General features: G+C 43.2%; 1 protein-coding gene across 1 annotated transcript; it reads right to left on the bottom strand.

The window, feature by feature from the left end:
• Positions 1 to 3,651: 3,651 nt before the first annotated feature.
• GRM3 (glutamate metabotropic receptor 3) lies at positions 3,652 to 29,343 on the bottom strand. The gene is made up of 5 exons (XM_070946766.1): positions 28,876 to 29,343; positions 26,212 to 27,067; positions 6,360 to 7,426; positions 4,485 to 4,659; positions 3,652 to 3,725 (listed from the first exon to the last, which is right to left on the bottom strand). Exons 1-5 carry the CDS (start codon positions 29,341 to 29,343, stop codon positions 3,652 to 3,654), a joined length of 2,640 nt encoding a protein of 879 aa, XP_070802867.1.
• Positions 29,344 to 64,254: the final 34,911 nt, after the last annotated feature.

Genomic DNA, 64,254 nt, shown 5'->3' with positions numbered 1-64,254 from the left:
TTGATTTACGTTCAGCAATTTTTCGGAAGGAACACATTCTCCCACTTCTTACTTGGTAATACCTCTGGGACACAAGGTGTACCAAATAGAGGTTCTCCGTGTGGTAGGAGAGCATGCCAGACAGAAACATTCCATCTCCCTGCCGTATCTGAAGAGAACAGCCAAACATCTGCCAGAAGCTTTGAAGGTTTGGCCAACTGAAGTTTAGCAGGTGGTTCCACTCGGTTTACTTTTAATTTGCTTGGTAGCAGAGTTTAGCTTGGCAGCATCTTGACTTTGAATGGGTTTCAGAGCAAGCTCTTAGAGTGAGGTGGAAATACCGAGGTCAGGGATGGCTAACCTTTCTGGTGTCGTGTGCCAAAAGTGGGGGGAGCATGGGGGTTCGCGCGCACATGTGCCCATACCCATAATTCAATGCCCCCCACACCTCACACGTGTGCACGACCCCCCCCCTCCGCGCTTGGCAAACGACGGCAAAAAGGTTACCGGTGGGCCTGGTAGGCCCGTTTTTTGCCCTCCCCAGGCTCCAGAGGCTTTCTTGGAACCTGGGAAGGGCGAAAACAGCCTTCCCCATCTCCCTGGAGGCCCTCCGGAGGCTGGAAATGGCTGGTTTCCCAACTTTCGGTGGGCCCGGAAGGCCTGAAAATCAGCTGGCCAGCACACGCATGCACCCTGGAGCTAAGCTAAGGTAATGCCCACAGATATGGCTCCGTGTGCCACCTATGGCACGCATGCCATAGGTTCACCATCATGGATGTAGCTACAGTTCACTCTCTGCAATTTTCAATGAGGAATTTGAAGTGTTAGTAAGGACACCAACATGTCTGTAAAGGTGTATTAACAGATGTTCCCATGAGACGTTCAGCAGTCAGTTTGGGAATTATTTGAAGGCAGTGATGGGACTTGGTTGAACTTCAAGACTGTCCCAGGCACTGATGAGCCAATGAAAAGATTTTGTTAGTAAAATTCAGAATGTAGGTAGTCCTCGGCTTACGACCACAATTGAGCCCAGAATTTCGGTTGCTGAGTGAGAGACATTGGCTAAGGGAGTTGTGCCCCATGTTACGACTTTTCTTGCCATTGTTGTTAAGCGAATCACTGCAGTTGTTGAGTTAGTGACACGGTTGTTAAGTGAATCTGTCTTCCCCATTGACTTTGCTTGTTCCAGAAGGTCGCAAAAGGGGATCACGTGACCCTGGGACACAGTGACCGTCGTAAGTAGGAACCAGTTGCCAAGTGTCCGAATTTTAATCATGTGACCATGGGGAGGCTGCAATGGCTGTAAGTGTGAAAACTGGTCGTAAGTCACTTTTTTTAGTGCTGTTGTAACTTCGAACGGTCACTAAATGGACTGTTGTAAGTCGAGGACTACCTGTAGACATATAACTCTCACATAACTGGAAAAGTAGCTCGGCCTGAAGGATGATATAATTTTGGGTGGGCTGGGAAATTATGAATGTCCAAGGGTGAATTATGGAAGTTTGATTTTAACGCAATTCCTTATGCTTCTCGGGTAATTAAGAAAGGGGTGGGGTTTTATTTTCAATATTTCTCCAGAAGTTTTAATTTAAAGACTTCCAAATGCCGATTCTGCGGTTGGAATTTCTGTTGTATCCCGTGTAGCCATATTGGTTATGAAATTGCTGCTATGAGTTCGAATGATGCGGAAGGTGGTTGCTTAACCTTTGGATTTCAACTAATAAATGTCAACCTTTATTGACCTAATTGGCCTGAAATTGTGTCTTTCTTCTCAATGTCCGTCAGTCAAATAGAGACCTAAAGGATTAATTTTCAGCATATCTCAATGTTTATAGACGTTGAGAATCATCGTAGCTTCCTTTCTTTATGCTATTATTCCATTTAAACCTCGGGAAGCTGAGTTTCTGAAGCAGATCAGGGAATGGACAGAAATGGAAGAAATACCAACTTTTGGTTAACTTAAAGTAATTCGTTTGAATTACACTCCTGCAGAAGGCTACAGATGAAAACACTGCGCAATTTCACTAATTTAATAAAGCCTTATCTTTTTGGGACAGCTGACAGCCCGGGTTCGAGACCCGACCTCCCGTTCCTTGCTCCCACTCCTGCCCACCTAGCAGTTCAGAAGCAGGCAGATGCGAGCAGATAAATAGGTACCACTTTGGTGGGAAGAGAACAGCATTCCATGCGCCTGAACTTATAGTCGTGGTGGCCACCTGACCACAGAAAATGTCTTCAGACAATGCTGGGCCAAGAAACAGAGATGAACCCTATTGTTCTGACCCAGCTCCCCAAACACGACAAACCCTCGGACGTGAACTCAAAAGATTCCTTTATTAGAGGTGCCAGCAGCCTGGGGAAAAAGTTTCTCTCTCAGGCTAAGGAGTCCGGCTGGCCGGAAGATGAATAGTTGTCTATTCATGCCTGCCTTTTGTCCCCAGAGCTAGGATGGGGCTTCTCTAGTAGTGGTGGCTCTTCCGTCCCAAGGACCGGCCCATAGATTTCCACTGGTCTCCTCTCCTCTGCCTTCTGCGTATCCGCACATCAGGCACTAGACCCAGCTGTTCCTCCTCTTCCTCATCAGCCACCTCCAGACCTGGGGGCTACTTACTCTCCATTTGAGGGCTGATGGACGGCCCAGGCTCTGCCTCTGACTCTCTTTCTCTCTCTGCCAGCTGCATTCCCTCTTCCCCCTCAGAGCTCAGGTTGCCCTGATGCTGGCCCTGACTCCCACCCTCCTCCTCCTCCTCTGATTCGGCTGCTGGAGGGGCCGGTGGCCACAACAACTACCTCCTAGAGTTGGACATGACTGGACAGGGCTTTACCTTTTTCCTGGAGATTTAGCACCGTATCTCAGAGAATGGAATATAGTTTATTGACCAGCTAATTTGACGCAACACCATCATTGTCTTCATCCAGTTTCAAGGCCATCCTTTTCTTGCAACAGATTCCGCAAGGACAGAAGTGTAGCAAACCAGACAAAATTAGTCTTTCGCAGCAGTTTTCTACTATATTGTTGCTGAGCTGGTAATAACGTGACTCGGTTTGCCCTCCTCTGCGTGCAAAGTGATTGGATAAACCTGAAGGATATTTATTTATTTATTTATTTATTTATTTATTTATTTATTTATTTATTTATTTATTTATTTATTTATTTATTTATTTATTTATTTATTTATTTATTTATTTATTTGGAAAGAAGACAGACATGCTGGAAAATCTTTTCTGGTTTTATTATGGACGTCTTTAATACTGCCATGAAAACCGTCTGTCGCACAGAATGTGACTATAATATACAACATAGAAATGCAATCTAAATTACAACAAGGAATTACAAAAAAAAAAAAAGGTCTTTTGTTAGAAAGAAAGCCACCTAACATGGCAGTTTTACCATCCTTTCTCCCCCTCCCTCCGAGGTCAACGTATGGGCACCACTATATGAGTCGCAGCTACTGATACACCCCTTAGAACGGTTATTCTCCGAAGACTCCTAAAGTTGTTCCAAACAGAACAACACGATAAAGACTGTACAGTCCTCAAAAATAATTTATTAACACGGTTTCTAGAAAAGAAATGCTAGTCCTTTTAAAAGGTTCACTTTTTAATCCCAGGGTGCACAAGGAATGTGCTTTTCTCTCTAACCATCTAAGAATACAAAAGCCGGCTGAAGGGCTATAAGGAGGAGGTGGTGGAATCCACAACTTCTCTTCCGTTGCAGACCGTGGGGACGTAGACATTTGCTGAGGCTGGAAGAGAAAGAAGGAAAAAAAAAAAAAACAGACTTTAGATGCTAGAGATGGCCACCAACAAGCTTCACATTTTTCAGGATCACAGCGGGATGTTTTTAAACCAAAGGGATCCTCCACGCATAAATATTTAAAAAGAAGGCAGGGCTTTGATCACACGGTCACCGATGCAATTTTGATTTGGTAGAGTTCATGTCCTACCCCCTGGAAATCCAGGTGTCAGTGCTGAAATGATACTTAGAATAGAAACCAGGAGATGGTGAGTTCTAGTCCTGCCTTAGGCATGGAAGTTGACTGGGTGACTTTGAGCCAATCAGCACAAGACTGGGAGTTCTAGTCCCGCCTTAGGCATGGAAGTTGGCTGGGTGACTTTGGGCCAATCACCAGGAGACTGGGAGTTCTAGTCCCGCCTTAGGCATGGAAGTTGGCTGGGTGACTTTGGGCCAATCACCAGGAGACTGGGAGTTCTAGTCCCGCCTTAGGCATGGAAGTTGACTGGGTGACTTTGAGCCAGTTGCTCACTCTCAGCCCAACTTATCTCACAGGATGTTAGCATGGGAAAATAGAAGGGAGAAGGGGCATATGTTCACTGTCTTGAGTTATTTGTAAAAATAGCAAAGTTGAGATACAGCTAAATAAGTATTTGTGATATTTCACTGTCTTGTATGACTTTCTGGGATGGCGAGAGAGAAGTGACCAGTGCCCCAATGAAGAGAACAGTCAAAGGAAGAAAAGGCTGGAGCAACTCTATTGAATTACCTTGGGAATAGCTGGTTCCTGTCCCACTGACACTGAACCTGTTGAGGTGCAGCCTGTGAGTGACCACATTCTTCTGTGGTTGGAAGAGAACGATATGCACTTTGGGGGCAAACAAGCAGCCCAGGACAACGAAGCCACTCAGGCTGACGGAGATGCACATGGTTGTGGTCTGCACCTACACGGAGGGGAAACAAAACAATGCATGGAAAAAGTTATTGCAAGATTAGAGACGTCAGCAAAGGAGGGGCATGAATGCTCATTCCAGATGTTGCCGACAAAAGAATGAAAGATGGACACTCTGCATCCAAGGTAGCCCTCTACGTGTGTTTAGATGACAACTCCTCTCAATGGCAACCTATGAAGTGGGAGGGCTCAACTAGCCATGGCCAACTCACCAACAGAACAACTCGCTGCAGGACAAAAGTTACACTAAGATCGAAGAAATTGGTGGAATAGAATCATTAAAGAAAGGATGCAAAAGTAAAGACAAAATGAAATGTGAATGACAAAAAATAAAATATTTTTAAAATTAATTTAAATAATGAACTGAAATGGTTGAATTGCCTCACAGTGAATTGGCCACAGTGAGTTGTTCCATGATGAGTTGGCAACAATGTGTTGACCGTGGCAAGTTGGCCGTGTTGAGTTGTCCCATTCCAGGTGAGGATTTGATAGTCCTACCTGTCTCTTCCTTTGGGAACTTAATATCCAGAGGTTCATACTAAAAACCAAGAGGGATTGCCAATCTGACAGCTGCTGTCCAATAAAGCTGTAACCATTGCTAGTCTTCGGTGTCTACATAAATCATGGTTGGATGTCCTGGTTGCCCGTGACCAACCCCAAATTGCATCAATAGATCTAGAGCAATACAGCAGTCATGCTCTCACTTCTGAAGTCTACCATAGAGTTGAGTTATGGCCTACTATTTTCTTGCTGGCCCTTCTTCTTTCAGTTTATGGCAGACTGATATGGATGGGATCTACCTAGAGGACCAACGGAATTTCAGAGAAACCAGGGTCTTGGTGGGTGGAGACATCTACTTATTGGTACGAATGGAACTCGGAGTGAGGATGAATGACGTGCATTCTTGACTTTGTGTGTTTGGGTCAACGGGTGAATATTGGGGTTCTGCAAGGCTTTCTCATATTAAATCAAGGCAGTAAAATTTTGATTAGTGAAACCCGTCTATCAATTCAGTGCATCACTTCACCAAATCATTTCAGAGAGGGCTGTGAAGCACTGTGAAGTGGCCTATAAATCTGATTTAGGATTGGGATCAGTCTTTGTCTTAGCCCAATGTACTTCACAGGACTTTGGGAAGAGAGAGTTTGCAGACGAAAAGGTGGGATACACATCTTGAGAAAGAATGGATGGATGAATGAGTGAATGAATGAATGAATGAATTAAATGAAAGTCTAAAATAGAGGGGGAAAGACTTTGCTACTCATGTTTGAGTTCAGTCTCTCCCCCCTCTGGCTGAACTCCTGGCCCTACCCATCTCAAGGACACAACGTCTAATAATTTCTGCTGAAAAGTGGCATTTCTATTCCACATGTCTGTGTTCTCTGCCCTGACATTGCTGAAAATCTCTATCTGCCATAGACTATATTCACTTCAGTTATTCATTTAGCCCTGGGCTGACTTTTGAAGTGTAGGCAGGCAGGCAGGCAGGCAGGCAGGCAGGAAAGAAAGAAGAAAGAAAGGAAGGAAGGAAGGAAGAAAGAAAGAAAAAGAAAGAAAGAAAGAAAGAAAGAAAGAGAAAGAAAGAAAGAAAGAAAGAAAGAAAGAAAGAAAGAAAGAAAGAAAGAAAGAAAGAAAGAAATGTACTTTTAACAATGGGTTAGGGTTTGGCTGAAATGATGGTGGATGCCTTACCCTGTAGTCACTCGACGTCACATAAAAGATAGGCAGGAATGCCAGCCAGATAATGCAGGTTGTGTACATGGTGAATCCAATAAATTTGGCTTCATTAAAATTCTCCGGGCACTTCCTTGTTTTGAAGGCATACACAGTGCATAAGAGGACGAGGATCACATCGTACGTTAAAGAGATGAGCATGCTGGCATCTTTGACGTTGCATTTCAAGATGACCGTCTGCCTCTTCTCCGGAAGGGTGTGTCGGCGAGTGCCCGGAGCTTCTAAAATCAGCCACACGGACACCAACACGATCTGCACCATGACGAGACTCAGGCAGATGAGGACTTGAGAGCGGGGGCTGATGAATTTCGGCCTCTGCGCCCCGTTCTTCACCCCGTTAAATATCCTGGCGATGCAGTTCGTTTTGGTCAAGAGGGCCGAGTAGCAAACGGCGAAGGATGTTCCCAGACCCAAACGGCGCAAGGTGCAAATGGCCGGAGAAGGCTTGGCGATGAAGAAGAAGGTCATGCTGTAGGAGAGGAAGACTCCGAAAAGAAGGATGTAGCACAACTCGCGGCTGGAGGCCTTCACCAAAGGCGTGTTGTTGTGCTTGATGAAAACTCCAACCACGAGGAAAGTACAAATGAAGCCCAAGCACGCGATTGTGACCGGCCCGATGGACCACGCATCTTCCCACTTGATGTAATCTTCTGGTAGGTCGTAACAGCTGGTGAGATCCAGACTGGGCCACCGTCCTGGGCCACAGTCCCTGCAGGTGAATTCGTCAGCCAGGTACTCGAAGGTCTCGCAGGGAATGCAGATCCAGCAACAGACGTCTCCGGGTTGCATATTCTTCATCTCGTTGGGCGCGCAGGGGTCGCTGCACTGGGCCACGGGGACCAGGCCTCTGGCCCAGTGAATGGCGTTGACCTCCAGGGTCAAGGTTTCGGCCCACTGCCCTACTTTCAGGTAGGAATATCGGCCTCCAGCTTGCTGGAAGTTGAAGACGTTGTATCGCCCGATCCCGTCACCGTAAATATCAAATTTAACGAGGTTGTCCGCAGATTTTGAAGAACGGAAGGGAGCTGTGGAAACAGGAAGGAAATAGGGTTTTCCTATTACATTCATATATTGTTGTACTGTTGTACCTTTTGGATAGAATGACAAACAAAATATGTGTGAGTTAGAAGAAAAAAGGCCCTGATCTAGCTAACAACTTTCTGGGACAATATAAGATGAATCGATTCTTGGTAATCGCATATAAAACAGCCCACAGCTTTTGTTCCTGATGAAAAAACAAAACTCAACAAGCTAATCTTGATGAACGTGAGAGTGATTCAATGGATCAAAAAGACTCATTTATAATTAAGGTAGGCTTTAATTTATCCCACTGAATTAAAAAAATTTTTTTTAAAGTATTCCAAGGTACTGGTCATTAGAGAAATGATCTGCCTGAAGACTCTGGGTACCTCCAAACCTATAAAGTTATAAAATATGAGGATATCACAGGCGACTTGAAGTTTAAAAGAGTTTTGCACCCAACCCCAGGATTCTGCAGTCATGGAAAACCACCGGTCTCTTTCCTTGGAAGCTGCTGTTTCAGGATTCCCAGCATCAATTGGCCTTCAAAACAGATCTTCTAAGCTGCTTCTATTGGTGCTTCATCAACTATCAAATACATTGAATACTGAGAGGTTGTTATCAATATGGGAGCTGGGAGGCTTGGAAGGGTTGGGGAAGGACCTAAATCCCATCTTATTTCACTACTGGGAGCCCTCTGTGATGATTCAACATTGGGATTCATTGTTCTTCTGCGTCTTCCTTTCCTACTAAAGGCTGTTCCCTCAAACCCAGAAACACAGAGGACAATTACGAATGTACAATTCCTAAATATGAATGGTTTTCTCTCCCCCCTTCCCCCCCAGTAAGTAAAACTGATTATGAGACTTAGGAGACCCAACGTGATTCATGAAACTAGAGAGAAATATTAAACAATTCTAGCTTCATTTTGGTTTATTTCTGGCTTCCAAGCCTGGTCTTCATTCATTTCAATTATTCTGTTTAGCCACGATCTCCCCATGATCACTTCTGGTCCAAAACTTGACCTTTTTGGCCAAAGATTTTGCTAGATTAACATTGAGTAATAGACATGACGGGTTCATTAAAATTAATCCCCTAAGAAGCAAGCAAGTAGAATGATTACTGCAGGCACCATGATGGCCCTCTGAGAAGTGCAAGTATTGGGAGTCATGCAGGGGTGAAATCCAGCAAGTTCTGACAGGTTCTGGAGAACCGGTGGTGGAAATTTTGAGTAGTTCAGAGAACCGGCAAATGCCACCTCTGGCTGGCCCCAGAGTGGGGTGGAAAGGGAGAATTTGCAATATCCTTCCCCCAGGAGTGGGGAGGGAATGGGGATTTTGCAGTATCCTTCCCCTGCCATGCCCACCAAGCCACGCCCACAGAACCGGTAATAAAAAAAATTGAACTCTACCACTGGAGTCATGGGTCCATCTAAAGAAACTGAAATGACTTTTAGTAAACAGATAAGGGGGTCATCATGTTTTGAAGAAGTCAAACTAGATTATGAGCTCATAAACTCATCGCATCTTCAGGCTGGAAGGGCCAGTGAGGCCACTGAAGCCTTCAACTCCCCTGCAGGAATCCAATTTGAAGGATCTTTGACAGGTCTTGTAGCTGTTGACCTTCTCCCTGAGCTTCTCCTAAAGGAGGGGAACTTATTGCTCTTAACAAAATGATGTTTTTCTGATGTTCAACCAAAACCTAATTTAAGATCATTATTTCAGGTCCGCTGCCCTGAAATGATGGTTTTCTTTTTTTTATGGTCTATACAGCTGAAGAGGAACAATCCCTTCTTCTTGCATTGATATATTTAATGATTGACATGCTTATCTTTAAATAAATTCTTTTGTAACCAAGATTGTGGCTTTTTGGTCAGAAATCTCAACAGATCTAAAAGTTCCTTCTCCCTTGATCCGTGCAGAATTTCAAACTCTGCTATTGTCTCCATCTCTCTCTCTCCCTCCCTCCCTCCCTCCCTCTCTCTCTCTCTCTCTCTGCACATCTATACACAAGACAAAGAACCTCATTTCCTCAGAACTGAATACAAAATAAATTCCCAAGAAAGTGCCGAGCAGCTGACCTGCTTTCTGAAATTCATCTGTACCCTTTCCAGAAATGTAATCCAAGCTCTGCAATCCCCTCAAAAGGCCCGCTGGATAATCCTGACAGGGAATTCTTAAAAAAATCATTTTCTGTATTCCTGGTAGTTTCAGTTTCCATAGTTACAGGAAGATTCTGGGATTTTGCACCGACCAAAACTGGCAATCCCCCCAAAGGCAAAAAGCAACATTACAACATCGTGTCAATCTTGACGACACCTACAAATTTAAGGAGAGGTGTTGTTTTGAGTGTCACCTTAAGGAAAAGATTTTGGACAGACTATCTTTGGCCCTTTTCCATCGGAATGTGATACTGACAAAAAATGACGACAACAACGCAAGACCCCTGAGTGAAAATCGAACAAGTTGCCAACTGCACGGTTGATTGTGGATGCTATTTGGAGTTTCAGGGGAGGCTATGACTTTCCAAGGTTGTTCCTGTCACAATCTATCATCTCTTAGTCTCCTCATTAACTCCCTGCCTCCGGTTGTGTGTGCGATAGCAATTTGTAGTGGCTCATCTTTAAAGGAGATACCTCATTACCCTCGCCACCTGGTTTTATTTCCAGTGCAGCCATTATGTAAATAGAGACATCACCACTAAGCATTAGGAAAGGAACACGGTCTTAAAAGATGATTAGAGTCGAAGAAGGTTGCTTCAAGGCAAGCGTCTACAGGATTCGGTCCACAGCATCAGGATTGTTATGGCCCTCCAGAAGCCAGCAGAGCTGGCCGCAGAGTCGGACAGTGAGGAGGTTGGGGAGGAACATGGGCCAGTCCTGGAGTCTGGGGAAGGTTCTGACAAGGGCTCTGCATTGAAGGCAGAGATGGGGCCAAGGCCGTCTGACAGTTGTCAGCTACCTTCGGAATTGGAGGTAAGTGGGGCAGAAGAACAGTTGGAGCCTGTTCCTGATGTGCACATGTGCAGAGCTGCCAGGAGAAGGGAGCAGCTAAAGAACAAGGGATGACTCGGGAGTAAAGCCACAGGTGGATGGTGAATGGCCTCTCCCATAAAGAGGAGTGAAAGAGGAGTGAAAGAGGAGGGGAGTTTGCAGGGGACAATTAATTCATTTCATTAGTGTGAAGATCTGTTCGTGACTCTCAGAGATTCTTTGCCAAGTATTTTCTTGTACAGCATTGCATTTGGAACAAGGGGTGAAATGCTCCCAGTTCAGACCAGATCGGCTGATCCAGTAGTGATGGCGGTGGGTGGTTGGAGAACCGGTAGCAAAAATCCCTGCCCCACCCCCACCTATGCCCACCCCAATCGCCCAGTCGCTTTAACGGAGCAGAATGGTGCTCGCTGGTGCCCAAATATTTCTTTCAAACCAGCTTCAAAGTCTATGGACTTTGGAGCCATGGTGGCGCAGTGGTTAGAGCGCAGTACTGCAGGCTATTTCTGCTGACTGCCGGCTGCCTGCAATTTGGCAGTTCAAATCTCACCAGGCTCAAGGTTGACTCAGCCCTCCATCCTTCCCAGGTGGGTAAAATGAAGACCCAGATTGTTGAGGGCAAGAGGCTGACTCTGTAAACCGCTTAGAGAGGGCTGTAAAAGCACTGTGAAGTGGTATATAAGTCTAAGTACTATTGCTATTGTCCTTCCTTCCTTCCTTCCTTCCTTCCTTCCTTCCTTCCTTCCTTCCTTCCTTCCCTCCTTCCTTCCTTCCTTCCTCCCTCCCTCCCTCCCTCCCTCCCTCCTCCCTCCCTCCCTCCCTCCCTCCCTCCCTGCAGTATTGCAGGCTAACTCTGCCCACTGCCAGCAGTTCGATTCTGACTGGCTGAAGGTTGACTCAGCCTTCCGCCTTCAATCTGAGGACCCAGATTGTTGGGGACAAGAGGCTGACTCTGTAATCTACTTAGAGAGGGCTGCAAAGCACTGTGAAGTGGTATATAAGCCTATTGCTAGTGCTATTGCTATGTTTCCCTGATAATTTCTTCACATAGAAATCTGTGTTTGGGATCCATTTGGGATGGAAAGAAAAAGCGATCAGCCACGCCACTCAGATTCTTCCTACTCGATTTGAAGCCTCCTCCCTCATCTATTAAAATGAGAGAGACGCTCAGAGCCATGCGTGGGAATTTACCTCCCCCCCCATTTTGAATAAAATTAGATGGGGCTCCCAAGGACATTCCACGGGGGCTCAAAAAAAGCCAAGAGGTCAGCCACAAACACCCAATGGAAGTCCATGTTAAAAGGGGCAGAGCTTCAACTGGGCAATGACGGCTGTCCTCGTGAGCGTTTGGACCCCTCACTCTGCAAAGACTCCCCCCTCCCCATCAGCGCAGATCTGTCCATTGGCCCGGAATTTATGTGTGCTGTCCGTAAATTAGGTCACATCCAACTTTGGGAGGATTTATGACACTGAGGTGGGTTGGGCCTCTTGAATTCCTAACGTTTGCTGAGCCATATTTTAAGCCATTGATTGTATTGGGCGTATATATACGTGTGAATGTAAATTGCAACACCACGTCATATATTTTATATAAATACGTTACATTTTGGAGAATTTATTCTGTATCGAACACTGGATTCTAGTTGATTTCCTCAAACTTTGGGTTTTTTTTTTTGTTTGCTGTTATTGTGGGGAGGGGTGGGGACCAATATGGTTAAAGGAAGGGAAAGAATAATCATTATTCAACTGTGTTTTCAGAAAGAGATTTGTCCTGTTTGATTCCTAATTCCCAAGTTTCCCCCTCTGAAATTTTAAGCACCGATGCCTTGGGGTTGATAAGAGCCATTTAATTTAAAGTTATTCGCGTTGGGAAACAGGTTGCACACAAAGCAGCCAGCATTGCAGGCTAATTTATACAAGCAATCAAATTCTAATTACAAAGGAAATGAAAAGCCCACATTTCCCAACCGCTTCACTCCACCCCTGGGCCTTTTAAAGGTGATTCCTATCGCCGGCTTCTCATGCAGCCCATTGAAGGGGATGGAATCATAAACGGCCAGCGTGGTTAGTGGGCCGGCATAAATGAGAAAAGCACCGGTGGCCACTGAAATTGATAGCCTTGTTAACGTTGCCGTTGGGCCCAAGGATGCCTGAGCTTTAAGAAGGGCGAGTGGGGTTTCACTGGAGTTTTCCTATGAAAGTCAAAGGGAAACCACGATTCATGGCTTAGAGGCCAGTTCTCTTTTCTGGCAGGGAGCTTGCTCACGGCTGTGCAGGCTCTTAAGTAGGGCTTATTTTGGGGATAGGGCTTATATTAGGCACATACATAAAAACCATGCTACGTCTTATTTTCAGGGAAACAGGGTAGATATATATATATACCTGGCCCTGTTTTAAAACCCTGTGGATCAGCTTGGTGCTCTGACCTAATACTACCTATCTCAACTTACGACCACAATTGAGCCCAAAATTTCTGTTGCTAAGTGAGACATTTCTTAAGTGAGTTTGTCCCATTTTACGACCTTTCTTGCCACAGTGGTTACGTGAATTATTATTATTATTATTTATTAAATTTTTATACCACCCTTCTCCCGAAGGACTCAGGGCAGTGAACAGCCAAAATTAAAATACATATGATATGAAAATTAAAATAATTTAAAACATGATTAAATTAATTTGGCTTCCCCAATTTAAAACCCCTTACCCATAGAATGGCTCCAGTTGTTAAGTGAATAACCCGGTTGTTAAGTGAATCCGGCTGCCCCTGTTGACTTTCCTTGTCAGAAGGTCACAAAAAGGGGATCGGGTGACCTTGGGACACCGTCGTAAATACGAGTCAGTCGCCAAGCATATGAATTTTAATCACGTGACCATGGGGATGCTGCAATGGTCATAAGACTGAAAAAGAGCCCTACGTCACCTTATCCAGGGCCGTTGTAACTTTGAATGGTCACTAAATGGACTGTTGTAAGTCAAGGACTATCTGTATTCACAATTTGCCAGAAAGAAAAGCAGAGTCGCCATTCCCAAGTTTCTCATGTCTGCACATGGACATGCATAGAAGAAGGCTGGCTCAGATCCAGAGCTAAAGCTCTGTGTTGGGCCTCGAACTACAGTATTTCTTTAATTATTTCTTTATTTATAGCAAATGTTGAGCTGGCAACCTCACTGGAAACAAGTCATTGGAAACCAGCAATAACCTTCATGCTCAACCTGTGACTTTCCCAAAGGCACCTGAGAAGCAGACGGAACTTTTGGTCCAACAGGGCTCTTATTAGTAAAATAATAATAATAGTAGTAATAATGGAGTTATTTAATTAAATTAGGATATTAATGCCTGGGAGGATTGAGTGATGATTCAAATCTTCTCTGACCTGCTATGAACGAATGAAGGAATGAATGAAACAATTCTAGAAGTGCTAATCCTGCTTATTCTTTGCAGCAAGAGGGCAGCAAAGAACGCAGAGCATACTCAATGCTGTCCAAAGTAAGCGAAACAATATTAATTATATATATATAAATAATACTTTACTATTTAACTACCAGGAATGGGTAGGATCTGTAAGTTGCCTTGATGAATTAAGCTAATTTTATTGGAAGATCCTGAGTTGCAAGGCTCTGGAACTTAATATATCAGATCTTTCTTAAAAACCTCCAAACCCATTTCATACCCTTCCCCATATTCCAATTAAGGACTGGGACATAAAGAGGGCAGCCCTCGAAATACTTGGTATTTTTTCCTCTGTTGCTTGGACTTTCCGAAGTGATATTCTATTCCACGGAGCTGTTTTTAAGCTGCACATTCAGATAAATCTGGATCTCTCATCAAGTGTGACTTCCTGAATAGTTCATCTTTGTGTCTAAATTCATTCCTAAATCATCTTACAGTAGGTACACAGTAAAACATGTCCAACAGGGAACCGGTTGGGTAAACAGTTGCTATTGTAACTTGTATCTTCTTGAGATGATTCTGTGAAGAATTCAAAGTGTGGCATCCAGTACAGGATGAAGGGGGAGATCTGACTCTCTGTTCTATTTCATATGACATAAAAACACTGATCTTTTATCTTGGGGTGGGCAGACTTCAGTCTTGTGGAAGTTACTCTTTTAAAAAAAAAAATTATACTTTCCCCGTTGTCCCAAAGGTGCTTCTTCAAGAGACAACTGGACTTATTTGTTTTTCTTTGAACATGTTTCATTTCTCATCCAAGAGCTGAAGAAGCTTCTTGGATGAGAAGCGAAACGTCTTCAAGGAAAAAACAAGGAAGTGCAGTTGCCTCTTGAAGAAGCACCTTTGGGACATCCATGATCTGGATGACGGAGAAACAGTAACAGTAACAGAGTTGGAAGGGACCTTGGAGGTCATCTAGTCCAACCCCCTGCTCATGCAGGAGATCTCTACTAGGGATTCGAACTGCTGAACTGCCGACCTTTCTGATCGACAAACTCAGTGTCTTAGCCACTGAGAATCTCCATCAACATTTAGTTTCCCCATTGTATCAAAAGAGAAGTATAGAACCCCCATCAAATCAAGAGCAATTCCTGATGTCTGCTTCCATGCACTTTTATGTGGTTTCCCAGAAGTACTGAGATGTCCCCCCCTCCAACTTTCCAATATCAGCAGTCAACATTCCTGGATTTTTATGGGTTAACCCACGTACCTAGCCCCATTGACCTTGTTTAGCATCTGGGATCTGTCAAGGTCAACTTTGCTGCTTAAACTATGATTCTGAACCTGGCCACCGTTGGTGCAAGCCATCATTCCAGCAAACTCACTGCAATGCACAAGACACGGCCACGTAAGTTCTTCAGGTCTGCTTTGTATTCTGTGTCAGTAAGGATCCTCTCACACGGACACACCCCTCAATCCGGCAGAGACCAAAGACCAGCGCATGCCATTATTTCACTGCTCAATATTTTGCTCCACTGAATCATTTCGAGAGCAATCATGAAACCTCGGGGGGAAAATGATAGAGAAAGGCTGCCGGTGGATTCTTTCATTGCTAAAATATGGAAGGGTCGAGCCAAGGAGAAACGGAAGGTGACAGAAGGCTGAAGCGAACAATTTTTCCTGAAAAGGGTGTTAATGATGCCTTTAGCATTCATACCGATGCAGGATTTCCTGCCTTTCTTGCAATTTTTGACATGGACCTGTCAAAAATTAGACGAGAGCACCAATCTTGGGGAAGCACCTTGAACTTCAGAGCCTAACAGACTCTTTCAATTTTTAGCAACAAATACACTCCATATTTGCTGGAGAGTTATGGAAGGGGGGAGGGAATAGTTTAAATACAGTAGAATGATGATTAGGTTATGGATGGCTGGTCCTTAAGACGATACTCCTTCGTAAAGTCCCTAGGTGTGCAACTCGGTGAAATCAAAGCTGAAAGAAACGTTCGACCACTGAAGTTATTCCTATTAAGTCCAGGAAATAGACCGGTTTAAAAAAAAGGCCCTGTACCTCATTTGACTATTTCTATTGTAAGACCTCAATACTACAGTGACATTGAGGGAGAAGAAATAGTCAACTCAATTACTGGTTTTCAAAATTTCATGAAATAAGACATTTCCTTGATAAAGGAGGGTGTTTAAAAATGTTGTACAACTCTCCTCAAACTTGCAGGAAATGAAAATATTTAAAGCCAAATAACAGAGTTGGAAAGGACCTTGGAAGTCTTCTAGTCCAATCCTCTGTTCAAGCAGGAGACCCTATACGATTTCAGATAAATGGCTGTCCAATCGCTTCTTGAAAACTTCCAGTTTTGGAGCGCCCACAACTTCTGGTAGCAAGTTGTTCCACTGGTTAATTGTCCCCATTGTCAAGAAATTTCTCCTTAGTTCTAGGTTGCTTCTCTCCTTGATCAGTTTCCATCTGTTGCTTCTAGTTCTGCCTTCAGGACAGCAGCTACAATGATGTCACATGCATGATGATGATGTCATTGCTCAAATACATGTGCCAGTGTTTTTTCATCTTGGTTCAGTTTATGGTCACCTGTGATATATAGTTCTCCCTCCCTCCCTCCCTCCCTCCCTCCCCCCCCTCCCCCCCCTCCCTCCCTCCCTCCCTCCCCCCCTCTCTCTTGTTTGAGTCAAGATAAAGATGTGTGTCATTTTTAGGTCAAGCCAATAAAACATTGCTAACAAGATCAATGCACTTCTCTGAAACTGATTCCTATTCAGGATTAGATTGAGATAATTTAAATATATTTAACACCTGAGTGCTGCTTTGGAAAGCTGCCTGAAAAACATTCATGGAAGCAACTAATCTTCTAACTATCGATTCTACAAAACCTACAGCAAATAAAAAGGAAAGGATGAGGCCCAGCAAAAAACAAAAGATCTCTTGAAAATAAGTTTAATAGGTCTTATCCTAAGGAAATTGACTACACATTTTCATCTTTAAAAGTTCATTTCTAGTGTATTTTTGTTACTTATTTATACAACTGTGTGAAGCTTCAGTTGAGAGGTCTGATGATCCCCAAATGGAATCAAATTTCCAATCAAATGATCAAGTTGAACCAGGTGCCTTCAAATCAAATCACACACACACACTTCTCTTCCCCCAGAACCAATTGAACCGAAATCATTAACAGCATTTTAAAATTGGACCCTTTCCCCCTACTTGATTGCTGATTTGGGAGAAAGGATTTTCAAGCAAAGGTTCCTACTAAGTTTATGGTCGCAGAGATAAATCAAAATACAACTACAATTCTGTTCTACTTCACTGTGACTAAATTTGTATATTCTTCACTAATATTGTTTGCAGTTTAACTCCCTCCTAGGATGATACGCTGGAGAGGAAGGTGGCTGGGCTATTTCTAGCATAAGTAGGATGGGAAACTTTTTGGATGCTTTCTGAGATGTTCATCTAGCTCAGGCAATGGCAATAGAGGTGGCCCGGAGAAAGGGAGGAGGAAGATGATGGTCCTGCACTGTGGTGGATCCTTCCTCAACACATAGAGCAGACTTTGACCAAACAAGAGGATGAGGAGAGAAGATAAGAAGCTGCCCAGAACCTACTAAGGCCTGCAAGGGGTTCTACTTCCACTGTGCCCCCCCCTCTCTCTCCCTCCCTCCCTCTCTCCCTCCCTCTCTCTCTCTCTCTGCCCCACTTCCTAGCAATCTGAATGCAAAGGGAGCTGTCCATGGTGCTGTTGATGTTTCTGGCAAGAGGATGAAGGAGAAAGTGCTGATCCCACAACAGATGCCACCACCCAGGATGCGGTCAAAATCATTAAGATTTAATGACCTAATGGTGTGATGAAAGCCCCATTCAATGTTCGATGACCCTGGGTGGACAGCCCTATGCATCAGCAATGGTTAGCACCACCCTGACCTCTTATTGCTTCATCGCTTCTAGACTGGAAGCCAAATACCCAAAGATGAAACTCAAGGTGTCAGATCAAGGGATGATAGCTATTTAGCTGACTATCTAAGCAGCTAAATAGCCAGATAGATAGATAGATAGATAGATAGGTAGGTAGGTAGGTAGGTAGATAGATAGATAGATAGATAAATAGATAGATAGATAGATAGATAGATAGATAGATAGATAGATAGATAGATAGATAGATTATACATAGAGAATAAAATAGAATAGAATAGAAAAATAGAATGGAATGGAATGGAATGGAATGGAATGGAATAGAATAGAATAGAATAGAATAGAATAGAATAGAATAGAATAGAATAGAATAGAACAGAACAGAAAACATCAGAACTAATAGAGAACATTTCACTAAGGGTGCTACCAGTAGTAGCATCTTTAATGGATGGATGGATAGATAGTCTAGATAGATAGGTAGATAGGTAGGTAGATAGGTAGATAGACAGACAGACACAGAGATGATAGATAGATAGATAGATAGATAGATAGATAGATAGATAAAGACAGAGAGATAGATTTTGATTATTTTTCTTTTCCATTTAGTCATTCACCAAAGGACATCATCTAAGAGGAAATACTGTGGATATAACAGCCCTTTCCCGAAGCCTATTCGGTTGATATGATGAGAGAGTTAAAAATAACAACATTAGCTGGGTTCAGGATTCCCTCCCTTCATATTTTTTCCCCTGCAGAATCAAATTATGTGCCTGATTATTTTATGGCTAAAAAAAAAAAATCTCACCTCGGATCCCCTGTTCTCCTTCCCTGGGCTTGTTTAAGAGCCAGGCAGTACCGTTTGCTGGCTTTAAAAAAATAAAAAATAAATGTGGGTGTTCTGTTGAAGCAGGCCTCCATGGTCTGGAAATGAAGTGGGGGACAATGGAAATGAATTCTGCACATTGTTATGATTGGGAGAAAAATAATGGCTGTCAGTTATATAAGGATATGAAGAAAACCCTACACACACACACTCACACACACAAAGACACACACAGCTGCCCTGTATTTTATTTCTAGAATTTCTGTTCAGAGGAAACCATTTAAAAATCTTGATTTTATCTTTTAAATTTCCAAGCTTTTCTACTGTTTAGTTGTAAGGTTTAATGTAGATACAAACATACACAATATATATGACTCACACGTTTTGGTTTGTGTGATACGTCTGCCTGATATCTGATGTCTACAGAGGTATGTGTCTGTGTAGAGAAAACGAAAGAAGAAAATTGTTTTCTTTCCTTCTTTTTTCCCCTCTATAATAATAAAAAGTTAAATATCTGCTTCTTTTCAAAATCAATTGTGTTTTAGCTTTACTTCAAAGTAAATTATCATATTTTTCAAAGAAAGTCAACCACAGATTCCACCGAGGCCCCTAAATGCATTGATTTTTTTTTTTAAATTTCAGGTAGACTAGATCACTTTAAATCTTTTTAATGCTCTTTAACACTCTGTGGCTTGAATGATGTCTTTACATTTCCGGGGAGAGTTGAAAACTGGGAAAAACTGTGTGCATGAAAGGCAGATTTTTTTTTTCATTTCTTTTCCCACTAAATCAAATTACATCCCAATTATATGAGACAGAGAAACTTGACCTGCCTTGGCATCTTGTAGATTGGCCAAAGTGAATGGAGCTAGTCACGAATACATCCGGATAAATGCTCTTGTCAAGGATACAGAATTGCTTGCTGCAGTCTTATTCCAGAAAGCTCCCCCTCCCCAGTTTCCCAGTCTAATCCAGAAGAGTGATAGAATCAAGATCATGTGAAGCATTAGTACCTCTTTGAATACTGCATCCAGTTTTGGTCACCATATTTTTAAAAAAAGATGTTGAGACTCTGGAAAGAGTGCAGAAAAGAGCAACAAAGAGGATGAAAGGCCTGGAGGCTAAAACATATGAAGAACGGTTGCAAGAATTGGGAATGTCTAGTCGAGTGAAAAGAAGGACTAGGGATGAACAGTCTACCAATATCAGAGGGGCTGCCACAAAGAAGAGGGGGGTCAAATTATTTTCCAAAGCACCAGACAAGACAAGAAACAATGGTTGGAAACTAATCAAGGAGAGAAGCAACCTGGGATTAAGGAGAAACTTCCTGACAGTGAGGACAATTCACCTATGGAACAACTTGCCTCCAGAAGTTGTGGATGCTCCATCACTGGAGGCTCTTAAGAAGAGACTGGCCAGCCATTTTTCTGAAGTGGCATAGGGCTGTGATGGTGACCCTATGGCACATGTGCCGGAAGTGGCATGCAGAGCCATATCTCTGGGCACGCCAGCCATCGCCCGTTGATCTTCCGGGTTCCAGCGCAGGAGTGCGCGCTTATGGAGGGAGCACCAGAAACCGGAGGAGCAGCTCCTTGGTGCACATGCACAGGAGCGCAGGAAACCAGAAGACCAGGCGACAGGCATGTATGCGCCCACAGGAAACAGGAAGTTCAGCGTGTGCATGCGTGCCAGGGAACTGCTCTTCTGGTCTCCGGTGCTCCTGCATGTGTGCGCCAGGGAGCTGCTCTTCTGGTTTCGGGCCCTCCCCTCCATGCGCACACACGCTCCCTTTTGGCACTTTTTTTTTTTTAATTTGATTTATATGCCGCCCTTCTCCGGAGACTCAGGGCAGTTTACAATGTGTTAAGCAATAGCCTTCATCCTTTTGTATATTTTATACAAAGTCAGCTTATTGCCCCCACAAACTGGGTCCTCATTTCACCTACCTTAGAACGGATGGAAGGCTGTGTCAACCTTGAGCCTTGGAGAGATTCGAACCAGCAGAAATTGCAGGCAGCTGTGTTAATAACAGGGTGCACTAAACCCCTGTACTATCAAGGCTCAGTTCCGAAAAGGGTCGCCAACACTGGCATAGGGTCTCCTGCTCAAGCAGGGGGTTGGACTAGAAAACCTCCAAGGTGCCTCCCAACTCTGTTATTCTGTTATCCTGGGATTTCTTTGTGGTTTCCAGTCTATGTTTTAAGAAGATTCTTCTCTGCTCTGCTTTTTGAAATGACCCAAGATCCAGCACACTCTGCTTCCTAATGCACTAAGCATGTTTTCCAACAGCCCCATCACTATTCATAAGGAATCCTTGGCACTGCTAACCATTCCACCCATTTGCCATCTTTCTTACGCGACCTTTTATTTATGCCTTATTTCTGAGAGCTCCTTGCTGGCTCTAGTCTGGCTTTCATTATTTGTAAGGTTCTGCAAACTTCTTTTGGAGAAACCTGGCCTGATTTCAGATGGTTTCTACCATATTTAAATATAACTATTCAACTGAGAATCTTTAAAGTTTGCTGTTTTCAACAACATAAAGTTGAGGCATCTTGAACAAAAGACAGTTATTGTGCCAAAGAGATAAGCATAGAATATGCAAGGTACTTTCCTAGTTTGTTAACCCATAACTCCCAGAGCGATCTGCAGGAAAATCCCAAGGACATTAAAAAAAAAAAAAAAAACTAGAGTTGTGTAGCCTTGAGTTAACTCACAGAATCACATTTGGGCAAGTTCCTAATTTGACGAATTAACTGGAAGCTGAGCTCTTCACAAGCCGGGTATTGTGCCAAGAAATAAATCAGATGGAAAATAATTCTACCGTATGCTAACAAAAGAATGAACAGTTTCAGCTAAACACTTTTTCAAAAAAGTTATGTAAACTACTCCCTGGGTTAAGAATAAGTTCCATTATGCCTACGTCTGTTTTTAACTTGAATTTTCAGGTAGCTCAGAACTTGTACTGACAAACAGACAATGACTAAAAATGGTGGACAGAGGTGTCCTTCTTTGAGCTGACAAACTCTGAAAGCATCCAATGTGTTTTCATAAACTTCTGAAAACAGGCTGTTGGATAAAAAGGCACAGCTTCAAGGGTTCATGTTTGTTTAACCCAGATTTAGGGTTCAGCACATAGTGTGAAAACACTCTGACATGCCAAGTAGTTTTCACGCTCATTTTTTAAAAAAATTATTTTATTTTATTTATTTTATTTCGAATTTATATACCGCACCTTCTCCCGAGGGACTCAGGGCGGTGTACCGCCAGATAAAAACATACAAAACAAACATTAAAAACAATTAAAAGGATATATATTAATTTGGCCCCAATTTAAGATAACAAACCAATATTAAATATTTTAAAAAATATTTAAAAATATGTTACAAAATATGTTAAGCCAGCTTGGCTTGCTGAAAAAAGAAAGTTTTAAGGGCACGGCGGAAGGCACCGAGGTCTTGGATTCTCCTTATCTCATTTGAGGCTGAAGAAGGCTCAAAAGGATAAAATACTTTATCTGACTTTCTATATTAGACAGAAAATGAGGTATCATTATAACAAGGGCCAGTTTAATGTAGAAGATAGCAATCTAGAACTGAGGAGACCTTCTGCTTCTCTCTTCTAGTTCCCTCTTAGGCGTGAAAGTCAGTTGGATGACTTTGGATCAATCATTGCCTTCCCACCCAACTTTACCACAGACCACACAGTATTGTTAAAGTGAAAGAAAATATAGACTAGACTAGACTAGGAATAGAATAGAATAGAATAGAATAGAATAGAATAGAATAGAATAGAATAGAATAGAATAGAGCAGAGCAGAATAGAATGGAATAGAATCACAGAGTTGGAAGGGACCTTGGAGGTCTTCTAGTCCAACCCCCTGCTTAGGCAGGAAACCCTACACCACTTCAGACAAATGGTTATCCAACAACTTCTTAAAAACTTCCAGTGTTGGAGCATTCACAGCTTCTGGAGGCAAGTTGTTCCACCCGTTAATTGTTCTAACTGTCAGGAAATTCCTCCTGAATTCTAAGTTGCTTCTCTCCTTGATTAGTTTTCACCCATTGCATCTTGTCCTGCCTTCAGGGGCTTTGGAGAATAGCTTGACTCCCTCTTCTTTGTCGCAGCCCCTGAGAAGGCAAGAACATTACGTACACACTTTGATTTGCACAAAATAAAGGCAGGATAGACACTGAGCTGCCATAAGACAATTCCAGCAGTATATTTTGAAGCCAGGCTCCATCTGGCATGGAGTAATACTTTAAGGGACTACAACAACAACCGGAAAAAAAATAGATTTTATTCAGCTGCAATTCTCAGCTGGTCTATATGGCACAGAAGGTGGGGACTTAGTGGGGCTGTTGTGAGTTTGCCTGGGGAGAATGTGTGCTGCAGGCCAACGACCCTATTTACTTTCTTACCTGAATGGAGTGGTTACCATGGAAATGGACTCTCAAGATGTGTGTGTGTGTATGTGTGTTTTTTTTTTCTCACTTTACTGGAAGTTCAGCAAAACCCCACTCTCTTTTTCCTTTCTTCTTGAAAAGAGGAGAATGGATAGAGATCAAGATGGAAAATAGGCCCCAGCCAACATTTTTCTTTTTTTAAAAAAGAGCTATTGAGGTAAAGTGGCTGATTTCAGGAAAACAAAAATAGTACCCAGTGCAAAACCCCAATTCACGCGATAGGGGAACTCAAGTGTTGAACACTGTTGCGCAAATCAATTTCCACAAGATCTTCTTTGCTTAACTTGCTTTACGGAACCATTCTTGTGGAAGAGTAAACAAGATGCCTTCTGTCAGGTTATGAGATGGGGATGCGGAGACCCAATTTCCCCTCCCCCCCTTAAACTCCTTTAAACCCTCAAATGTTGTGACTCAAGAAACAAATCAGTCTAACAAGGTCTTCAAATGTGGGTTATGCATTTCTGTGGGATGCAGAAGGGGAATTTTTGTTGGCTTATTTCTATTTTGAAATGTATTTGAATGTTATTTCCATTTTGCCTTTCCTGCAAGGAATTAAGGTGGGATGTGTGTGTTTTTTTAAAAAAATAATTTATGAAATCTTGTGAGGTTGGTCAGGTAGAGAATGGGCCCAAACTCATCCAGGGACTTTGATGGCTGATTGATAATCAGACGTAATCCAGACGTAGGCCAGGTTTTTCGATGTTAGGGACTACATCTTCCCTAAGTCTCAGCTAGTAGGACCAGTCATCAGACTTATGGAACCCTGCAGGCTGAAATCACACTGCCCTGCTCCAAATATTAAACTATATGTCCTTGTTGAAGGACTTTCTTTCAAGAAACATTTTGACCTGGATAAAAATGATCATTTTCACAGTTAGCTTCCACTTTAAAATATTGTCGCCACAGGTCCTTTTAGGATGGACCTTTATTTCAGAAAGCTGCCCTTTAAATTTATTTAATTTAATGCTTTTTTTTTTTTGGCTCCGCTCTTGTATATTCCTTTGTCAAGCAAAGTTATAAATAAAATAAAAAGTTCCAAATAAAATAAAAACATAAATATTTTTAGCCCTTAGGAACCCTTTTTTCCCGATTTGCTGTTTTTCAGGTTCGCCGTTCACTTTTATCCAAGGAAACACGGCTGCTGCCTTCCTTACTGTTCTGACCTCGGCTTCCTTAGAAATTAAATAGCATAAACTTGGCCCCTGCAAACCTCTTTAATTCATACGGCTGTAAATTACTTTCATTTACAGTCTGCAAAGCTTGATAAACAGTCTTTCAGAGGAAGATTATCAACACCTACCTATCTCTCGTGGAACGCTGCCAGAGAGCTAATTTCCAGACGCAGGGCAAGGCCAAACTTGGCACAGAGTCACAAACAGAATTTTCACATCTTGAATCAGCCAGATGAACTAATTGCTTCCTGCAAAAGCTCACATCCCGTTTGCTTCTCTTTTATATCTTATGGGAGGGGCCAATCATCTCCAAGCCTTACTCCCAAGCCGACCCTGTTTCCTTAATTGTTCCTGTCTCCTGGCAGCTCTGCGCATGCCCACACTGGGAACAGGCTCACGCTGTTCTTCTGCTGATGTCAGACTCCGGAGGCAGCAAAAAACTCCCAGATGGCCTTGGCCCCCTCTCTGCCTCTGACTCAGAACCATCGTCCAAGCCTTCCCCAGACTTCAGGACTGGTCCACACTCCTCCCCAACCTCCTCACTGTCTGAATCTGCTGCCAGCTCTGCTGGCCACTGGCGGGCCACAACACTTACGTCTTCCTTGAGAAAGGTCTTGGAAACACTCTTGACTGGCATCTTGGTGCCAAACAACGGCCATTTTAAAGGAAGCCAATCTGTGCCCAGTTTTTTCTCACTCTCTTTTGCTGCTTTGTCCCAAAATGCTGCTTGCTTTTGGGACAAAATATCACCTCTTCTGGAATGGGCACATGGGAAACAATCAATAGCTCAGAGAAACTGGTGACTTCATAAAGCCCTTATTTCATTCCTAGGATGAGAAGGCAAACAGCTGTTAAAATAAAAGATGGTTTTGCTCCCACTATATAGGAAAGCAGGTTCCTGTTTTGTGGTTACTAAAGTTTTTGCTAAAACCTTTGGAAGGGTAGCTAAAAATACAAACTGCACTGGCTCGCGTGCGGCTTTTCCTACGTGCAAATTTCATTTCTTAACTCATAACTTTTATTTTTAGTAGTGTTTTTAATGACTACTGGTGGTTCGTGGTGAACAATTGTTATTTTAGCTGTTTAGTGCTATTTGTTGTATTTTAAATGTTCATATGGCTAGAAAACGATATTTTTTGAAAATCTGTATCACCCCAAATGGTTTAGGGTAGAGAAAATCAGTGCTAATAAACAAGTCATCTTTGAGCTAGAATGAAGCTTTTTAAGAATTTCTCTGGAAAGTGGGCAGTGAACCATTCCAGAGACATTCTGAAATTAACCAAAGAGAAAAGCAACCTGGAATTAAGGAGAAATTTCCTAATGGTGAGAACAATTAACCAGTGGAACAGCTTGCCTCCAGAAATTGTGGGTGCTTCATCACGGGAGGTTTTTAAGAAGAGACTGGAGAGTCATTTGTTTGAAATGGTAGAGGGTTTCCTGCCTGAGAAGGGGGTTGGACTAGAAGACCTCCAAGGTCCCTTCTAACTGTGTTATTCTGTTATTCTTGTTATCTGGATCTGGCTTTCTTTGACTGCTTAACTTTCTCTGCCTTGCCTAACTTCTCCAGAAAACAAACTCTTCCTACATAGAGAGACCAAAAAAAAAGTCCATCTGGCACCGTCTCTTAAATGGCTCCCCGATTTACCTGTCTCTTCTAATCCTGCCTGTTTCCCTCCGAAGCGACATCTGTGTTTGTTTTCCTGACATTTTGTTGGATTTCGGTGGAACTGCTGGCTACCTCTTGATTTATACTGCCAGACCTCAAAATAGAACGAAAAGGCATTTGCAGTTGTTTGTCTTGGTAATTTAATCAACAGAAGCTCTTGGCTTTATCTAGTTCTGTTAAGTCCTCCCTTGCCTCAAGATAACATAAATATTTTACTCAACGCAGTTGATTTTTACCTCACCTCAAACCCTGCTTGGACAAGAGGGCCCAAGACAAAGAAGAGGCTGAATCAGTGAGAATAAACCATAACCATTTTCGAGGGAAAGCATCCAAAGAGGCTGATGGTTTACCTGTAAAGTTGACTTTGAGTAAGTAGTCTTTGTACAGCTTTTTGCCGTCCAGGTGCTTCATGCCGTCACAGAGCTTGGTTGTGTTCGGACACATTGTCCTCTGCATTTTGTGCAAAGCGTGGGCCAAGGCATACACCGCGTTGACCACAAACATGATCTTGGACTCTTGTTCGTAGTTGGAACTGTTGATAGACAAGTGCTTGTCACAAACCTTTTTGTGGGTTTTCCTGTTCTGAAGGCCGCACTGGAATTTCTGCTCCCAGAAGTCCTTAAACCAGGGATTGCGATGGTTGGTATAAGGGGTGAGGCTCTGGAAGTATCGATCAAACTCTTTGACCGGATGGGAAGCAAGCTCTAGAGTGATGGCCCCGCTGGCAATGTGTTCGTTGCCCTTGACCACGCTCTCTTGGGCTCCCCAGCCGTCACTGGCCACCCAGGTAAAGGAGACGTTGAATCGGTTGGCTGCGGCGATGAGCTCCCGAGAATCATCGCTACGCATGAACAAGACCACTACTCTGGCGTTGGGTTTCTGGAGAAGTTCTCTAATGACACTGTCGTAGGACTTTCGGATGTTGGACCGGCCGACTTTCTCGGAGGTGGCGATGCAGATGTTCCTCAGCCGGGCTTCTTGTTCGAAGGCTTCGATCCCCGTTTCTCCATAGTCTCCTTCCGAGGCCACCGTGGACACGTACGTCCAGTTGAAGAAGCGCAGGATCTCAGCCATGGCTTTGGCTTGGTAGAAGTCAGGAGGCACTGTCCTGGCAAAGTAGTCGTACCGGGATTTATCACTGAGCTTGGCGCTGGTGGAAGCATAGCTGATCTGAGGAATCTGGAATAGCCGGAGCAAATTGGCCACCTGGAAAGAGAAAAAGGGCATTAGGATGCGGAGAAAGTCCACTCGCTTTCCAGGAGTGGATCCAGAATTTGGTGAATGATCTGGACTCTTCTAGAAGACTCTGGGACCATCTAATATGATGATCCTTGGATTCCTTCCTTCCTTCTTTTCTTCCTTCCTTCCTTCCTTCCTTCCTTCCTTCCTTCCTTCCTTCCTCCTTTTTTCTTTCTTCTTTCTTCCCTCCCTCCCTCCCTTCTTCCATCCTATCTTCCTTCCTTCCTCCCTCCTTTCTTTCTTTTCTTCTTTCTTTCCCTCCTCCTCCCTTTTTTCTTCCTTCCTTCCTTCCTTCCTTCCTTCCTTCCTTCCTTCCTTCCTTCCTTCCTTCCTTCCATCCTTCTTTCCTTCCTCCTTCCTCCTTCCCTCCCTCCCTCCCTCCCTCCCTCCCTCCCTATAAAATTTCAGATTTAGAATTGAAGAGAGATAACTGACCTACCCATTTGAGAAGAATGAATGAATGAATGGGTAGGAATCAGAAATCCAATACAGAGTCTTTGTTAACAAGACTCTGGCTTGTTAACGAAGCACAAAGCAGAAGACTTTGCTTTATTATCAGACATAATTCATAGTCATGTCCTTCCTTCTTATAAAATGTCTATTTATTGTTATTTTTTTTTCTCAGCAGCAGCAAAGGGGAGAGTGGATAGAATTAAATGTACCCGTATGGTATTCAGAAACCATAAATTAGTTTACCATTTTGTACAGATCCAACCGTTGAACTTCGAGAACTAGATATTCCTTTGCTGCAATGCAAATTATTGATTACATTCAATCAATGATTGCTCAGTGAACTATTAGAGTATATGCTGTTTGGACTCAGGTGTCGAATATTTAAACGAATATATCTGCATTTCTACAAATGTGAGAGTTAAATCTTTTAATTGCATCACTAGGATATAGTAAGATTTTATTCCTGTATAACTGATTCGCTCACATTTGTGCCTGCAGGGAAATAATTGAGACAAAAATATCCTGAAAAAAAAAACCCCCGAAGCGGTGGCTGTTTAAAAGTTACCTCCTGCCATATCCATCTTGAAAAATCACACTGCAAAAGTGATCTGAATATTCATGATTGGTTATTAAAACCCTCCAGGAAGATAAAAGCTTGAAGAACCTTGTGATGTCATCAGCAAACAGAACAATGAGACAAGAGGCCGATAATCCTTATTATCCTGATTGTATCGGCACTTCCAGCTGAGGAGTTGTTATCACCCAGCCAAGTCTTCTGGCTCTTGGACTGAAGGATGCGTTGTCAGATGGCCAATGAGCCAAAAAGAATAACTACTTAAGCCGGAGAATTACTTTTGGTAAGTCTCCATCTGAGCCTTGTTTCTGTCAAGCATTCTTGGCCTGAATAGCAGAAGTCAAAGCAGAATAGCAGAAGTCAAAGTTTTGGAGGTCATCTCCTTTAATGTTTAAATTTTGGAAGGCTCCAAGTTTGATCTGCAGGATCTTCCATTAAATAATGTTAATCATGCCTGGAAAGATCTTGAGATTTTGGAGAACACATTCAGATTTTGAAACGGATGGCCTTGAAGGAAGCATTATTCTGACCCAACATTTAGACATTTCATACTTTCTCGTAGATGATACTGAGATTATCATGAGAAACATTTAGTGGCTACCATCCCCTCCAATTCTTTTGCCTTAAACTGTGACTGCACAACCCAACCCCACCAGTCCTGATCTCATTGGGAGATCCTTAGATATTCCCTGAAACGGGTGAATGATCATGGACATGCTACATTATTTTTATGGATGGACCTGCTCACCTGTATGGAAACACTGCTGTAAGATCCTCCGATGACCCCCGCGATGAGTAACGGGGTGTTTTCTTGAACCGCATATGAGCCATCAGGGCACATGTACTCTGCTTCATCCACTTTAGTCAAAGAAGCCCTGACGAACTCCAGGGACTGTTCCAAAGCATAGGTGTCTCGTGAGCAAGTATCCAAAATGTGAACTCCAAGCTTGATCCCTGGGAGCAAGTGGCTGTCTCTGTTGATCTCATCGATGGCAAACAGCATGGCCTCCAACCTCTGGATGCCTCGGTCTTCGTTGATTCGTCCACATTCTTCGGCGCCAGTGCCTTTCTCCTTGATTGGGAAGAGACCTCCCAGCACCAGGTCTCCTTCTATTTTGATTTCTTTCCTTAAAAAGTTGTGATCGCCGAACGAAAGGAAGACACTCCTGGAGAACAAAACCAGCGCAAGCATAGAAAGCTTTGCCAACATCTTCATCTCCTCTTCCGGCAGCTCTAAGAAACCTTGGTAGAAACGTCAGAGGTCTTCATTCTCTCCAGCACGCAACTGCGCCGGATGAAGAGCCATCGCATCGAGAAGGAAGGAGCAAACTAACTGGAGCTTCTGTCAGGTGCCTACAGAGACGGAAAAGGGTGAGGAAGAAAGTGAAATGCAGAACAGACCATAGACTTTTTAAAAGTGTTCACTGCAAATATCTTCAGGGTAAGTCTTCATGGGAAGCTTGGATCAAGCCCTCTAATGTGGTGACACAAGAATGACAGGATGACTATTCTTACCAGTCTGAAGTCCTCCTGGAAATGGGATGCAATGGTTTTGCATGGATGGTCAAACTCAACTGATTTGCTACTCTGAAAACAGGCCAGGTTATTGTCAACCCTGAAGTGAGCCTGGCCGAAGCCATCTTGAAGGCTTCAGGGCTGCCACACAGCAGTGGGAGTGGGGGGGGGGAATAGTTAGATGGGGTTTTGTAGCCAAAAACAGTAAAGTTTTCCTGAGGGAACTGAGGACATTCTCACAGATGGCTGGCCAGAGGAGGAGCCGGTAACTCAGCAACCAGCCAGCACCTCGATTGGACAGCGTGACCAGTGACTTGGGAGGGAAAGGGAAACTTGTACTTTTAATTAGGTGAAAGCCGCGGGAAACCTCAGAGTCGGCTTTCACCAGTTTGTGCCAAAATGATGCATCCAATAAATCGTTTTTTGAGGAACTCGAGTGCCTCGGAGTTTGTTTTCTATGGGTGCAATACTTGGAGCGCTGACATCTATTGTTCATACAAACACAGTCTATTTCTGAACTTCATGAAAGATCCCAACCGTTTTTTTTTTCTCAAAAGGCATCCAAGCTTCTTCAGTTCTGCTTCAGAACTGAAGAAGCTTCTTGGAGGAGAAGCGAAACATCTTCAAGGAATAACAAAGAAAGTCCAATTGCCTTTTGAAAAAGCACTTTTGGAACAACCATGACCTGGATGACTGAGAAGCTCCATGGTCATGTAGGAAAGGACCTTCCTTTTGTACCATGATGCAAATCAGCTGCCCAGGAAAAGCCAATTTTCTCCATCTTGAAGGAGACCTCTGCAGTAGGTAACTCCTACTGGAGTCCGCCATGCTGCCCAACAGAGCTAGCACTTATGACACACGCTGTGTGGATGTGTGTTGGGATTGCACAATTTCTAAGATGTTTTGGGTTGATAATCTGAGAATTGCACTCCCAGAACATTTTAAGGCAACAGGTTGGAGAGCAGGGCTTAATTAGGGATACACCCTTATCTTTTCTTGGTCAAACAGTTGGACAAAGAAATGCCTTTCTTATTTATCTTTCCAACAAATATCTGGGGACATCTCCATAGATAAAGAGACGACCCACTCTTGCCCATTTTTGAGATCCGTGATAAATTAGTAGCTCTCAGCATATTCTGAAATATTCAAAACTGGCAAAAGCTTTCAATTCCAAGTTACTTGTTTCATAACCATCATAACTGTGAATGGTTGTTAAACGAGGCAGTTGCTAAGTGAAGACTACTTTAAGGGATCAAGAAAGGGCAGATTGCTAGCTATTCCCAGGTTTTGGACCTGCAGGGTTGCAAAATGGATGTGCTTGTCACATGGTAATATTCCTGGATGGTTGGTATGCCCTTTCAAGATATGGGTGAAAGATACCCTGAATGCTCCCTATGAAAAATAGATTGCAACCTGAAGGAAATAAAAAAAATAATTGGAGTGGACGAGGAATAGAATTTCTACTTAGACAGAATTTCTCTCGGAGGCTGAGCTCTTGTCTGGAGAACCTCTCAGCTATAAGACTGTGCTTTTCTCAGGTCACGTTTATAGAAATGGACAGGAAAGCAATTCCTCTGTTTAGTTTCCTGGTTCTTTTTTTAAAAAAATAATCCTTCTCTTTATTTATTCATTTATTTATTTTAGGCTTTACCCCCTCAATGATTTCACTTGGAGAACCTACAGATCTTCTGCGGCCTGTGTTTTTCGTCAAAATGGCAATGAATTTTCTAGTCTTCCAAGAGACACGCATTATTAAATTGTAAAAAGGTTGAACATAACACACTAAAATAGGCTACCTACTTTCCCTGAAGGGAAATCTATCCATCTATATCTATCTATCTATCTATCTATCTATCTATCTATCTATCTATCTATCCATTATCTCTCTCTCTTTCTCTTTCTCTTTCTCTCTCTCTCTCTCTCTCTCTCTCCATCCATCCATCCATCCATCCATCCATCCATCTACCTATAATGTAATCTGTCTACTTACCTATCTATCATCTTTCTATCATCTCTCCTCCCTCTCTCTCTCTCTCTCCCTCTCCCTCTCTCTCTTTCTATGTTTATCTATCTATCTATCTATCTATCTATCTATCTATCTATCTATCTATCTATCATCTATCTATCTATCTATCTATCTATCTATCTATCTATCTATCTATCATCTATCTATCTATCTATCATCTCTCTCTCTCTCCCTCCCTCTCAACCCCCTCTCCCTCTTGCTATCTAGCTACCTTGGTATCTATCATCTAATAAAAATAAATGTAAGAGACTTTACATCTGCAATATTTCTATCTCTACCTTCCAATATTTGGGCTGGCTCCTTTCAGAGTGAAGGAATGCCTTTCTGACATTCAGTAGCACAGGACTAAATGGTGACTCCTTTAAGTCCTGGGGATTTCAATTTTGGCTTTTCTCAGTTTCCTTCAAAGTACATAAAACTGTGGCTGCGATAGGTCAAAATCCAAACTTAAACTATTTTGTCGACAAAGGCTGTGATTTATACACGGGGTGTCCTTTGAACATGTTGGTCTGAATATTAAAAGAATGTAAAATGATTTCCAAATTCATACGACTTAGTCGGGGAACAATAAATTCTACGAAAAGCAATAAAAATACAAATAAGTTATACAAAGGAGATGCACAGAAACATCATAACTCTTATACCAAGAATCAGAAACTCCACTCCAGCAGTGGATGCTGATGAATTTAGAATATATAACTTTATGGAAATAAGGCATCTGAAAGATGACTGTAGGATTGTGATTCAAATCTAAATTCAATCAGATTTTTCCAGACTGGAACCCTCAAATTGGGATGATAACTCCATGAATTTTCTACCAACTAGTGTAACTGCACACGGACAGGTTCTACCTCCCACTCATGAGCCTGATGCTAGCTTAGATGATGGCCTGTGGCCTTCAGAAAGATGTTCTCTTGCCATTGTCTACTTCAGAACTGTCTTGAGAGTAAATGAGAAGGACAACAGTGTTCAGTCAACTATGGGCATCCCGTACAAGCCACGATTACATCACTGAGGACATGATGTCATTGCACAGGTGAGACTCTTAAGATTCCATCACATGATGAGATCATGATAAACATCACTTCCGTGCATCGTTGAGGCTAATGAATTATGATGAATTTATGCATTCCTGCATAAATCTACTTAAATGTACGCTGTGTTGAATCCAGTGGAGTTTAGTGGGTACTTAAATTTGAGAAAAATCAAAGCTGTTATGTCCTCTGATTACAGAGAATCTGCTCAACATTAGAGAAGTAACTTCAGCAAATAAGCCGAAATTCAGCACTCTCGTACACTAAACACACCACACGCACAAACACTGAAGGATAGTAATTATTGCATTGCACAAATGTCGCCCCTCTGTCTTCATTCTCACTGGTGCATGATGATGTCGCGGTTAATAGAACAAATGTTTCGCGAGCGAGTAAAAGCCACACCAAATTACATCGCGCGATCAGCCTGATTATTTTAACAGCTCTGCCAAGCGCGGCCTGACGATCGCTGGAGCTGTGGCAGGCGTTAAAAAAAAGAGAAATAATTAATGCAGCATGATGGATGGCGGATTCCACTTGCTTGCTTGTATGTTTCAATTGTGACTGTCACAAGAGCACATCGGCCACAAGTGCCGGGCCTGGTTATAAATCACTCAAAAGTTTGTTTTTTTTTCCAAGCGGTGTATCGATTTTTCCCACGTCTGCACACTCACATGTACATTTCTCCCGGGCAAGAAGCCAACAATAAAACCGAAGTAGGTAAAATCCTGTGCTGTTTTGTTCAAGTTAGTAATCAAGGGAAGGTCTATTAAAAATTTGGAAGGAAACCAAGCCCAGCACCAACTTCATGACAGGCTACCTCAGTCTTATTTCTTTGGGCGATATTGGACTGTACGTGATTTATAGGATCTAAATTAGAGATTGGGTTCAGCGACAACTTCTTGTTCAAGATGCTGTTACATGATCTTCTCAAAGGTAATTTGTGAAGTGCCATCAAGTCAGGCATGACTCCTGCAGACGGTTACGGTTCACAGCTCTTCCAAGGAGGCTTACGTGATATTCTTGATCCCATCCATCTGCCTCCTTCATCTCCTTCATCTCCTCACCTCCACCTCATCAAGTCAGTTCTTTCTTCTAACATGTACTAGGACAGTGATGGTGAACCTTTTTTTCCTCGAGTGCCAAAAGTGCGCACATGTGCGCGATAGCACACGCGCGTGCCCACACCCATAATGCGCATGCACGCGCAATCCCCCCTGCTGCCCCACCCCCCTGTGCAGGGGTGTGCAACCCCCCCATGCTCCCCCCACCCCATGCATGCACACACGACCCCCCCATGCCCTGTTTTGGCCTCCCTGAAGCCTTTGGAGGCCAGAAATGGCCCGTTTCCAGACTTCTGGTAGGGCCATTTTTCACCCTCCACAGGCTCCGGAGGCTTTCCTGGATCCTCCAGGAGGGTGAATACTGCCTCCCCTGGCCAGAAATGGCCCATTTCCAGACTTTCAGTAGGCCTGTTTTTCACTCTCAGAGCCTCTGCGCAAGCCATGTACTTACCTGGCATGCAAAATGGGATGTGTGGAGACTCCTGGGAGGGGCAGGGCGGCAAGGGCATGTGCGCGCATCTTCCACATGCGTGGCAGACCCGAAAATCAGCTTGCAGGTTGGAGGCACACACACACACGTGCAGTGGAGCTGATCTAGGGTGACGGCTTGCGTGCCCGCAGAAATGGCTCCGCATGCCACCTGTGGCACCCGTGCCATAGGTTCACCATCACGGTACTAGGACATAGAATTATAGAATTATAGACCTGGATGTCTAAGCTAACGAATCTAAACTTAAACATCTTTTCAAGTCTATGCTTGGACAACTCAAATGAAGAGAAACTTCCTTGGTTATACTAGGGAGTTGCCCTCCCTGCACTTAACGTTTTTCTCTCTGTCTTTCTCTAATTTGAGACATTATTCCTTGTTCTACAGCCTTGGATATTGGAAGCCAACTCTCTTCTTTTTGAGATCCCTTCAAGGGCCATCTTCTCTATCCTTATCTCAATTCCTTCAGTTTTTACTTCGGAGAAGTAAAAAGTGGCTGAATCTCATGAACTGTCATGGATCTCTAATCTCTTGGAAGCTGATGTAGGAACGACATCAAGGTTGTGGGCATTCTAATATGAGATTTTATGGAGTTCACCTATTGTGATTAAAAAAGAAATCCTTATATTTTATTTTGGAATGTGTATCGAGGCCTCTTGGAGTCCCGTATGGCTAAGCTCCAATTTTGAAAAAGGATGCAAGAGAAGGCACTGGTTATAAGCAAAGGCACAGAACAAACAACCAAGGATTTAGCTGGATCAGTGCTCTGTTAATGAAAATACCTAAAAGGACTGCCAGCTGCTATGTATTACTTTCGGCCACAGAACAGCTGTGCCTCTGTTTCAACTGGAGATAACACAATAACAGAGTTGGAAAGAACCTTGGAGGTCTTCTAGCCCATTCTATACGCTATACCCGTGATGGTGAACCTATGGCGCAAGTGCCCAAAGTGGCATGCCAAGCCATGTCGCCCAGCACTTGCCTGTTTGTCTTCTGGGTTTCTGGTGCATATGCGCACGCGATGATCAGCTATCCTTCGCGCACGCAAAAGTGCCAAAAACCGGTATGCACATGCACCCCAGCCAGCTGATTGTTGGGTGCACATGCGTGCCAGAACCCAGAACTTCGGCTTTTCCAGAGCGCGATCCCTTCACACTCACGGCAGTGTTGAAAACCGGCCTGTGCAAGCGCTCCAGCCAGCTGATCATCGGGCGCACATGCGCACTAGAACCCGGAAGTTTGGCTTTTCCGGAGCATGGCCCCAACAAGCACGCGCATGTGATGTTTCTGAGCAACCTTTTTGGTGCTCGTTGTTGAAAAGGTTCGCCATCCCTGCCCTCTACCATTTCAGACAAGTGACTGTCCAGTCTCTTCTTAAAAGCCTCCAGTGATGGAGCACCCACAACTTCTGGTGGGAAGTTGTTCCACTGATGAATTGTTCTCACTGTCAGGAAATTTCTCCTTAGTTCTAAGGTGCTTCTCTCCTTGATTAGTTTCCACCCGTTGCTTCTTGTTCTACCCTCAGGTGCTTTGGAGAATAGCTTGACTCCCTCTTCTTTGGGGCAGCCCCTGATCTGTCCCCGTACCCACACACACACCCACACAGCCAGTCGAGGGTTAAGGAAACACTTTGGAACGCACCCAGGTCTTATCTCCGACTTGGCAGCGATAGACACACCGTCTGCCAAGGGTCTTTATTTTCACAAACAGACAGATAAGATACGAACGTTCAAGAAAGTCCAAACAGAAATAATATTCCTCCCAGCAGTTCCGGACGAGGCTTTAGTGACTCCAAGGTTTTGCTTTGTTTGTCACAAGGATCCTTTGACCACTACCCTCTATTATATAGTCTCTGGGGTGTGGTCCAGTGACTCAGTTCTAATCCCTAGCATGCCTCCCAAGCTGCTGCAAACGTTTATCACGCCTTCGAAGGCGTGCGTCCAGGAATGATGTTTCATTATCACTTTGACTCGAATCAGCTGTTTCCTCTCCCTCAGCCGGCACTTGAAAGAATGCCAGAGGGGAGGGGCCTGGAGAGGGAGGCCTGGCTGACTCCTCTTCCTCATGCTCGGAGCTTTCTTCCTCCGATGGGACAGGCTCAGAGGGCGGGGCCACAACAGCCCCTGAGATATCGGAAGACTGCTATCATGTCTCCCCTAGTCCTTCTTTTCATTAAACCAGACATACCCAGTTCCTGCAACCGTTCTTCATATGTTTTAGCCTCCAGTCCCCTAATCCTCTTTGTTGCTCTTCTCTGCACTCTTTCCAGAGTCACGCAAATATGGAAATCTTGGACTGAAAAAAAATATTATCATTAAAGTTTTGCATAAAGTGAAATTTAAAGAAAACTTTTAAAGCTTTCCTCAGATCGAACATCAGCCAGAAGACAAATATCTTTTTTTTAAAAAAACCACAACATTTCAATATAGGCACTATGTTGAAGATATTAATAGAAGTGTAATATAGCTGAATTAAATATAGCTACCACATGTTAAAATTTTTAATCTAATTCTTGCAATTAGTGCCAGAATGGTTTCAAAGATGCTGATATCCTTCATTCTCAGACCAGCTTCTGAATATTAGCTGATACCATTCAAGTTTAATAAATGCTATAATGGATTAATCCAGAATTAGACAGGATAGCCCCAAAGTATAGGCATTTCTGATGAGATTTTGTATTTGGTCACAGGAAGCTGTTTTTCTAAAGGGATGTAGAACAGTTTTCACTGAAAGAGAATCCTCTTGCCAATTTGTGCTCCTAATGCAATTTTTTGTTTGTTTGTGAAATCAAAGTCAGACCGACAATGGCGCTACTGCTGATTTTATGGAATCTAAAATCTCCCTTAATTACACAGAAGGCCATCAGGGTCAAATTCATGCACTGAAGGTTGGCCTTTGCAGTGGGGGGGGGGGAGGAGGAGGAGAAGAAGGGGGACGAAATCAATCAATCAATAAAGAAGGAAGGAAGGAAGGAAAGAAAGAAAGAACGAAAGAAAGATGCTTGATTTCTGCAAATTACAGAATACAGATAGAAGGAGGGGGAGGAGGAGGAGAAGGAAGAGGAAAGGAAGGAAGGAAGGAAGGAAGGAAGGAACGAAGAAAGAAAGAAAGGAAGGAAGGAAGGAAGGAAAGAAAGAAAGAACGAACGAAAGAAAGATGCTTGATTTCTGCAAATTACAGAATACAGATAGAAGGAGGGGGAGGAGGAGGAGAAGGAAGAGGAAAGGAAGGAAGGAAGGAAGGAAGGAAGGAAGGAAGGAAGGAAGGAAGGAAGGAACGAAGGAACAAAGAAAGAAAGAAAGGAAGGAAGGAAGGAAGGAAGGAAAGAAAGAAAGATAGATAGAAAGAAAGAAGAATGATGTTTGATTTCTGCAAATTGCAGAATACAGATAGAAGGAGGAGGAGGAAGAGGAGTATTTTTGTAAAATTAACATTGTTTTTATCTAGATAGTCCCATATCCACAGTACTGGATATGGATGTCAATGATCCTGAGGGAGAGTGACATTATTATAAAGAGAAGATTGTTTTTATTAAACCATTAAATGTAACGCAATAACCAAATACCCTGTGGGCATTTGGGGAAAGTGGGATAAAATAACACGTGCCTGATGACACCCCAGTTCAAGGGTGACTTGTCCTTACTTAAGACATCGTCAAATGTGAGGACAGCACCTCTGCCCCATCTTCATACGGAGCTTTTTTACAGCTGTTGCTGCTAATGAAATGTGAGGTGATCTGACACAGACGGTCCCACCCTCATCTAAGCTCACACCCAACCACCTCCAACTTCTCTCATCCGTTTGCAACTTTCTCTCTTTTCTTCCTTCACTCTCACACATGCACACAGAGAGAGAAAAGAATAGGCTGAGTTTTCAACGCCAGTCGTGGCCCCATCAACTATCATAGAGGCTAATTTTTGAAATGTGAACGAGCGTGAACAAAGACTCTGGTTTGCATGAATGTGGATGTCATCTCGACTCTTCTGACCACCCCTGTAGATGCCCCCAGGCTCTATTTAGATCGAGTGAAATCATCCCCCTGATTTTAGGATAAATGACATGGCATTTTGCAGTGACTTACATAGCTTTATTTAAGGACTTTTGGTGATATTAGCATGCGGCTGTATAAATGATTGTTCTATGTGCTCCCATTGGAGACACATCTATGATTTGTGGTGGAGCATGAATAATTTGTCAAGTTTTGCTGAAGATAGAGGCAAAGTGTTCTGACCTAGGCTTCCCCAGCAGCATGAAGCGGAGTCCTCGTCCCAATAACCCCCTTTTATTTAATTTACAGTGAATTCCTCTCCAGCAAAGTCCTCTCCCACAGTCTTTCAAGATAGGTCACAATTACCGACCTTTATCAGGCTTGGAGAGCGGCCACCGCAATACTTGGCAAGAATGCAGGAATGAACTAACTGTCTCCTGCAAAAGCCCACTTCTCCTTTCGCTCCTCTTTTATTCCCTCTGGGAGGGGCCTTTCAACATCTGGCCTTACTCCCAAGTCGACCCTTGTTCTTTAGCTGTTCCCTTCATCTGGCAACTCTGCGCATGTGCAGACTGGGAACAGGCTCCAGCTGTTTGTCTGCCTCACTGATGTCTGACTCCGAAGGCAGCTGATAACTGGCATCTGGCCCTGGCCCCCTCTCTGCCTCAGACGCAGAGCCCTCGTCAGAGCCTTCCCCAGACTCCAGGACTGGCCCATGTTCCTCCCCAACCTCCTCACTGTCCGAATCTGCTGCCAGATCCGCTGGCTATGCATAGTTTTCCCATCTGGAGGCAACCACTCTTTCATACAATGAATTAGTGCAAAATTAACCATATTATTGAATCCATATTTGGTGTATCGAAGGATCAAAATCTCCCATGGATTGTCCCAAAAGGCTTTCCCCTTCTGAAGATTAGGTTTTATTCTAGAAGGATTCAATACATATTTTCTAGTTTCAGAGCAATGATTCTCTTACCTTTCTTTTAATCTATCGTGTTTACTTTGTTTTGCCACATTTGAATAATTTAGCATCTCTTAACCTTGCAGCTGTAATTATGAATAAAATAATTTAACTATGTAAATAGATTTTGGATGTAGCTGAGCAAAGCCAGCAAGGAGGCTAGGGTTAATCTTTTTGGAGTAATGTTTTGTAACTTTACTCATTTCTGGAACAGCTTAGCAAATTTACAAATGATCCGTGATACATGTGAAGCAATTATCTACCTAAAGCAAAGATTAAAAGATTAAAAAAGGAGCATTTTTTAAAAACTGGAGACAAGGAATAAGTGTTTTGGAAGTGATGAAAATTATGCGGTTCTAAATAGAATGTATAAAGTTATTAGCTGTGGATGGTGAAGACGTTAATATCAATTTAATGTCTTCGTGGAATAAAGACAATATGAATTCCTTAAAATTATAGCTTCTGCATTTAGAAAACAAAAAGTAATGTTAATCCTAATATCTTACTTGAATGAATTAAGCAAAAAGTGACACATAAACCTTTCAGAGAACATTATTCTTTATTTATCTAAAAACTCTGAAACAAGTGAGATCACCAATTACTTAGCAAACTGCAATCGCATCAAATTAATAGATAAATGTAGAGATGCTTCAACAGGGATAGAAGACCGAATATATAATGTCCTAATCATTTTTTTTTCTTCTGTTCAATTGTCTCCAATTGTTATAGGCTGCTGAGGCAAGTCAGACTAACAGGAAAACAGAATAACATCCTAAAGGGACCTTGGAGGTCTTCTAGTCCAACCCCATGCTCAAGCAGGAGAACCTATACCATCCAAGTCAAATGGCTGTCCAGTCTCTTCTTAAAAGCCACCAGTGATGGATCACCCACAACTTCTGAAGGCCGCCCATTCCACTGATCAATTGTTCTCATGGTCAAGAAATTTCTCCTTAGTTCTAGATTGGATCTCTCCTTGATTAGTTTCCACCCGTTGCTTCTTGTCCTGCCTTCAGGTACTTTGGAGAATAGCTTGACTCCCTCTTCTTTGGGGCAGCCCCTCAAATACTGGAAGACTGCTATCATATCTCCCCTAGTCCTTCTTTTCATCAAACTAGACATACCCTGCTCATTGCATGTTTTGGCCTCCAGTCCCTTAATCATCTTTGTTGCTCTTCTCTGCACTCTTTCTAGAGTCTCAACATAGATTCTATCCCTCTGCAACAACAGAGGGATAGACTCAAGATCACATGAAGTGTTAATACTGCTTTATCAGACCTTGGTAAGGCCCCACTTGGAATGCTGCATTCAGTTTTGGTCACCACGATGTAAAAAAGATGTGGAGACTCTAGAAAGAGTGCAAAGAAGAGCAACCAAGAGGATTAGGGGACTCAAGGATAAAACAAACGAACAGTTGCAGGAACTGGGTATGTCTAGTTTGATGAAGAGAAGGACTAGGGGGGACATGATAGCAGTCTTCCAATATTTGAGGGGCTGCCCCAAAGAAGAGGGAGTCAAGCTATTCTCCAAAGCCCCTGAGGGCAGGACAAGAAGCAACAGATGAGAACTAATCAAGGAGAGACGCAACCTGGAACTAAGGAGAAATTTCCTGACCGGGAGGACAATTAACCAGTGGAACAATTTGCCTCCAGAAGTTGTGAATGCTCCAACACTGGAAGTTTTGAAGAAGATGTTGGATAAGCATTTGTCTGAAATGGTAAAGGGTTTCCTACCTAAGCAGGGGGTTGGACTAAAAGACCTCCAAGGTCCCTTCCAACTCTGTTATTCTGAATAACCCAAAATATTCATGGAGAAGAGCTACCGCACAAATAAAAAAAAATAACTTTAATTTAACCTTCCGCTACTTTATCAAATGCATGGGTTTTATTGCTATTCTGCTCTGCCGTTTTCTTTTCTTTTTTTTTTTAATTTGATTTATATGCCGCCCTTCTCCGGAGACTCAGGGCGGCTTACAATGCGTTAAGCAATAGCCTTCATCCTTTTGTATATTTTATACAAAGTCAGCTTATTGCCCCCACAAACTGGGTCCTCATTTTAAGTTAAGTCACACCATACAATGATTTATAGGTCATTGAGGCCACTTGGAGGTTTATCTGTGACCTCAGGGTCACCTGAGTTGTGCTCCTGGTTTCTGTAGTCTGCAATTTTTTCCTCTGGAAATCCATTCCTACTCCCACACCATTCCAAGAGGGTTCATCCCAAATTGTATAGCTAAAAGTCTGCCCCAAAAGTCCAGTTGCCTCCTGAAAAAGCCCCTTTGGGACAACCATGACCTGAATGACTGAGAATCTCTACAGACCTTTGCATCTGGTCATTTGCACCACTCAGGTGACCCTGAGGACATAGGTCAACCTCCAAGTGGCCTCAAGGACCCTCTAAAAGGATGCAGAGGATCAGTTGTCTGCAAGGAGTATAAATCCTTCCATTCCCCACCATCCGGTCAGAGCTGAAGAAGCTTCTTGGATGAGAAGTGAAACGTCTTCAAAAGAAAAAAACAAGAAAGTGCAGTTGCCTCCTGAAAAAGCACCTTGGGGTAGACAAAGGAATTCATGTACAAATTCTCTGTGTGTTGATATTCAAAAGTCCGTCCAGGAGATGCTCAGGCTGACATTACAATTCAGATGACTTATGACCTCAGTTCAGCCCAACATTTTTGTTGCTGACGTTCAGGAGTCAGTTTGGGAATTATTTGAAGGCAGTGATGGGACTTGGTTGAACTTCAAGACTGTCCCAAGCGCTGATGAGCCAATGAAAAGATTTTGTTAGTAAAATTCAGAATGTAGGTAGTCCTCGGCTTATGGCCACAATTGAGCCCAGAATTTCAGTTGCTGAGTGAGAGAGATCGGCTAAGGGAGTTGTGCCCCATGTTACGACCTTTCTTGCCATTGTTGTTAAGCGAATCACTGCAGTTGTTGAGTTAGTGACACGGTTGTTAAGTGAATCTGTCTTCCCCATTGACTTTGCTTGTTCCAGAAGGTTGCAAAAGGGGATCACGTGACCCTGGGACACAGTGACCGTCATAAGTAGGAACCAGTTGCCAAGTGTCTGAATTTTGATCAATGCAGACCACGGGGAGGCTGCAAAGGTCGTAAGTGAGAAAAATGGTCATAAGTCACTTTTTTCAGTGCCGTTGAAACTTCAAACGGTCACTAAATGGACTGTTGTAAGTCGAGGACTACCTGTATTAGCCACGTCCAGGGTCTTCTGAACACATAGCATGTGGTGCCAAAAGAGGTACAACTTATTCGACCGGATATTCTGCTGGTATTACCAAATGATATTCGAAAAAAACGATTTTCATGCAGCCAAGAATCCGTCTGCCCTCAGATCACTGGTTTACCCCAATCTTTCGTTTAAGAGTTTTCAATTTGTCAATTAACCCTGGAATGCCCAAATTTATATTTGCATATAGATCAAAAAGCAAGGAAACGCTATTTCTTATTTTATAGATTCAAGTTACTCGGGATTTTAAATCTGGAAGCTTGATATACGCTTGAATATCTGGGGAGCCTGGTAGCCCATTGATTAGTTGTGCTAATTGATACTAAGCGTGATTTCTTTGGGCTGCCTGGGTTTCTGTTTTTCTATACGTGTAGGTCTTTAACCTGTTTTTAACATTGTTAGTTGCTCAGATTCACGTATTTGAGATGAGCAGCCCCATAAATTTAATAGATAACTAAAAACTGTGCAAAAATTGAATTTGTGGAAGGGGGGGTTGTGTGGTCCCAGTCACGCCAAAGGGAATCGGGGTATTATTATTATTATTATTATTGAAATGTTAATGAGCTCAGTACAGCTTCATGCGTTTTACACTTTAAGGATTGTGATTGCTGTACCAGTTACCTGTGAATAAAAATATGCTCCTGGCAAGTGGTAATTTATTCCAAAACCTCACAAAGCTTTGTGCTTCAGTGACCCCTGAACACATTTGTATGAAGATGAGACAGAGTTTCTCTTCTCCCAGTTCTTTTTGAAGTCTCTACAAAGATTTTTTCGGGTTGGTTGCTGCTTAGACTGCATATGGCTATTGGCAGGGCTCAGCAGGTGAGAACACCTGGCAAGAAGAGCACCTGGAAACCCAGAAGCTACCTGGGTTTGGTTAGTGCTCGGATGGAAGAACTGCAGGGGTGAATTCTCCTTTTGCTTTAGATTTCAAGCATTTCTTGGTCCTTCTTAAATTCTGGTTTTCAAAATTCCATCTATATTACTTCAATATAATGAAGTAATCTTTAATCTTTGAGCCTAAATTACTTAATCTGTTTCTTAATAGTTTTTAACTTCTATATGTATTTGTATTTATTATGGCTGTTCACCGCCCTGAGTCCTTCGAGAGTAGGGCGGTATACAAATATGAAAAATAAATAAAATAAATAAATAAATAAATATGTAACTTAAAGTGTTGAACATAGACCATAATCCACCATAAACAACAACCCCGTGAGAGATACGGACTGGCCCAAAGTCACCCAGCCAGCTTTTGTGCCTAATGCAGGACTAGAACTCAGAGTCTCCTGGTGATTGGCCCAAAGGCACCCGGCTATCTTTCATGGCTAAGAGGGGACTAGAACTCACCGTCTCCTAGTGATTGGCTCATGCCTAACTGGAACTCACTAAGGCAAGTCTTTATGTTTTATTTTATATAGTAAAATCTATAAAAGTGTTGTGTAAGAACTTCCTATATTATATTGCTACCTCCTGCAACCGCCTTTGAAATCCATCGACCCTTTTCTAACTCCAACTGACTCAGCTGACAGTTAGCTGAAAAGATTCCTGTGCAGAGGCATAAGGAGCAATAAATCAATTCATCGGACCTTAGAGGGTGGACCTGGCCTTTTGCGCCTGACAATCGCATTGTATATTAATTCTGTTGCTTCATGCAATTTTAGCTGTAGAAGAGGCTATTTGTAGATCCAGACTGAACTGCAGGCTCCTCGGTGCTCTCTGAGCTTGGCTGTTTTCTTGCAGAGGTTTCATGACCCAACTAGGGAACATCATCAGTGCTACAAAGGAGGAGGAGGAGGAGGAGGAGGAGGAGGAATGTGGAGTCCTCAGTGTTTTCTGAGCTTGGTGGTTTTCTTGCAGACGTTTCATGACCCAACTAGCTAATATCATTGGTGCTAGAAGGAAGTGGGGTTTGCAAATGCCATTCCCTTCTAGAAAACAAGCTCAGAGAGCATCAAGGACTCCATAATTGTAACTGTGGCTTCATTTTTAATACTGGTTCAGGTTGGCCCATGTCCCAGTCACGGGGATAAATAAATCAACATGTCGGTTGGCTTGCTTGATACAAGGTGGTATTTCCAGGAATTTGATCCACTGAGTCTGCAGAACAAAGAGATCCCATGCAGACAGACCAAGTCCAAGAGAGAACTGAGACGTGGAGGTCGGATCTCTGGGGGAATTAGACTGTCACAAAATGCACACCCACCCACCCACCGACCATGCAGATTCTCACACTTGTGAATCCCCAGGAAGCAAGGGAGGGGGGGCTCCTCTTTCTAAGGCTCCCTTCTTTGCAAAAGCCGTCGTAGTCGTTCTGGAGTTCCCAGAGAGCTGGCTGGTTCTGAGCCACCGGGAGGTTGATGTGGGTGGCAGAACAAGTTTTGTTTTTTTTTTAACCACAACAAAACAAGTCCAAAATAAGAAAAGGTGTTAGTTTGGGGCACAACGCCCTCGATTAAGTGGAAATGGGCCCCTGCTGGCTCAGAGAAGCCAGAATAACAAGAGAGGCAGCCTGCTTGCCAGCTCTCTCCTGGGCACTTGGCTGGCTCTTCAAGAGGTTGGCGCTCTCAGCAGGGCTCAATCAGCACCCGGGCCCCATTCATCTGCTTCAACACATTTCCGTTAGCCGCTCAAAATAGGGAGGGTTGAATTGGCTGAAGGGAATGAATGAAAGGCAGAAATTGCAATGAGAGCTGGCCAAGACGGGGCCTCCAGAGTGACGGGTGGAAGGATTTTGTTGTTGTTGTTGTTGGGTGTTAAGAAAACGAACGTGTTAAGAACAAGCGACAAAAGAACCTGTGAGAAAGAGTTGTGCTCGTTGGTTCACGTCAAGGGTGTAGAATTGGTTTTCTCATCATTCCAGAAAGTGATTTGCAAAAAGACAAGGGTGCTTTATGGACACACAAACCACAAAAAGTTCTTATGTGAAACACAACACATACCATGAATATTAGCAAAGCCCCCTGGAATTCATACTTTTCAGACTCACATGGTTACATCTCCAGGACCTGTACAGATGGCCTCAAATGCACACCGACATCACAAAGCCACAATTCTACTCCGTGTATTCAGTTCAAGCCAAAGAAACACCCCATTCCTCACAGGGAAATGAGTTTTCCTAAATACCCGTGAAGGAGAGAGAGGCTTCCCTACTTTTTATTTTTATTTTTCTGTCCAAAAAAGAAAGAATGCAAATGTCACTTCCATTCCAATGTAAAATGTGGGAAAAGGGGTATTAAAGGTAAAGGTTCCTCTCGCACATATGTGCTAGTCGTTCCCGACTCTAGGGGGCGGTGCTCATCTCCATTTCGAAGCCGAAGAGCCAGCACTGTCCAAAGATTTCTCTGTGGTCATGTGGCAGGCATGACTCAACGCCAAAGGCACACGGAACGCTGTTACCTTCCCACCAAAGGGGGTCCCTATTTTTCTACTTGCCCTTTTTACCTGCTTTCGAACTGCTAGGTTGGCAGAAGCTGGGACAAGTCACGGGAGCTCACCCCGTTACGCGGCACTAGGGATTCGAACCGCTGAACTGCCAACCTTTCGATCGACAAGCTCAACGTCTTAGCCACTGAGGCACCGGGTCCCTTTAAAAGGGGTATTAGAGGATCCAAAAATTCAGACCGGCCCAGAAATACATTGGGATGTTTATTCAATTTATTTATTCCTACTTCCAATTTGTTTCCTATTTCCTTGGTTACTTTCAGACATTTTCAATCTTTTATATAAATGCTCTTAATGTAATAGAAAACAAACAGAAAGAAGAAATGATACCCAAAGTTACAAGGAAAGGATAAAAACAGAATGAAAGACAAGGCTTGTCCTGATTAGCTTGGTCGGATCTGTTCCTATCACCTTCCGTACCTGTGGCTCTAAATCAAAATCCCAATTCCTACATAGGAGATCTCCAAGCAGGGGGGAAAAAACATCACACGGATGTCAGACTGACCTTCTGATCCCACAACGTCAAGGATGAATGAAACGGAGCGAAGAAGACTGGTTGAAGCTCTCACCTCTGTGGCCTTTGCAGTTCAGGGCTTGATCCTGGTCACCTAATCAGACCATCTAACCAGCTTTGACGATCCCTGGGTTCTATTTCCTGGGCTTCGTGGGATGGGCTGCCCTTCATCTATTTGTAGTATATGACAACTTCCTCTTTGATCCGTAACATCTTGGCTAATTTAGCCTATGCTTGGAGCATTTTTCTTAATTAGTTTAATTCAGTTAATCTGCTTTAATTTAGAAAATTCATTTGCATGATTAAATTTGTCTTCATACAGATGCAGGTAACAGCAATCCTAACCCTGAAGCAAAAAATCATCAGCCTCCACCTCCTCCTCCTCTCCTCCTTTTCCTTCTTCTCTCTGCAAATCCCACTTCCTTCTAGCAGGATGACATTCCCCAGTTTGGTCATGAAATGTCTTCAAGAAAACCACCAAGCTCAGAGCATCAAGACCCTGCAGTCCTCCTCCCCCCTCCTCCTCCTCTTCTTCCTCCTCTTCCTCTTCCTCTGCCTCCTCCTCCTCTTCTTCCTCCTCTTCCTCCTCCTCTTCCTCCTCCCCCTCTGCCTCCTCCTCTTCCCCTCTTCTTCCTCCTGCTCCTCCTCCTCTGTCCCCTCCTCTTCCTCCTCTTCTTCCTCCTCCTCCTTCCCCCATTCATGTAAATAGCGGGTACAATGTTGTTGTAGAATGCAACTAAACAAAGCGATTCAAAGGAGTCCTTCCACAGACAAAGACAGTCTGGGCATTCACTCGAATAAAGCTATTTAAATATATACGTGGCAAAAAAACCCCCCAAACCTCCCTGCTCCAAAGCAGCCTGCCATTATCACAGCAGGTAGCTGAGACAGCAGAATCGGGCACCGTGAGTGTTTGGATGAGAGATCTCCAAAGAACCCAAGACTGTCAACTCCATGGACAACTCAGAAAAACACCCAAGGAGAAGTTGCTCGCACACATTGCCAAGGAAACTACATAGTTTTTACACCCACAAAGCCACAAAAAAAATTGAGCTTGTCCAAAATGGGTGGGCAAGGGGCATGTATGTGTATTTGCTAGAATTTGTGCATCTTTGTGGTTGTACCTCTAAAGAATTGTGTATTTGCTCAGACAAAGGACCGAGCCAGTTTGGGCTAGTGGTTAAGGTGCTGACCTAGAAACCAGGAGACGGTGAGTTCTAGTCCCGCCTTAGGCACAAAGCCAACTGGGTGACTTTGAGCCAATCACTCTCTGTCAGCAGAGCCAACCTCACAAGGCTGTTGTTGTGGGGAAAATAGGAGGAGGAAGGAATATATTGTGTGTTCACCCCCTTGAGTTATTTATGAAAATAATAAAGGCAAGATACAAGAAAGAAATAAAAAGGCAAGTTATAAGAAAGAAAGAAAAGGGAGAGAGAGAGAAAGAAAGAAAAAGAGGAAGGAAGAGAGAGAGAAAAGAAAGAGAAAGAAAGAAAGAAAGAAAGAAAGAGAGAGTCTTCAACGTTATCTTTCCAGTCAGAGACTCTCTGGAGAGGAACAATCTTAATTACACCAAAATGGGATGATGATGGGTGAATCATCGTGTGGCATTTACTCTGTTGTAGAGACTTCATGCATGTCGAACAGGTTCTGAACACAAAGCCCAGATTTTTACCTTCCTCAAGGAAATGCACCAGAGTGACTGACTTTATCTCCGTTTCCCGCCTGCTATTTGTTCTCCAGCCCTACGGAGATAATCAATATATACAGTAGCAGAATCACAATCAGCCACATGATTAATTTATCTCTCTGGTCGTGGCACATTTGTAATACACATTACAAATACCCCCCACAAATACACAACGATGCAGGCGTTTCACAGGCTTTCGGGTTTCAGCCCAGATGAGATACCGTACATATCCTGTCATATCCATCAGAATAAAAACATGGGATGCGGGAAACTGGCTGAACTCTGAAATTCATTTGATGACCATGGTGAGACGCCTCCGTCTCAGCTTCCCTTACAACACCTCGGTGGCTGCACTGATTCCCTTCATGCAAATGACTCTATAAACGCCGGAAAAAAGGAAAAAGCGACATTTTTTCTGAGCCAAAGTGTTGTAAAATGGCTTCTGTGACATCCTCAGCCCAGAGAGTGAAACCATTAAGCAGCTTTGCATGGTGGACTATTAGCGTTTATCAGTGGTTCACTGAATATCATTATTTTAGTCCAGCTATATATTTATGATGGGCTGCCAGGGAGCCCCAATTTCCCCAGTTCTGTTTTGCTTAATTGCCTTTTTTGCTGCTGCTGCTGCTGCTGCATACAGAGGTAGCATTATAGACTACAAACCCACCTTCTGAACCCATAATTCAGGGTGGTGGAAGAGTAGCTACCTCCAAGGCCACTTCTCCACAACTCTTGGCGGGTGCCAATTCTGGATCAGATTGATCGCAGGCCGTTTGCTGCTTTCAGGCCCTGAGTAAATTATTTCTGGGTTTGCTCTGATATAGCTGAAATTGCAGCAAAGCTGGTATTTTCTTGTAAATCATTGCAACTTGGGAGCTCAATAGCAGTCTTTGTGGGAAAAGATGCTTTAATTCTCTCTCCCTCTCTCTCTCTCTCTCTCTCTCTCTATCTATCTATCTATCTCTCTCTCTCTCTCTCTCTCTCTCTCTCTCTCTCTCTCTGTGTGTGTGTGTGTGTATGTGAGAGAGACAGAGATAGAAAGAAAGCATACCACTCCCCAATTACAGTAAATCCAAATGCCTGGGAAGTTATGTGGTTGGATGGACAGACAGATGAATCAACAGTTATACAGAAACAAATTAGACAGAAAGAGAGGGAGAAGCAGAGAGGGAGAGATAAAAAGAGAGAGGTGGAGAATGAAGTGGAGAGAGAGAGAAAGAAGATAGCTGATAGACAGACAGACAGATAGATAGATAGATAGATATAGATATAGATATAGATATAGATATAGATATAGATATAGATATAGATATAGATATAGATATAGATATAGATATAGATATAGATGATAGATGATAGATGGATGGATGGATGGATGGATGGATGATAGGCAGGCAGGCAGGCAGATAGACAGATGGATAGACACAGACAGACAGAAAGGTTGCCAAAGAGACAATATACCTAAAAAACAGGTGGGACTTCAATCACCCCACCATAACCCGCTCTTGACTATTTTACTCTACCTTGCAGACACCTCTAGATATCTACTTAAATAGCTCCCTCTTTTTTTTTTTTTAAGACAATGGGTGTGCCATTGTTGCCAGAGTATCTTATTCATTGCTTATAAATGGTGACTAGTTGTTCCTGGGTAGTAAAAGATGGTCTCCAAGATGTCAGTTGCCTCGGTGCTCAACTGGTATCTTGTTGCCATCCTGGGTCAAGGATCCTTCGGTGAGCTTTGCGCTCGGTTGTAGCCCATCCTTTGTATCCCCTCATTAGAGGAGACGTAAAAAGGTGTAACATCCGTGGCCGACTTCAGTTGCTCTGAGGAAGCTGGCCGTGTGGCGAGCAACATTTCCACAGATATTCATTACCTTCCACAGAATTCCTCAGGGGACCTTTTGACACTCAATAGCAACCGTTGAAACCTGCCCTCCAAGACCATGAATATTATGGACTGAGAAAGTCTTGTGGGTGGGGGAACAGGAGTACCCACACGGAGGCCCAGAAACACCCAGTGGGCAGTCAAGAGGCCTCCTTTGAAGTTTCACCCCATTTTAATCATTTTAAATTAAATTAAATTAAATTTGCAAATTAAATTAAGGTGGGTGTTTGATAGCATGACCATGGATGTCTCAAAGGTGCTTTTTTTTCAGGATTTTTTCTGATTTTTTTTCTTTGAAGACGTTTCCCTTCTCATCCAAGAAGCTTCTTCAGCTCTGACTGGATGGTGGGGAAGGGAAGGATTTATATTCCTTGCAGACAGCTGGTCATTTGCATCCTTTTTAAGGGTCATTGAGGCCACTTGGAGGTTTATCTGTGTCTGAGAATCTCCATAGAAGATGGATGCCATCTAAATTTTTGTGACATTCACATATGCCTGCAGAATGCCCTCTATAACAATATAAATTTGGTCATTTGAAATTGGGATAGAAGGTGGGACCAATTCTTTTTCAAATGACATTCACCAGAAACACATGTCCCATCAGCATTAAGCCTTTCACAATATAAAATGCTTCGTACTCCTGTTTCTTGAGCTGATTATGTTCACCCATGTTCTTAATATCAGAGAGCAATGATTTCGCCAAGAGAAATTGAGAATCTAGCAATTGTGCAGTCTGAATTCACTGAACATCGTTTTGAGTTCTAAATGCTGCACGAGTTTTAATTTAAAAGCATGCAAATCCTATTTTCGAATCAAAACAAATCACACTTTTGACTAGATTAGATGGCTTGCCTGATCAAATGGTTTTTTAATAACTTGTGCAGAAATAAGTAATTCGCTGCCATGTGCCAAGTCAAGTTAAAAAATAAGGGAAATAGAAATGCCTGAGACTTTTATATATATAGATAAATCATTTTAATTGCTGGAACTCTTCCAAATAATAATTAAGACAGATGACTGCATTTAGTTTTAATTATTAATCTTTTGCAACAGAACATGATAATTACTTTTTTTTTAAAACTAGTGGCAATTCTTCTTGAATTAAAAACATCCCAATGGTTAAAATCTATCCGGGAAAAGATGGCATCCAGTAGATTCTCGTAGACAATTTTGCAGTTTTTTTATCACTGTTGATGAAGGTCTCTGATGATTGATCAAATTTGACTTCTAGGATTATTCATCGTGGCTTCACTTACAGGCATTAACCATGACCTTAGAAGGAAAGCGTGTAAGCAGGTAGTCACTTAACTACTGAGTTGTGAATCTGCCTCAGTCACAGGATCCATGCCCCATTACTTTCCTTACAGTTTTATTGGGAGACAATTGCAAGATGACAATTGGTTGCTTCTTCTCCTGACCTCAGGTGCTTTGGACAATAGATTCCCCCTCTTCTCTGGGACAGCCCCTCAAATAAAGTTCACCAAACACGTGTTGAAAAAGACAGGCCCACCCTTCTCCCAGAGAACGGTTAAACCCGTGTATTCTGTACAGTATATGATGTTGATCTATTGCCCAAACAGTGTTTTCCAATGTGCTCATAAAGCATTACATAAGCAGGCACTTCTGAAAATTGTTTGCCAAGAAAACTGTAGGGACAGAATCAAGTTGAAGAGTTAGTACTGCTTTATAAGGCCTTGGTAAGACCACACTTGGAATATAGCATCCAGTTTTGGTCGTTATAATATATTCGATATAAAAAATATGTTGAATAGAATCACAGAGTTGGGAGGGAACTTGGAGGTCTTTTAGTCCAACCCCCTGCTTAGGTAGGAAACCCTACACCACTTCAGACAAATGGTTATCTAGTCTCTTCTTAAAAACTTTCAGTGTTGGAGCATTTACAACTTCTGGTGGGAAGCTGTTCCACTGGTTAATTGTTCTAACTGTCAGGAAATTTCTCCTTAGTTCTAGGTTGCTTCTCTCCTTGATGAGTTTCCACCCATTGCTTCCTGTCCTGCCCTCAGGTGCTTTGGAGAATAGCTTGACTCCCTCTTCTTTGGGGCAGCCCCTGAGATATTGCAACACTGCTATTATGTCCCCCCTAGTCCTTCTTTTCATCAGACTAGACATACCCAGTTCCTGCAACCGTTCTTCATATGTTTTAGCCTCCAATCATCCCCTAATCCTCTTTGTTGCTCTTCTCTGCACTCTTTCTAGAGTCTCCACATCTTTTTTACATTGTTTTTTACACTCATTGACTATAAATCCTTCCATTCCCCGCCATCCAGTCAGAGCTGAAGAAGCTTCTTGGATGAGAAGCGAAATGTCTTCAAAAGAAAAAAACCAGAAAGTCCTGCTGTCCCTCAGAAAAAAAGCACCTTTGGGACAACCAGAACCTGGATGACCGAGAATCTCTACAGTCCTTTTTCTACCACACTCCTGGAGAGGAAGAAGGAAATCTCGAACCCATAAAGAACAGCTTGTTGTGTGAAAAAGGAAAGCAACGCAAACATGTCAAGGCATTCAAATATGCAAGGAGCAGATTTCATTTGCAGCTTCATGCCTGAAGATGCATGGAACAGCCACACCAATTCAGTGAATTGTGTAAACCGGCTCTGATTTCCTTGTGTCTGATTGTGTGTGACTGGCCGTGTCAAAGCCAATCAGGAGAAGCGATTTGCGATCAGCCTGTCCTTACTAGCCGGCAGACTTTGAAATGAAGGATCCCAACCAAAGCAGAGCATTCGAGGGAAATGTTCAGGCTGGCTCTGATCTCCTGCTCATTGGATTAGGCATCCCGCCTCACTCCGGAGAGCTTAGCTGGAGCCCAGAGGGAGATAGGCTTCCAGAGTTCTGCAGATGAGCCCGTCTCTCCATCTCTCACGTTTGTAGGTCAATGAGACACAGTAAAATTAAGGAGGAGCCGGCATAATTAAACACTTGTCAAAAAGGCCTCCATAAATCTACCCTACGTACCCTAATTGACATGCTCATTAGAGTTGCACCTTGGGATCATAAATCAGAAAACTTTTAGGCTGAGAAGATCAATAGAGAAGGACAAGACCATGTCCTATTTTTCAGGCAGCCTTTTCCCTCTTCAAGATTAAGTCTTCTTAAGGATTCTACCGCTCAGGAGTCCTTGTGGGCAATATCCTGTCATTCAGAAGGCTCTGTGTACAGTTGAAGAGGACAAGAAGTAACGGATGGAAACTAATCAAGGAGAAGTCCAACCTAGAACTAAGGAGAAATTTCCTGGCAGGGAGAACAATCAATCAGGGGAACAGCTGCCTCCAGACGTTATGGGTGCTCCAACCCTGGAGGTTTTCAAGAAGAGATTGGACAACCATTTCTCCAGAATGGACAATTAGGGTCCCCTGATTGAATAGGGGATTGGACTAGAAGCTCTCTAAGGTCCTTTCCAACTCTGTTATTCGGAACCTAGATCATGAGTTTGAGTCCCTCCTAAATTTTATAGGTGAGTTGCAAAGAGGCACACAACGATGGTCATCTTTGAACCAACCGTAGCTTCTCCTTCTTCAGCTTGGTCCCTTCCAGATGAGCATAGATTGGGGGTGGGGGTGGGAAGGATATCTCAGAATTCCTGAGGTCACTAAGCCTACATTCTGGTAATTATGATTCCAACCCATTGCTGGGATGCAGAAGGCTGAGATATTTGAAATTCATATCAGGATATCTGTCCAAATATGAGTGCGGTGGTTTTTTCCCTTTCGAGAACATTTTTGGTGGATGCAATCAGCACAATCACAGCTAATTATTTCTGGCTCGTTGCTGAAGTTCCCAAGACAGCAGAGCCACAGGTGACGGGATGAGCTTTCTCCTTTCAAAGTTAACCATGTTGATTTTTGGGGAGCGTTTGTTTGATTAGAGATAGTTGACACAGCTTGTGGGAAGTTATTTGGTATGGAGATGGAATCTCACTGGTTCCTTTGTGCTCCTTGCTTTCATCGTCTCCCCTGCTGAGTTTCATGAATGCCCCACCAAAAATATCTTACAGGAACAAAGGGTTACGCTAGACAGACAGATGTTTTCCGTCATGATGCTTAGTCCAGAAGAATTGAAGAGTGAAGGAATGTGGGGCTTGGAATAACTTTGTCTCTCCATTGTTCTACCACTTGGGGTTTTCAAACGTAACTTTTCTAAAAGCACCAATCGCTTAGCTTCCAAAATAAGGCAGAATTCCTATCGTTATTCTGAAGTGATAGGTATAATCTTAATAAATATAAAATAATTCTATCTGTTCCACCACCCTGTAGCATCCCCTGTTACATTTTGCAAATTTTGGCATATTTTGGTTGAAGTTCTATCCATCTGACCCTTCCTGATTGAAAATCTCCTTGTGGTTTTAAGGTCTCCTATCTGAACAGATACACTGCCAGCCAAAGAGAAGTAAGTTGAAGTAAGGTAGTAACTCTGGAAGTACAGTATTTACCTGCCCACCTTTGAACCTCTTATCTTGCAGGTGAAATGCCTGAGGAGAAAAAGAAAGCATTCCACTCATCGGCATCTCATCTGGCCTTATCCTGAGGCTGTAGAGAAATTCATTTCTGCAACAGGAGAGCGGTGAGTCTATAACGGTGGTTAGAGGGCTTATTCCCAGGAGCCGAGAGAAACACATACAAGGACGGAAATCATAATCTCCTTCTAGAAATGTCAAACTTCATCCAGGAGCTAAGAAAGTTGCATTTCGGTTTTAATGATCTCTGTTGAGTTCCTTGCAGTGGCTGAAACTGCGAAGGATCCAATTATTCTCACTTTGGCACCTCTCAGCCTGGTATCACTTTGGTTCTTGTGACGGAAGTCCTGAGGAGGCAAGGAAGCCCCGTCGAGTTTGTCAGTCTTTTCCCAATGTAAGACAGCTGGAAACTCCAGTGATAGATTTATGCTTTATCTTTGGCTTAACCCCAAGCCTTCCCCAACGCCATCCAAATGGAATGAAGTTCTTAGAATGGTAGGCCAGCAGATCAAAAAGCACCACACTGAGGAAGGCTGAGCTGCAGGGGTGGAATCCAGCAGGTTCTGTAGAACCGGTAGCGGAAATTTTGAGTAGTTCAGAGAACCGGCAAATACCACCTCCAGCTGGCCCCAGAGTAGGGTGGGAATGGGGATTTTGCAGTATCCTTCCCCTGCCACGCCCACCAAGCCAAACCATGCCCACCAAGCCACACTCACAGAACCAGTAGTAAAAAAAAAAATTCAGCACTGCTGAGCTGGTATGTTTTTTTGTGATCATCCTACTATCAAGCTACCAAGGAAGCCATAGAGATGAGTATGCCTAGACAAGAGAGTTTAGTCTTATCTAAAACCGCTCATTCTGAGGGCAGAACAAGAAGCAACGGGTGGAAACTCATCAAGGAGAGAAGCAACCTAGAACTCAGGAGAAATTTCCTGACAGTGAGAACAATTAATCAGTGGGACAACTTGCCTCCAGAAGTTGTGAAAGCTCCAACACTGGAAGTTTTTAAGAAGAGATTGGATAACCACTTGTCTGAAGTGGTGTAGGGTTTCCTGCCTGGGCAGGGGGTTGGACTAGAAGACCTCCAAGGTCCCTTCCAACTCTGTCATTCTATTCTATGTCCCTATCTTAGGTAATGGTTAGTGAGGGGTCCTTGGTGCTCTCTGAGCTTGATTGGTTTCTTGCAGACGTTTCCTGACCCAAACTAGGTAACATCATCAGTTCCTTTGATGTCTGTGCTATCATCATTAGCGCTGATGATGTCACCTAACTTGGGTGAAGAAATGTTTGCAAGAAAGCAACCGAGCTCAGAGAGCACCAAGGGCCCCTCATCAGGGGTGGGCACTACTTACCTTTACTATCGGTTCACAACGGGAGCGTGTGCACTTCTGTGCATACACAGGTCATCAATTATGACGTCCGGGTGGGTGGACGGAGCCTCCGGCCACTTTTACTACCGGTTCTATAGAACCGGACGGAAGCGGGAGCAACCCACCACTGCTCCCCATGTCAACCCTGAGCTACAAATATTTTCCTGTGCTGGTTAGTGAATGCCGTGATAGGGACTAAGGTCGCTTAATCTTAGGCCTGACAGGCTTTCTTAGGGCTAAATCAATCTCTTGGAAGATAGTTGGCTGGGTCTTCCCACTGATCCGAACAGACACGTAGGCACGGAGCCGGCATTTTGCTCTCTTTTCTCAAATTCTGGGTCTAAACAATGGAGAGATTGTCACTCCTTCCATGTTGAAACGGGCTTCTGTTGCTATGATCTCAGCACTGGCCATGAAATCTAATGTCAACCCAACAGTTTGCCTTAATTTGACTCCGCTAATCATATGCGTTGGGCCCTAGATTGACTGCATGTTAAAGATAATACTGTGAAATGATCAATTTGCAATTTTGAATTGCCTTTGAAGATACAGAACATTTCATCTCTCACACTGTTCCACTTGGCACAGAGTTACATTTTCAGAATGATTATGAGCTTCTATTATTATTATTTCTTTTCTTTTCTTTTCTTTTAGTAAGAAAAGCTTCTGGGGGAAAGAAATCTGACTGATATTTAAGTGCTACCGAGATATTAAATAATCCGATCATAGTGTTTTCATGAATAATAGTTCCAGATATTTTCCTGCCTGGACGATGGGACACCTGCAAACTTTCCTATTGTAGGCAGTGGGGTGATTATGACCCACATTATTGTCCTTTTTTGCGTGTGACTGCTTCCTTACAAATAAAAACTGGTTTTTTTAAGCACAATCTAACGGGTTCCTTCCTACCATGTGCTAAACCACCCAAACTTAACCAGGTTAACAGTAATCAAACTTAACCTGTTGAATTAGTCCATCTACAAAGCCTTTCCTTGACCCCGTTGTAGGAGTCCCAGGCTGGGCTGCATGGTTTTTAACCAATTGCATTTCTTTAAATGAATTCCGTATTTCATTATATTTGTCTATGCAAAGTCTGCATCTACAGGCAATCAACTTGTAGCTGGCCAGCACATTCAGGTTTTCGATTCATGGAGTGAAAGGGGCCATTCATATCTCACCATCTAGAGAAGTGATGCTGCCAGGATGGCACAGTGGTGAGGATGCAGTATTGCAGCTAACTCTGCCCACTGCCAGCAGTTTGAGTCTTACTGGCTCAAGGTTGGCTCAGCCTTCCATCCTTCCCAGGTCGGTGAAATGGGGACTCAGATTGTTGGGGGCAATAGGCTGACTCTATAAACCCCTTTAGAGAGGTCTAAAAGCACTGTAAAGTGGTATATAAGTCTAAGTGCTATTGCTATTGTCCTTCCTTCCTTCCTTCCTTCCTTCCTTCCTTCCTTCCTTCCTTCCTTCCTTCTTTCCTTCTTCCTTTCCTCCCTCCCTCCTTCCTCCCTCCCTCCCTCCCTCCCTCCCTGGTGGCAGCACCCCAATTAGAAGGATCTAAAATGGGCTTTTCCCAAACACATTACAAGGTAAGCGTGGAAAAACTATCCTACTGTATAAGGATGCTAATTTAATGTGTTTCTTTCCCCCCGCTCCAAACATTTTCAAATAACCATACAGTTTGATTGTGGATTACCTCAGAGACCTGGAAGCTAAAAGGGGCTGTTTAATTAATTAAGTGGAATTGAACTCATTGGCTGATGTGGGTCTAATGGTTAATTATGGAGTCATAAAATCCATGAGTTGAGAGACATCACGTCCAATCCATTGATTGGTCCAGGATTCTATGAGAGCATCTCCCTCTTTTTAGAAGCAGTAACAGTTTTATTGCCTGAATGGTTTCACCTGTTGAGTTTGTATGCGTTGCACACCAGAGCCTTGCCCCCCCCCAAAGTCAGGTGACAACTCCACACACGGGGGTGTCAACGAGCCCAAATATGGTGCCATAAACAGTCACTTTGACGAGGAATAGCAATAAAAGAAGAATTCCTTGACATAAAGTAGAGATAGCTCACAGGGGCCTGTTTTGTCTCTTAATCCCAATATAGCTTCTGCGGGGTTTTAAAGCAGCATTAAAATGGGGACCCATTTTATACCTGCTTTTAATGAAAGGATTTTGCTCAGTTTCTGTATAAAGCTACAGGAAGGATGCTAAAGAATATTTCCAAAAACAGAAGATTTTTAAAGCTGCCTCCATAGGACACAACTAATCTGGCAATTAAAGCCAGCCTACGCAGTATGAAATGGAGATTTGTAAAACAGAACGGCCTAATAAAGTCGTGATTTTCCTAGTGGGAAAGAATATTTTCCAAGTGAATAAAGAAAATTGGGTACTATCACATTGGAAATGTGGAAGAGTTGCACCCCCTTGAGCTGGTGTCCAAAACACCTGAATGCAGAAGCAGAATGCAAGAAGCAAAGGACGGAAGCGTTATCAAAGAGAGATCCAGCCTAGAATTAAGGATAAATTTCCAGACAGTGAGTACAAATAATCAGTCAAACAGCTTGCCTCCAAAAATTGTGGGTGCTCCAGCACTGGTTTTCTTTCTTTCTTTTTTAATTGATTTTCTATTAAATATATTTCTTAGTGCTTAATAAACATCTTGTTCTCTGGGCATTTAATTTGCTTAACAGTACAAATTTACATTCTTAATCTCCACCCCTTTTTTCCAACTATGGATAAAATAAATGCCATGTTTGATAATATTCTACATCTTCTTTCTGTTTAATTTTCAATGTCAATCTATCCATTTCTGCACAATCTAGTATCTTCCTGACTACCTCTTCATTGTTGTGGCTCTGCTCGCGGCCAGTGGAGCACAGCTGGCTGGAGAATTCTGGGAGTTGAAGTCCACAAGTCTTAAAGCTGCCAAGTTTGAAGACCTCTGCTCTACCTTGATGTCCCAAATTCAGGAATCTGCTCTAAATAATAGTGCGTAACTAAAGTTAAATCGAACCTTTTGAGAAATACAGCTTTGTTGGAATTTAGGGTGGAGAGTCTTCTGCACTTCTTGGTGGGAAGAAAATTGGGCTTGCTTTACTCAGAGAATTAAAGACATAAACAGAGGCACTGTGAAAGGATAAGTGTTCAGAGAAATGGTTTTTCTCTTGTTTACTCTAATTCTACCCATCCTTTTTAATATTGCTGATATTACACACTTAGATAATTAAAACCATATTTAAAGCTGATTCCCTTGTTAAAGGGAATCAGCCACAATCTTGAAGTCACTTTTGCTCAGAGGCTGGTTGACATAATTCAGTTTTGTTCCCTGAGTCCCATTGACCTTAATAATAAGCACATATAGAGTATGAGAGAAACGATAAGACACAAATCACAAATATATACTGGAGCTAAGAAAAAAAACTCTCATTTTCCCCCAACTCAGTTTGGACAAGTTGACAATCCTTGGTTGTATCAACAGAGGCATAGAAACAAAACCACGTGAAGTTTTAGTACTGCTTTATAAAGCCTTGGTAAGACCATACCTGGGAACCTGCATTCAGTTTTGGTCACCGCATTAAGTGACCAAGATGTTCGGACTTTGGAAAAAAAAATGCAGAGAAGAGCAACTAAGATGATGAAAGCAGGGGTGAAATTAAAAAATTTCCCCTACCGGTTCTGTGGGCGTGGCTTGTGGGGGGGAGGTCATGTGACTGGGTGGGTGTGGCCAACTTGATATCACTCACCTCGAGGGGCTTCTCACCAGCCCCTCCCCTCCCAGCCACTCCTTGTCGCGAATGGCAGGAAAATGGGGAGGGGAATATTCCTGCCTACCATCCTTCCCTCCGTCTGTGCTGAGACTGAGGAATGGATGACAGGCAGGAAAATCCCCTCCCCATTTTCCTGCCTTTCACAAAAACGACTCCATTCCAGCTGCTCTCCCCCTCCCCGTCTACCTTAAAAGAGACAGGCTGCAGCAGCTCCATTCTGAACGGAGGGGAAAAGCTAGCATTCTCTCTGCTGCATTTAACATTGAATTGTGTGGAATATTGAGTGGCCGGAAGAGGTGAGTGGCTACTGGCCAGGCATGGGTGGGGCCAAGGAGGGGTAATGACTACCAGTTCAGTGAACTGATGCCCATAATCGCCAGTGGTTCGCCTGAACCGGTCTGAACCAGTAGGATTTCACCCCTGGATTAAAGACCTGGAGACAAAAACATATGAAGAACGGTTGCAGGATTTGGGGTTGGCTAGTCTAGAGAAAAGAAGGATTAGGGAGGACATGATAGCAGTGTTCCAATATCTGAGGGGCTGCCCCAAAGAAAAGGGGGTCAAATTATTCTCCAAAGCACCTGAAGGCAGGACAAAAACAATGGATGGAAACTAACCAAGGAGAGAAGCAGCCTGGAGTTAAGGAGAAACTTCCATACAGTGAGGACAATTAACCAGTGGAACAGCTTGCCACTGGAAGTTATGGGTGCTCCATGACTGGAGGTTTTAAAGAAGAGACTGAACAGTCACTTGTCTGAAATGGTAGAGGGTCTCCTGCTTGAGGAGGGAGGGCTGGACTAGAAGACCTCCAAGGCCCCTTCCAGCTCTATTCTGATTCTGATTCTGGCTGTCTACACAACCCAAAATGCAGTTAGGTGGGGGGGGGTGTCTTTGAACGTGTATGTGGAGGTGGGATCTGTTATTGGGCTAGAAGACCTCCAAGGCCCCTTCCAACTCTTCTGTTATTCTGTTAAAACTTGCTGGCCTTGGACTCTACTAACCCACGTCAGGAACCGAGGTTGCCCCAGGCCACTCGTGGTCTGCTCAACTCCTCACCCCGCTCACATTGTAGGCCAATCCACAAGGCCTGCCTGTTGCTCGTTGTTGGGGAAAGCCTAATTGTGCATAGAGATCACCAAAGATTCATCGCCTTAGACAGATGTGAACATGAATCAACTCTTCCCTTTCACACCTCCGCAGAACTGCAAACCTCGTGGCCAACGCTGACATCCACACATTTGTTCCTCAGTGCCCAGAAGGTGAGGAAAGGCACACACACCAAAATATTTCGGGGAAAAAAACAAAACAAAACTAAAGACAATGAAATAAAGCCACTCTCCTTTTCTCCAGTTGGCTTGGCCTATCCCATCACAATCTATAAGGAAGGATGCTCTTCATCTGTGATCCAGACTAAAACCAGCAGAGTCCTGTGAAGTTCCAGGTGTTTTAACTTTGAAAAGCAATTTAAAGATGTTTCTTTTCTTAAATTGCCTCCCCTAAGGCACCCAGCCTTCCCAGCGTTACCACTTCAGTGATGACTAATGAAGCGCTCAGTTGACACTCTGCGGTGAATGTGTGAAAGACGGAAAACGCTTTGTGCTTTCGTCGTCTTTCTGCTCTGCATCCCAAACAGGTTCATTAGGTGATGGGAGCTGAGTCAGCAGCTCACCTGGGCGAACAAAACGCTGCCCGGTGCACCTGCAGGCGGCCCTTTAACTTTGCAGCACAAGCTCCCTAAACTTCACGAAGGAGGGGACAAATGTTAAAAAGTGGAGGAGTCCTTGGCGCTCTCTGAGCTTGGCGGTTTTCTTGCAGACATTTCATTATCCAACTGGGGAACAGCATCAGCACTTAAGATGTTAATCTAGTTGGGTCATGAAATGTCTTCAAGAAAACCTCCAAGCCAGGGGTGAAATCTACTTACCTTCCCTACCGGTTCGGAAGTGCGCATGCCGTGTGCACATGCTCACTCCGCTTGTGCACGTGCGTGCATCACGTGCAATTTTGGACTCTCTGCACATGCTCAGAGGGTCAAAAACAAGTTACTTCCTGGTTAAAACCAAGAAGTAACGACGTCCGGGTGGGTGGGCAGAGTCTTGCGTTGCTGCCGCTACCAGTTTGTGCGAACTGGTAGCATTTCACCCCTGCTCCAAGTTCAAAGAGCACCCGGGATCCCACAGTCCTCCTCCTCCTCCTCCTCCTCCTCCTCCTCCTCCTCCTCCTCCTCCTCCTCCTCCTCGCAAACTCATTCCCTTCTAGCACTGATGATGTTACGTAGTTTGGGTCATGAAACATCTGCAAAAAAATCACCAAGCTCAGAGAGCACCAAGGACCCCTCATGTCAACCGTGAGCTACAGATAATTGTCTTTTATCAATAAAAAGATGGTTGAGAGAGAATGATCGTTTGTTCTCAAAAAGGCCCTGATGGTCTTTTGTATCATCTTCAGGGCTCCTCTTTGTCTCATTTCCTCAACAAAGGACAAAACCCTTTTGGTGTGACTTAACTTAAAAGAAAACGGCAGAGCAGAACAGCAATAAAACCCATGCATTTGATAAAGTAGCGGAAGGTTAAATTAAAGTTATTTTTTTATTTGTGCGGTAGCTCTTCTCCATGAATATTTTGGGTTATTCAGAATAACAGAGTTGGAAGGGACCTTGGAGGTCTTCTAGTCCAACCCCCTGCTCAGGCAGGAATCCTACATCACTTCAGACAAATGGTTATCCAACATCTTCTTAAAAACTTCCAATGTTGGAGCATTCACAACTTCTGGAGGCAAGTTGTTCCACTGATTAATTGTTCTCACTGTCAGGAAATTTCTCCTTAGTTCTAGGTTGCTTCTCTCCTTGATGAGTTTCCACCTGTTGCTTCTTGTCCTGCCCTCAGGCAGTTTGGAGAATAGCTTGACTCCCTCTTCTTTGGGGCAGCCCCTGAAATATTGGAAGACTGCTATCATGTCTCCCCTAGTCCTTCTTTTCATTAAACTAAATATACCCAATTCTTGGCAACATTCTTCATATGTTGTTAGCTTCCAGTCCTGTAATCCTCTTGGTTGCTCTTCTCTGCACTCTTTCTAGAGTCTCAACATCTTTTTTACATCGTGGCGACCAAAACTGGATGCAGGATTCCAAGTGTGGCCTTACCAAGGCCTTATAAGGTGGTATTAACATTCTAATATTAACAATATTCCTTGGAATGGAGAGAAGAAGCTTATCATTCATGGTCATTTTGTGGACATCAACATATGACCAATCAAAAGTCATCTTGGGGGGAGGGAGACATGCTCTAAGCAGACATCAGAATGACAAACCCATTTCAGGTCTTTGAGCTGGACTGGACTGGTCCATGCTTTGTAAAGCAGACACTTCTCCTCCATTCAATATTCGTATTTTCTCCTAAAGTTCCCATTGTGTCTAATGAAATCAAATCACAATGAATTATGAAAACTGGAGAAGCCCAGGATTGAAGAGTGACAATGCATGTTATTTGGTTTATTTCTCATTCATATGAATAAAACATGTCCTCTGGTGCCACATAATACCCCCTTTTTAAAAGAATATCCTTCACTCTCTCAGACCTGTTACTGAATTGCTTTGCGTGCTACAAGACTTTTTAAAACCCAGGAAAAAAATGTCTGTACTGCAGAAACAGCTCAAGGAAAGAAAGCTCAGAGGGAAGGAAAGAAGAAAGAGAGGGAGGGAGGAAGAAAGGAGAAAAGGAAGGGAGGGAGGGAGAAAAGAATGAAGGAGGGAAGGAGGGAAGGGAAGGGATGAGAGGGAGGGAGGAAGGAGGGAGGAAAGATGGAAGGAAGGAAAAAAGGAAGGGAGGGAGGGAGAAAAGAGGGGAGGGAAGGAGGAAACTTCAATAATTAATATACATAACACCATTTTGGTCATTTCTAGTGATTTTTGATGTCTATAATATTAAATTACTAGTAATGTGCACATGCTGCACCCACACACTCTTTCATTCTGGCATGAAGAGCAAAGTCATTGCTGGGCCTTGAAAGAGTGTTAAAGAATGATTTAACTTGAGTTTCAATATTGGACATTCCTTTTGTTGTTCTAGTGAGCTGTCCAGTCAGGTTAGATGGGCAGCTATATGAATGAAAGAAAGAATGAATGAATGAATGAATGAATGAATGAATGAATGAAATCGCAGTGCACACTTATGAATTTCTGCAGATCAAGATATTGTAAATGGGCATTGAAACAGGTGTAATATAAAACACCGATGGATGGAATAGTGAGCCATACACAACCACAGCAAAATGTGTATCGGGACAATCTTTATACTTGTTAAAAGAAATTCAGGCCAAAGCACACAGGCCTCTTGAGATGCCCAGCACGAGATACAACCTGTGAATGAATGAATGAATGAATGAATGAATTTTATTATGGTTACCGGCCACAATTGCTAGTCAGCTTGACTGCTTGGAAAAATGTTCTGATGGGCTTCCAGTCTTTGATAACCTGACTTAAATGTGCTGAGTGCCTGCTGACGACCCATCCTTAGGAGCTCCTCCCTGGAGAAGCCAAGACGTTGAAGCTGTTGTGCATGAATGGGATCCTGTGGTACTTCCTAGGGCTTTCTAAGAGAGGGAGGGTTCCTGGGAGTGCTGTTGGTTGGAGCGAGTCAGGAAAGCCAGCACCAAACCACTCGTGACCT

The sequence above is a fragment of the Pituophis catenifer genome, unplaced genomic scaffold, assembly GCF_029215685.1.
Source record: "Pituophis catenifer annectens isolate HBS135680 unplaced genomic scaffold, rPitCat1.0.hap2 SCAF_7, whole genome shotgun sequence".
Lineage (NCBI taxonomy): Eukaryota > Metazoa > Chordata > Lepidosauria > Squamata > Colubridae > Pituophis > Pituophis catenifer.
The sequence above is the reverse complement of the archived record's forward strand: the minus strand, read 5'-3'. Positions and strand labels throughout refer to the sequence as shown.

Excerpts from the sequence above, each read along its gene's own strand:
- GRM3 (XM_070946766.1), bottom strand. The coding sequence starts at position 29,343 with ATGAAGATGTTGGCAAAGCTTTCTATGCTTGCGCTGGTTTTGTTCTCC. Across the intron at positions 27,068-28,875 it reads ACAGCAGTGTTTCCATACAG|GTGGCCAATTTGCTCCGGCT; the intron begins GTGAGCAGGTCC and ends TTCTCTTTCCAG. Across the intron at positions 7,427-26,211 it reads ACTCAAAGTCAACTTTACAG|CTCCCTTCCGTTCTTCAAAA; the intron begins GTAAACCATCAG and ends CTGTTTCCACAG.